General features: G+C 38.2%; 1 pseudogene; it reads right to left on the bottom strand.

The window, feature by feature from the left end:
• Positions 1-37,985: 37,985 nt before the first annotated feature.
• LOC118723438 lies at positions 37,986-39,632 on the bottom strand (annotated as a pseudogene).
• Positions 39,633-72,089: the final 32,457 nt, after the last annotated feature.

The following is a 72,089-nucleotide window of genomic DNA, read 5'->3' as shown; positions in this document are numbered from 1 at the left end:
GGTACAGCCACTATGGAAAACAGTATGGAAGTTACTAAAAAAATTAAGAATAGAGTTATCATATGATCCAGCAATCTCTCTTCTTGGTATATACTCAAAAACACTTAATCTCAAAGATATATGCGCCCACATTTTCATTGTAGCATTTTTCATGATGGCCAAGATATGGAGACAGTCGAAATGTCATTTGATAGAGATTGGATAAAGAAGATGTAATATATATATAATGGGATACTACTCAGTCATAAGAAAAGATGAAATACTACTATTTCTACAACATGAATGGGCCTTGAAAATACTATGCTAAGTGAAAAAAGTAAGTTAGAAAAAAGTTAAGAAACCTTATGATTTTACTCATATGTGGGATATAAAACTGAAATTCATGAACATAGACAGGAGTAGGCTGGTTACCAGAGGGATGAGGATCAGGTGAGGGGGGGAAAGGGTGTCAAATATATGGTGAAGAAAGATGATTTGACTTTGGGTGGTGGGCCCACAATGCAATATTCAGATCGTGTTTCATAGAAATGTACACTTGAAACCCATATGATCCTATTAACCAATGCAATCTCAATAAATTTAATTAAAAGAGCAAAATAAAATAAGGAGATACAGGATAATGTTCTTCATGAACTTGTGATAAGAAAGGATAATTTTTAAACAAGACATAAAACTACAAACCATAAAAGAAATGATGGAACACTTTTACCACATTAAAAACAAAAAAATATTTTAATTAAAAGCAAAGAGAATGAGAAAAACAAAATCATACCACTGATAATTTAAATAAGTTTAGAGACAGGAAAGGCAGTGTTAGGGAAAGAGAGTCCATGAGGGAGGAAAACATATAGCAGGCAGAGACAGCACCAAGCCAGGTTGCTTATTTTACATCTACAGAGGATGGAGGAATGTAATGTTATAAGGGAAAGAAGAAGGGGGGTAATGGGTGAGCTTTGTAACTTGGAAACTGATACCTTATAAGGGAAGAGGGGGAGAATGACCAATTAGGAAAGCACTGGGAACATAAATTAAGGAAGGGTTCAATAAGAAAGTGTCATGAAGAGACAAAGAGCTGCCAGTCTTTATAAACCCAAAGAAACTTAGGGGACTGGACTAGATTTTTCCCATTAGAGAGAGATAGAGAGCAGGGTTTCTCCATTTGGGGATCTCTCTTGAGGGGATGTTTGTATACCCTTGAAATAAAATTCTACACAGTTGTTTAAAAATATTTCAGTCCTCGAGTTTCATTCTTAAAACTTAATAGGACAAAAACCCACAATGATGAGAGTCCAAAATCCCCAAACAACATGTCTCACAATTATACTTGGATCAATTAGAAAGTAATATTTCATTCTTTCCTTGCTTTCTCTTTTTTGCTGATGAAAGTATGTTATTTGTTTGCTTGCCATTCCTTTTCAGGTTAACTGACCTTCCTCTTGGATTGCCTTTAAGACTTTTATTTTTATTTATTTAATTTATTTTTTTTCTCTGCTGTTTTACCATGGCATGTCTAATTGTGGACTTTCTTTTTATTAATCCTACTGTGATTCTTTCAGTTTCCTGAATCCTAGGAAGGAATCTGAAGAAAATCTAGAATCTATTTACCATAATCTCAATGAAAATAGCATTTTATTCTCAGCTCCTCTAAATATGATTTGAGTTTAGATTTAATAACATATCCTCCTCTTTTATTTTAGTTTTTATGTATTTGTCTTTCTGAGTAATTTCCTATGGAACTATGTTTCATGTCACTAATTCTTTATATAGCTATGTCTAATTGCTTTTAATGTGAAGTATTAAAATTTCAAATTTTGATATTAATATTTTACTTTTTTTGCTTTTAAAATAATAATATTAAAATTTTAATATAAGTAGCATATTTTTTTCATTTTAAAAGTTCAATTTGTGCTATTTATAATTTAAGGAAATTTTTTTTTGAATTATCATTCATGGTAACTTTAATGCCCTTTCTTTCTTTACATATATGTACATACATTTCTTTCATATACTCATCTAATGATTTCATTACTGCAATTTTGGGAATCTGATTCTTCAGTTTTACATTTCTTCTGGGTTTACATGATTATGTAATTCTTAATGGGTTTTATTACGTTCTTTGTAATTCCATCAAGAAGAAGTATTTTGGGTCTTTATTTAAAATGTTTTCCTCCAAATAATATTTATATTTCTTTTTTCTGAAGTTCTGTGGGCTAGCCAAGCTGGGGCTGCATTAGATTAAAATTTTGTTTTAAATTTTTTAAGGCAATAACTGGTATAATTTCAAGACACAAGATTTTGTGGTTATAAAATTACAGTTAGGGGACACCTATTTATTTATTTCTTTGTTTCTTTGTTTATTGTTTCCCCTTCTACTCAATCCCAATTCAGGCAGGAACAAATCAAGCAATATGTTTTTTATGAGAGGAATTGGTTTATTTTCCCAATTCCCCTACTGAGCAAATTATTTTTTAGGAATATTTGCTTTAAATGGATAATTCTGAGTTAACATTCTTTCATTTTAGGACCTATTTTATTCAATCCTCTGATATTTGAGACTTTATTTAACTTCTGATGTGCTGTCTCAGAAGATTGACAGATGACTTTCATACAAATGTAACCTTTATTGCTAACTTGTCCTTATTTAATCATATATCCTTTTTTTTTTCTGGCTTCTGTTACCCGTACAATACTGTTAATGTAGTTATGATTTTATTCATATGTATATAGATTGTTATTACTACTTAATAGATTGGAAATCTTGTAAAGAAGTTTCACTCTCCAATCATGCATATTGGAAGGTGTTAATACATTCACTTTGTTTAACACTTATTATCTATAAAGTGTTGTGTTAATTCCTGTGATCTTGTGATCAAAGGAATTAACTGAATTAACTAGCTGAAGGTATTTTTAGTTGAATTTTCAGTCTCCCCAAAGAGTAAAAGGAAATAGCTTTTTTATTTAAATTTTAAATTTTTTGCAAGTGTCTTCACATTGCTGACACTGGAAATATTTAAAAAATTATATATGTCATATCTAATTAGAGTGATATACTCAACTGAAATAATCATTTAATATTTTTTACTAACTAGTAAATATTTAAATGAATTTTAAATGTGTTTCTGATGTAAATTTAATGTACTAATGTGATTCTTTGCTGTTAATGTAAATAATTAAATGTAAGTTAAATGCTCTGAAGGATTGGGGAGGCTCACTAAACTCAAACATTTGCTCTCAGAAAGAAAAGGCAAAGGTCTGCTTACTCTATCAAGTATCTACCTAATAAAAGAGTAACATGCTAATTGGCCATACCATTGCAATGCCCACCAGCCAATCATGAGTGAGTATGAAAATTAACCCAACAAAGATGTCAGGTTAATTTGCATACACAGGTGCTAAGTGGGTGGGGATGGGGCAGGATGCTGTGCCATGGCAATGACACAGGCGTTCCACACCATCCCAGCTGCTCCAAGCCTCTGGGCAGCGTGGGAAGGTGGAAAGGCAGCTCTGGCCAGTGTGAAGGCAGTGCCGACAGCCAGGGGAAGGAAGGCCCATTCTTGCAGGAATCTTCGTACATTGGGCCACTAGTAATAAATAATAATGTAATAATTTAAATAAAACTTGATTTCAATCAAGAAGGAAAGCTGCTAATGTAACTTCGACTTTGTATGATTATAGCACAATATGTAGAAAAGTCAACTCAATCAGTTAAATAAAACTGTCAGTGAATAAATCACGTTAAAGGTACATCAATTTTTTTGTCAAATAATGTTATACTAATTTTACCATGAATATGTTTTATGTATTTGTTTTTTTAAGTAAACATTTTACAGGTACAGAAAATTGGCAAGAATAGTTCAGAGAATCTATATACTCCAAACCTAGATTCTCCTATTGTTAACATTACTGTGGTACATTTTTCACAACCAATGTGTCATACTGATACATTATTATTTTTTAAAAATATATTTTATTGATTTTTTTACAAAGAGGAAGGGAGAGAGATAGTTAGAAACATCAATGAGAAAGAATCACCGATCAGCTGCCTCTTGCACACCCCCTACTGGGGATGTGCCTGCAATGAAGGTACATGCCCTTGACTGGAATCGTACCTGGGACCTTTCAGTCCGCAGACCAACGCTCTATCCACTGAGCCAAACCAGTCTTTGCAATGATACATTATTATTAACTAAAGGCTATACTTTATTCTGATCTTCTTATTTTTTTACCTCATGTCTTTTCTTTCTTCCAGGAACCCATCCTGGATATACTATATTAAACTTAGTCATCACGTCTACTGATGTTGTTCTAGCAATACAGTTTCTCAGATTTTAGGTTTATTATAACCTTGTCATTTTTGAGGAGTACAGGGCAGGTGTTTTTCCACAATGATCTTTAATATAGGTGTGTATGATTTTTTTTTATGATTAGACTGAGTCTATTGGTTGTAGAAGAAAGAAAGACATCACAAGCAAAGTGCCTTTCTCTATGTACTATCAAGGGTATATGGTATTAAAATGTTTTATCATTGGTGCTGTTATCCTTGATCACTTTCTTGGCTCATGTAGTGGTTGTCAGCTTTTCCAACCATTAAGTTATTATTTTTTTCTCCCTTTCATATTGAACTCTTTAGAAGGAAGTCACTATGCACATCCATCCTGAAGATTTAGAATGTTATGTTTTACCTCCACTGGGAGGGAGCTCTACTGACACTGAAAACATGGTGCAACTTGATGTCCCTCCCAGTTTAAAGAATTAAAATGACAGATAATATATCTTTAACATTTTCATTTTAAATGGACTGCTGGGATACTACTGAAGGACTTAATCTGTCAACATGAAATTTAACAAATGAGAGATCTGGGTGATAAAGGTAGTTTGAATTTTAGGGGTTTCATTTTAATCCTGGACATCATGAAGTTTTACTTTGATGCCAACATAAGGTGGGGAGGAAAATAGAAAACTTGGTCATCTAATCAGTGATCACTGTGATGTGCAATCCAGCCCCCCACCCTACTTCCTCAGTTAAGAGTATGTTTCCCAAGCTGCTGAGAGTATTGTCAGTAGATAATCTTATACTGAGGCTCACAAATTGCTTCAGGAGAATAGATACTTCAGAACTGGCCCATATCCAATGATATACAAAAGCTATTTGACCTGGAGTATAAAGTCCTTCTTCCCCCCTCAAGAATTCCCCAAAAGCCATTCCAAATTTACCACCAGGACTGACATAGGGCTTTCATCACATATCAACTTGTCCCCTGCACAATTTTTTTTTCTTTCTATTCCTTCAAAGGGTTTTATCTCAAGCTATTCCTTATTAATTAAACATCCTGTAAATTAATCTCTGGGTTATATTATACACTAAGTGGCCAGATTATTATGATCTCTGAACACATAATAATCTTTCCACTCAGTGTACTTCTCTTGAGTACATCATTTATTTGATATCAAAGATACTATAAATCATATACTTGATCAGTTTTCCCCTTTGCATTGGCTGATAAAGAGCTCAGGGCAATAGGTGGTTGATCTCCAGCAAAAGTCTAGAATACTTTTGGTACCCATTTGAGATATAAATACTCTGAGTGGTCAGATTATTATGAGTTTAGAAATCATACTAATTTGGACACTTAGTGTATATTTCAGTAAAATAATGTCAAATCCATGTATAATCTTTTGAAGTTTCCATTCTTTTTACTAAATATCCTATATAATAAAAGCCTAATATACTAAGTGTCCGGTCAACTGGTCAGTGTTCAACAAATCATATTGATGTTAATGATATGCTAAGGCTGCTCAACCACTCGCTATGATGTGCACTGACCACTAGGAGGTAGACAGTCAACCAGTTATTATGACATGAATTGACTAGTAGGTTAGTTGGCTGCTGGGGTCCAGCCAATTGAGACTAAGTGAGATGGTCCAGACATGTCCTGGAGTCCTCCCACCATCCTTCTCCAGATAACCAACCTCCCACATCTCTCTCTAGCCCTGATTGTGCTCTGGTGGGGTCCCTCGACCTGGCCTGTGTCCTCTTACAATCTAGGGCCCCTCGGGGACTTCTGCAGAGAGCCAGTTTTGTCTTGATCCCCCAAGCCAGGCCAAGGGACCCCACTGGTGTATGAATTCGTGCACCAGGCCTCTAACCTATCTATAATAATAAAGGTAATATGCTAATTAGACCATACATCTTTCCAGATGTCCTTCTAGACAAAGCTGGGGCTGGACAGAAGCCAGCCTGGGTTCTGGGTGCATATGGGCAGATGGCGGGAAGTCAGCCTGGGTCCTTGGTGCCTAAGGGAATCCAATGCCAGCAGCCAGGGGAAGGAAGGCCTACTCTTGCACTAATTTCATGAATTGGGCCTCTAGTATAATAAAAGTGTAAGCAACCATTAAGGGGGAACGACCGAAGATATGGGTCCCTATGATGTGCACTGACCACCAAAGGGCAGATACTAAATGCAGGAACTGCCCCCTGGTGGTCAGTGCGCTCCCACAGGGGGAACGCCACTCAGCCAGAAGCTAGGCTCATGGCTGGAGAGTGCAGATGCAATGGCAGGAACCTTTCCTGACACTGTGGCAGCAGGGACAGTGGGTTGGGATGAGCGCAAATGACACTCAACTTCAATTTAGGCTCCTTCCTGGCCACCTGCTGATTGGCATACTGCTACATCCCTTGAGGAATGTCTGAGTGCTAGTTTAAGCAATCAGACATCCCCTGAGGGGTCCCAGATTGCTAGAGGGTGCAGGCTGGGTTGAGGGACCAGGGAATTTTGTTCATTGGGCCTCTAGTTATGTTTAAAAAATCCAACTATACTTTTGTTCTTATTGTTTATAAATTCTAACTTTTGATAAGAGTAGCAGCAAATTCATAGGACAAAGGGACCACACAGAGAAGGGAGGAATTTGAGTCCATTAAACAATGTAGCACAATATACAAAGCTTAAACTTTAAAAATCATGTTGAATAGATTTCCTTAGTGTGTTTTGAACCAACTTGAAATTGCCCTAGCAATGTTTAAGAGATTCTGTTTCTTTATTGATCTGCTAGAGGCCCAGTGCACAAATCCCTACTTTCAGGGATTGGGCTGAAACTGGCTCTCCAACATCCCCCAAGGGGTCCTGGATTATGAGAAGGTGCAGATCAAGCTGAGGGACACCACCAGTGCATAAATCTATGCACCAGGCCTCTAGTATGCATACAATATCTTCAGTTAATCTCCTCTTGCCTTCCCCCCTTCCCTCTGAGATTCATTAGTTTTTTCCATGTTTCTATGCTTTCCGCACCTGCGTGGAGTATCTGCCTCCTGGTGGAAAGTGCATGTCATAGCTTCTGATTGACTGGTCGTCAGTCTGATTGTCACTTAGGCTTTTCTATATATATATAGAGAGAGACTTGAGGCCTGTTGCACAAAATTCGTGCATGGAAGGATGGTGTCCCTAAGCCCAGCCTGCACCCTCTCCAATCTGGGACGCATTGAGCTGGATCAGGCCTCAATGGGCAGTTGGACATCCCTCTCACAATCCAGGACTGCTGGCTTTCAACTGCTCGCCTACCTGCCTTCTTGATTGCCCCTAACAGCTTCTGCCTGCCAGCCTGATCACCCCCTAACCACTCACCACTCCCATGCCAGCCTGATTGATGCCTAACTGCTCCCTTGCCAGCCTTTTTGCCCCTAACTGCGATTCCCTGCAGGCTTAATTGCCCCCAACTTCCCTCCCTTATAGGCCCAGTCCCTTCCAACTGCCTTCCCCTGCTGGCCATCTTGTGTCCACAAGGGGGCAGGAACTTTGACCTATTGTATGTTGGAGTGATGGTCAATCTGCATATTACTCTTTTATTAGATAGGATAGAGGCCTGGTGCATGGGCGGAGGCCAGCTGGTTTGCCTGAAGGGTAACCCGGATCAGGGTGGGGGTTCCCTTGGGGCAGGGGGAAGGTACAGAATATGCCTAACAGGTTTGGCTGGCCTGGGACCCGATTTGCTGCTGGATCTGCTGCTGCTGCATGGCTGCGGGTAGCCTCAGCATCGCTGAGGTTGCTGGAACTGGGCGTGTCCTGCCCGGCCTGCAGCCATGCCAGAGCTGCCTTTCTGTTGCTGCTGCTGCTGCTGCTGCTGCTGCTGCTGCTGCTGTTCCGTGGCATCTCTCTGTACCATGGTTCATACTCACCATGCTGGGGTTGCTCCAGGGTTCATGATGTTCAAGGCCGGGCCCTGGGGGTTCAGGCCTCCCGTTGCTTCCTGCTGTGGAGGGACAGCAGGTCGTGGCCTGCTGTCTTGCATGGTGTTCAGGTTCAGCAGGCTGGGCTAGAGCTGAAGGCTGGGTTAGCTGGCCACTTACTTGGCCGTGTATGATTTGATGAGAGCTGCCATCAGCTGAGGGTTTGACTTGAGGATGTTGAGCCTGTGCTGCTGCTGGGGGAGCTGGGAGACTTCAGGGTCTGCAGCAGGTCCTGCAGGGCATCTGGAGAGATGCTCTGAGGGGGCTGCACCTTGGGTCTGCATAGACATCAGGGGTCTGGGCATGCCTCACATTGACTATGGCTGGGGGATGGGTGCTGGCTGCCACTGCCGGGGGTGGGGTGTTGGGAGGCCAGAATAACAGGCCCCCTGACCTGCTTGGGTCACATTCAGGCCCATGAGGGCTATCTGGCTCTCGAGGGTCACTGTGCCTCAGGGTCATACTGTTGTTAGTGCTCACCCAGTACAGGTGCTGTTGGTGCTGCTGCCTCCCGTGCAATCAGTACGGACCTAACAAACCCCTGAGCACCAGCAGCACATGGTCTCAGCGAACCACAGGCCTCGCCTCTCTGGCCAGCAGGTGGCCACATTTCTCAGTAGCCAGGTGGGATCTCTGGCCCCTGTCCAGTCTCCAACCCCCAGTTTTAGCCTCCATATTCCAGCCATCACCATGGATATACCTCAGCCTTCACCACACCATGTCTCCCTCCGGATTGGTTCTCCCCACCCAGGACTCCCAGTCACCATGGCCAACCTTATAGATCAGGGACGCTTGGGGAACCCCAAATACACAATGCTACCACAGCTAAATGCCCCCATAGGACTCCATTGCCCAGTGAGCTGTCCCGGGTTGGTGACACCACAGGAGACACCCTAGAAATGTTGCAGTGCAGTCACCACTGCCACTGCCCCTTTAACAAAGTTGGTGTGGAGAAACAGCAGTGACATAGGAGAGGCCTTGGTGCTGGCCCTTCAGCAGAGGCACCCATAGAGGCAGCTGTGTTGGTTCGATCCCAGTGCCACACCTCCAGAGAGGTGCGGCCTGCTGTGCCTCAAACTCTCAAAGTACCTCCCCCAGATGGCCTGGCCCCAGATGGCCCACCACCCACCAGTGGGCAGAGGATAGGGCCAGCATTAAGAAGTGAGGGCCAAGTGTGGCAGCCATGGCAGTCAGCAGTTGCAACAGCAAGGAGCTGAGGGGGGCGATGCCTTCCCATGATCATCTGGTGGCCTCCCACAGAAGGAGGCCAGACTTTGGCTTAGGCTTGCTCCCTGCGGGGAGTATCCCCTGAAGGCTCCTGGACTATGAGAGGGGGCAGGCTGGGCTGAGGAACCCGCTTCCCCAGTGCATGAATTCTGTGCACCTGGCCACAAGTTTTATATCTTTACTGATCCTGTATTTTCTTTTTATGAAATGTCTTATCTGTTGGATTATTTGTGAGGTTATTTTTTTGTTGTTCTTGTTGTTGTTTTTTTGTTGTTGTTGTTTTGTTTTTTCTTACTGGTTTACAACTTCTTTGCATTCTGGAAAGTATTTTGTGAGCAATATGTATTGCAAATATTTACTTCAAGTATGTGGCTTTGTTTTTTACCTTCTTTAAGCTATCCATTGATGAAGAGAACTTCTTAATCTTCATATAAACTAATACATCAAGAATTGCTTTTTATTTTGGTTATTTTGTTCTATTGTTTAGAAAATCTGTTCTTAACCACAGATTAGAAAAACATTTGGTTATATCTTTAAAGTTTCAAAAGTTAGCTTTTCACATTTAAATTCTTAGTCTATCTGGAGTTCTTTCTTTCATCTTTCATTCTTTATTTCTTATTGTAAAGTGGGAGGTAAGAATCCAGTTTATTTTATTTTTTTTCTCATATAAAAGAACACTTTTTCTGGATCTTTTTCTCTCTGATCTGTCTTTATATCTAAGCCAGATAATCTGTTAATGAATGAAACATGCAAACACCTGGAGGATTTTATAAATTTACTTGAATCAAACTGAAAACATATACCAGGGAGTAAGAGTTCAAATGCTCCCAAGAATAACAATTTTGCAGTTTCTTTTATACGTTTGAAATCAAGGAGGGGGCATAATGGTGAATGCATGGAAGTGGGAGAAAGCAAGGCAGAGATTGTATTACAGAGTATTAAGATTATGTGCTCTCTTGAGGGTAGTTAGAGCTTATTTAAAAGGTGTGTTAACCTGGAGCACATAAGAAATGGACAGGCTTGCTTAAGACAAACATAAATCTTTAACTAAAAGGCTATATGCCTGGGCATGACTACTCACCCTGGCTTGCCCAGTTAGGGATTTATGACCAGATCACCCTGTGTGGTTACTTTCCAAAAAACCCCATTTTGTCCATATACCAAAAGTTTGTATATGAATGATTACATTAATTAGCCTGTTTTGTTTTATCAATTAGACTATGACACACCAAAACTATGTATCTTATTTACTACTAGAGGCCCGGTGCATAAAATTCATGCATGGGGGTGGGGGTGTGGTGTATGTGTTCTTCAGCCCAGCCTGCACTCTCTCCAATCTGGGACCCCTTGAGGAATGTCTGACTTCTCGTTTAGGCCCAATCCCAGTGAGCCTAAAGCATTTAACATTCTTCTCACAATCCAGGACTGCTTGCCTGCCTGTCTTCTTGATTGCCCCTAACCGCTTCTGCCTGCCAGCCTGATCACCCTCTAACCACTCCCCTGCCAGTCTGATCAATGCCTAACTGCTCCCCTGCTGGTCCGATTACCCCTAACTGCCCTCCCCTGCTAGCCAGTCACCTGCAACTGCCCTCCCCTGCTGGCCCAGTCACCCCTATCTGCTCTCCCTTGGCATCCTGGATGCCCCTAATTGCCCTCCCCTGCCAGCCTGGTCACCCCCAACTGCCCTCTCCTATAGGCCTGGTCTCCCTGCAACTGCCCTCCCATGCAGACCTGGTCTCACCCAACTGCCCTCCCTTGCCTGTCCTGTCACCCACAACTGCCTTACCTTGCTGGCCTGGTCACCCACAACTGCCCTCCTCTGCTGGCCATCTTGTGGTGGCCATCTTGTGTCCACATGTGGGCAGGATCTTTGACCACATGAGGACAGCCATATTGTGTGTTGGAGTGATGGTCAATTTGCATATCACTCTTTTATTAGATAGAACTAGAGGCCCAGTGCAGATTTGTTCTGTGCCCTATTACAATCCAGGACCCTTCACAGGGATCAGGCCAAACCAGCAGTCCAACGTCCCCTGAGTGATGTGATAGTACATGAAGCAGCAGGAAGCTGGGGAGGAGCCTAAGCCCAGGTCAGGTGCTGTGCTCCTCCCACTTATCCCGACCCCACTGCACCTGCTGCTGCTGCTAAGTAGCCCTGCCTTGGAGGCAGAAGTGGCTGGCACCACAGTATTATGCTCGCTAGCCTTGTGCCCAGCATCTGGTGCCTGTTGGCCAGAATTCTGTGACATATGCTGTGATTTCTGTGAAACAACTGACCTATTTCATGATAAAATGGGTGAAAAAAATATTGATAATATTATTTATTGATAAACTAGTACAATGATTAGCTATATTTTTATTTTTGAACTTAACCTAAGATTCTTAGAGTATATGAATATATGTATATATTAAATATATTTATAACTTTGAATTTGCAGCTGTAATTCTTATTTTTATGTTATGAGAATTATTATTATCAAGAATAAAAATTTAGCATTGTAGCATGAGGTATGTATATTAAGAAAGCCAATAACAATTGCTTATTCAAGAATATTTAAAAATATGAGTTATGCCGAAACCGGTTTGGCTCAATGGTAGAGCGTCGGTCTGCGGACTGAAAGGTCCCATGTTCAATTCTGGTCAAGGGCATGTGCCTTGGTTGCGGGCACATCCCCAGTAGGGGGTGTGCAAGAGGCAGCTGGTCTATGTTTCTCTCTCATTGACATTTCTAGCTCTCTATCTCTCTCCCTTTCTCTCTGTAAAAAGTTAATAAAATATATTTAAAAAAAATATGAGTTATGCAGAATCTAACTAAGATAATCTTAGAATATCTTAATATTTGTTAATCCTCATCTGAGAACATGCTTAGGTAGATGGAGAGAGAGAGAGAGAGAGAGAGAGAGATTGGTAATAGGGAAACACTGATCAGTTGCCTGCTGTACATTCTGTATGCACCCCAACCTGTGATCACAACACAATATGTGCCCCAACTAGAAATTGAACCAGCAATGCTTTGTTACACAGAATTATACTCAACCAACAGAGCCTCTCTGGCTGGGCTTAGAATATCTTAAATAGTTTAATGCTTAAAATAGGCTTAGTTCAAGTATGCAATACTATGTTAATAATAGTGATCATGGTATACTTTAGATTGTCACAACTTATCTTACCTAACACTAGACAAACATGTAAATTGACCATACCTCCGCTATGCTCACAGCCAGAGTGAATATGCAAATTAACCCAACAAAGATGGTGAGTTAATTTGCATATAAAGGCATGGCAGGCCTGGAGGGGTGGGACACCTGCTATGAAGGAGAGGGAGGGAGGTAGAGGGAGCTACAGGAGTGGTGCTCTGGACAGAAATGAGGACTTGCCGGCTCCCAGGCATCTGGGAGTGAAGCCAGGGGAAAGAAGGCCTATTTCTGCAGGAATATTGTGCAATGGGCCTCTAGTATTTCTTATAACAGAAAATTTCTAAGAGTAGATGTTAAGCATTATTACACATACAAAATTTACCTATATCAACTATATAAATTGAAGGATTTGTTAATGATCTCGATCTTGGTTTTATTCTATAAGATTATATATATACTAGAGGCACAGTGCAAAAAATCATGTGCCTCAGCTGGCCACCCCCTATGACTACTCATAGCTCATGCCCCACACTCCATTGCTCATAGCTCTCTGCCTCTAGTAGATCACACCCTGCCCACCCACCAGAGGAGTTGCTCCTTTGTTCCTTGTTTGGTCAGGATGCTGTAATGGCATCACCACCACAGGCCTTTTATAATACACACTGAGTGGCCAGATTTTTATGACCTCTGAATGGATAGTAATCTGGCTACTCAGTGTATATCCTATATAATAAAAGGCTAATATGCAAATTGTCCCCTTGACCAGAAGTTCGACCAGTAGGCAGGCCAGCCAACTGCCCATATCCCCTTCCCCTGGCCAGACTGGCCAGACCCCACTCATGCACCAATTTGCACCAGGCCTCTAATTTTGTATATGTTCAGAGATCATAATAATCAGGCCACTCAGTGTGTGTGTGTGTGTGTGAATATATATATATATATATATATATATATATATATATATATATATATAGTACATTTTAAGTATATAAGATTATGTTTGTCAGTTATTGCTCAATATAGTTAAAAATAAGCCTAGTTCATGTAGAATTGTAAAGGTAGTCAATAATATTCTTTTGCAAATGAGATTAATTGGAAAATGTATTTTCTTCATTTCCTAAAACAGAATAAGGGAGAAATACATGTATTTAATTATTCTGGCACATATACATTAACATTATTTGGAAGAACCTGAGTGATGTTAATAATATTACATCAGAAGGGTCATAATTTTCTTTCTCCATCTATATTGAGGTATAATTGGTAAATAAAAATATAAGACATTTAAGATGTTCAACATGATGATTGGCTATACAGATACAGTATGAAAGGATTCTTCCATTAAGTTCATTCAAGTATCTATCAGAACACCTATTTATTTACCCTTTCTCTGTGGGAAGTTTAAATTCTATTCTCTTACCAAATTTCAGTGACACAGGTAAAGAGCCATACTGTTCTAGAATATTATTTTAGGTTTTGACCTAGACTTACATTCATGGAACTTACCAAAGATTCTATTTGCCTGTTATGTCTGATAATTGATCAACTATGGAATATATGACTAATTCTTTAAAGATATAGACAATAAGAACTATTAGATAATGTTCTCTAGGTTAGCAATTCCTGAGTTGGGCTCTCAGTTATAGTTCTTAGAAGGGCATGAGAGGTGTTTATTAAATTATAAATTATTAATATTTGCAATGATGTTATTTCCTTAGGCATAGGAAAGTAAGTACATATATATTTTATAAGTTAACATTCTAAGTGTTTTTGCTGAAAAAAATCTGCACACAGATTTGAGAACCAGTTTCTAACATGTTTTGAATTATTCTGATTCAGTACATCTGCTATCGAGCATGGCCATTAGCTAGAAAGATTCTTTTGAATTTCACACCAGAAAATCTGTAACACAATGATAGAGAAGCATTCTTTCCTATTATTAGGCCCACATTTGTCATTGGCAAATGCTTGGTTGGTTTTCATTTCACTTTTTCTCATCAAAACATTCCCTGGCTTATCTGCTTAATAAAATAGTAAAAGTTACTTTCATATTTGACTGAGTAGGGAGTCTATTTTTATGTCACATGCTGTTTATCTTTATATCTCCTTTAAATATAATCACTATTCTACAAATAAATCCAAAAGGCTGAGTTATGTCATGCCTTCAAATATAAGAATTCAATGATAAGAATTCTATTATCAGCTAACAACATAATGCCCATGTAGCTTCATAATTTGTCCCATAATAATCCCTTTGTTTTGTAGAAGAAAAACATGGCTCAGAGATGAGGGGGCTTCCCCTGAGTCAAGTATATGGACACAAGCTGAGTAAGGACTAGACAGTGTTCATTCCTATATCAGATTTGCATGCCATGGGACTCTGAGAGGACACTGACTGTGAGATGTGGGAATTACTCAATATGGGTGATGATGGCCAAATTCACGGACATGTCCTGGAGGAATGCATGCCAGGAAGGGCTGAGGCTTTTCTCAGTAATGCTCAAAGGGTCTATGTGAGCCCATATGGCTGTCTCTCTAGTGGATGTTGTCTTTCAGGGCAAGATGAGAGAGTACTTTTTTGGGGGACCAGAAGGATCACAATGGGAACTGAAGAGTGTTGAGGAGGGGAAAATAGGTCCTCTCTTGATCCTAAATGTGGGACTAGAGGGAGAATTTCCAGAACCTCCACATGGGAACAGGTGCTGTGAGTCTCCCTTTGCTGATGATTACTAGAAAGAATGTATATTTAGTACCATAAATATAAATATTACTAAACAAATTTATAAGGACAATGTTTTAATAAAATATAAAGATTAAAATAGGAACATGTAATTCCAACAGAAGTATAAAATATTGAGTTGCCATGAGGGCATATTTCCCAGTGAAACAGTCATAAGACCAGCTTCAGAGTTAAAGTGTGTAAAAGCAAACTTTGCTCAAAAGCAGAGCACTGTCATCAGGAACAGTTTTTGTATTTTTTGTATTTTTAACTAAATAAATATAGGGTTTTTTTTGTATTTCTATTTTTAACTAAATAAATATAGTCACTTAGTGGCCAGGAAATAATGAAGGAATACCTATATGCCATGGCAGATATTGAATTTTCTGATTTAAAAATGTAGGATTTATTTAAACATAATGGTATCTCAAGAATAAATGGTCCCTGTGCAAAAATATTGTTCCTCTTTATCAAGGTGGATATTAGAACTGATACTGCTGACACATTCAGACCCTCTGTAAAATATTTAGGATTCACTCTACTTGCTATGAATACACATTTTTCCTCTGCAGTTAAGACTAGACATAGTGATTATTTTTACAAAAATATTTTCCTGTTGTGTATTCTTAAGATAATAATTTTATATAGGAAAAGATCATGATGACTTATATACAATAAAATAATAAAGTAAATCTAATAATAATTGATCACATTAAAAACAAAATTTTATGCATTTCCTTCAGTTAAAATTAATTTGGGGATCTTTGTTTTATATCTACTATCAGCTATATGAGATTGACCATGAGATCTTGGGTTATATCCACATACATTTAAGAAAATGAAAAATTGAAATTTTGTGTGTGTGTGTGTGTGTGTGTGTGTGTGTGTGTGATGGTATGACATTCAAGGAAGGCAATTTAAGTATTGAGGTCTGTATAATATTTCACTATATTGTGTGAATCCCTTAAATACATACTGAATCCTATTTCTCTCTTTTCTTATATAAATTTGACCCACATTTCAAGGTCAAAGATGTACTTGGTAATGGTTTTTGCGAAATTATTGCATAGAAGTCTCAGATGAGAAATGTTTAATATTTGAACTGTCTAATTGTCTAAAAATAGGCCCCTTCATCTTTACTTTTAGACATTAATGAGCTGTCTACATTCCTGTGGCTAGCCTTCTACCCCAGGAACAGCAAAACCTTCTCATTTAAGAAAGATCAATAGCCATACACATTTTTCATTCATGCATTCAGTTTACAACTCACTTTTAATATCATTTAAAAGAACATAAGCCAATCCTACATGACATCTTTATTACTATTGTAATATTTTAAGTTTAATTTTTGGCAGTAAATATAGACTGTAGGAAACTTTGAAGCAAAAAAAAAAATTCAAGAAAACAGTTTTTTTATTTATATGATAATTTGATTGGGGGAGTGAATAACAACATCCTTGCAAAAGACCACTGTAACAATGTAACAAATCTAAAATAGTTTGATTTTTAAATGATGTCTAGCGATTATCCTTTGTTTTGTTGTTATTGTTTTTTGTTGTTGTTGTTGTTCTGGACTAAAGAAACCCTTTATTTTATTTATTTATTTATTTTTATTTGTGTGTGTTTGTGTTTTTTTTTTAATGTATAGTACATTTTTAAGAATTCTACAAAGTTTAAAATTATATTTTGAAACATTTTTCATAGAGTTATCATTGGTACATAAAATTAATTTTAATTGAACAAGTCTATTAATTTATATGTTTTCAAAATCCCCCAGTAATTATAGAGTCCAAAGAATAAAAATGATTATTTTACTTTTGTAGTTGTTTAGCCATTAATATTAAAGCTTAGAATCCATTAGATAAAACAGGTTAAAAGTCAAACCTCTGACATCACACACTTTGGGTTCCAGTTGCAGTACAGCATCTTCAAGCCGGGCAGTATGGGCAGGAGAACTTACTCTCGCCACATCTCAATGTCCTTATCTCTAAAATGGGGTGGGGTTGCAGGGGCTTGAAAATAGCCATTATAGAGTAAGAATAATTATCATAGTACAACCGCAGAGCAGAGTGCTTAGAACATAGTAATCACATGGTAAATGTTTCCTTTTATTAGCCTTTTTTTAGGTCTAGGAATGGAGTTGGTGAAAGTTGATGGAAGATGAGGCTATTTAGTGTAAAACACACAGGATTAGTACTCTATAAATGTGAGCAGAAATCTAAATTTAAATGTGGGCTACCCAGAACTCACACTACAGGACACTGTGCTATTACCTGGCAAAGTACAATAATGGTCCCCAAATTATGTAGGTAAACCAAAGACCTGTGACTACTTAGGTTGCTTTTTCTGACTTACAACTCCTGCACCTCAGAAATTTATTGAAGTTAAACAGTGATATCAATTTGAATTTTCAAACGTCAGTTATATTGAAACATGGTAAAATATATGCTCATGCAAAAATCATAAAGATAAATATTGTAATATTTAAAATATATATTTTATTGATTTTTTACAGAGAGGAAGGGAGAAGGATAGAGAGCTAGAAACATGGATTAGAGAGAAACATCAACCAGCTGCCTCCTGCACCCCCCCCCCCAATCGGGGATGTGCCCTTGACCAGAATGTACATACCCTTGACCAGAATCGAACCTGGGACCTTTCAGTCCACAGACCGACACTCTATCCACTGAGCCAAACTGGTTTGGGCAAGATAAAGATTGTAATTATTGAGAATGTAATAATCAAATTTCTAGAACGGTCTAATCCGTTAATAATTGTAGGACAATGATCCTTTTTGATCCCCTTTTTATCTCTCCTTTTTGTGTTATAAATGAAAGTACATAAGTGAAAACTTGTTTGTACAAAACAATAAATTACAATCATATGATAGAGAAATATTCTCAGAAATTCATTTTTTGCAATTTCACCATTGTGTGAATATCACAGAGTTCACTTATACAAACCTACACTTACTACACACTTAGGCTGTATAATACTAGAGGCCCAGTGTATGAAAGTTCATACACTTAGAGGGTCCCTCAGCCCAGTCTGTGCCCTCTTGCAGTCTGGGAGCCCTTGATGGATGTCCAACTGACAGCTTAGGCCCCCTTCCTCTGGGGAGAGGGCCTAAGCTGCATTCTGGCTTTCCTCTGAGGGAGGTGATCCCAGGGCTGATCAGGGGACAGCACCTGTGGTGAGCAGCTGGCCCTGTCCCCTATTCACCCCTCTGCCACCGCTGGTCACTGTGCCCCGTCTCCCCGCCCAAATTGCTGTCCCTTCCCTCTGCCCACTGGCAAGCACCTTGACTGGCCTGGTGTTGCCTGTTTGCTGGCCCCGCCTCCTGCCTGGTTGTTCCCCAGTTGGGTTGATTTGCATATTATGCTTTTGTTATATAAGATGGTCTAGCCTTGTGGTCAGGAAACTGGCTTATGAGCCACATGCGGCTCTTTGGCCCCTTGAGTGTGGCTCTTCCACAAAATATCATGGCCTGGGCGAGTCTATTTTGAAGAAGTGGTGTTAGAAGAAGTTTAAGTTTTAAAAAAAATGGCTCTCAAAAGAAATTTCAATCATTGTATTGTTGATATTTGGCTCTGTTGACTAATGAGTTTGCTGACCACTGAATTAGCCTATTTCTCCCAGACAACAAATCTGTGCAGCATATTACTGTATTGAACTCTGTAGGCTAATGGTTGCTATCTCTGTATCTAAACATAAAAAAGGCACAATAAATATGTGGTATAAAATACAAAAAATGGGGTGGGAGCAGTGGAGAGCCATAGTATGATTCTTACTATGAATGGAGCTTATAGAGCTTGCAAAACTGGAAGTTGCTCTGGGTGAATCAGTGAGTGGTGAGTGGCTGTTAAGTCATAGGCTATTGCTGTGTACCACTGTAGACTTTATAAACACTATAGCACAAGCCCTGCTCCTGCTACCTCCTGACAGGTTCATAAATAGAACATGAAAGTAATTAATGCTGCTCCGTGAGCAGACATGTGGGCTGGATTGATTGGAAATATCAAGAGAAACCGATGGCTAAGGCATAGATCAGCATAATAGTTAATGTCAGGAAGGAGTGACAGCTAGACTGATGATCAGTAGGAATAAAAAATTTAGGTAGAGAGATAAAGAAACATTTCCCCCATGGCAATGTGGTTTTGGCATTTGTATGGTGAAGCAGTGGTCAGATAAGGAATTTTGTGGTATTCATTAGGAAAAAAAGATAGGGGGGTGTTAACATAGGGAGGGTGTAAAAGTAAGGACTCAACATTTTTACTTCGAAAATTTGTTTTTGGTTCCATTGACCCTATCTGGTACAAAGAGCTTTCTCTGGCATTAAGGTGATGGAAGAAATAAAACTTAGTTATGCTTTACATCATTACAACCTGAATTTTTTTTTAAAGTACAGGGACAGGCTGGCTCTACACTACCACAGAAAGCTTTCACTAAAGCGGCAGTTGCACTAGGTACTTGTTTAGGAAGCTCCTGTGGATCTGTGACCTGTACAAGGTCTTAGATCCTCCACAAAGAATATATATCAGTGTGTTCTGAAGAGCATCACTGTAGACCTTGGAGGCTGTGGGACCCTCTGAGCATGTAGAACTGGAGAGACAGGCTCCTCTATGCTGAAACAGGTCAGTGGCTGACCCATTGGGAAACTGTGAGATAGAGGGATTCTGTTGCCAAGCCCCAGAAATATTGTTCCTGTAAGAGAAAAACAAAATCTACTTGAATGGCATTTCCTTCCACTTCTTTCAGAAAATGCAGCTGCATTCTAATATTAAGGAACCACTTTTGTGTATGGGATCCAACACTGAGGAGCACATGGTTAAGCATCACATGACTGAAATAGAAATATTATTATTGCTGTTGACTTACTTTATGGAAAAGGCTTAAAGCAAATCTATAATAATAAAAGCTTAATATGCTAATTAGACTGGAAGTCCTTCTGGGCGTCCTTCCAGATGACTTTCTGGGTGAAGCTGGGGCTGAATGGGAAGCTGGTGCCGACAGCCGGGGGAAGGAAGGCCTACTCTTGCAACATTTTGTGCATGAGGCCTCTAGTACAGATATAATAGGAAGTTTGGTATTACATGTGTGGATTTGAAATAACTGACTTCCCATTGATCTAATAATCTAAAGAATTTTACATTTCTCAGTTTTGTATCCAAGAAAGCTCTGAACGTACAAAATAGTTGCATTTTTAAGTTCATTTGACCATTATGTGTTTTAGTAATCCAATCAGCAAAGCTTTTAATTTCTCGCTGTGTTTGGAAGCTGCTTTGGCCAAGGAGTGGAGATCCTGCAGGGTGACTTCCACTTCTTGGCATCTGTAAAGGGTGTTTTAATGACTGAGCTCTCTCGCAGCATGCTCATCTGTGTCATTAGTACTATGTAAAAACCTTATGATTTCCTTAATAAGTGCCTTCTGTGCTGCATATTTGTTATTTTGAAATGGTAGCAAGCAATGACTGTTTCAAATCATGTCATCTTAAAAATTGCTGGTTTCTTTATATTATTAATTTAGGGTATTTTAAAAATAAATTGTTAAACATATGTGGTTTTCAATGCAGCACTGAAACATTTTTATTATGCAGAAATTTGATGTGGAAGGACTACTACACAATCATATTGATTAATATGTATAGAATGGATCTAAAATATAACTATTACGTTATGAGGTCAAATTTAATTCTGTTATTACTTGTGCTGGATGTATTTTTCCCATTATGGTCACAGTGCATGATGAGAGAAGTACTCAGAAATATATTAGAAGTTCTTCTGCCACAAATGGTATGTCCTCCTTTCAAATAATCCAAGTATTCTTTCACTGAATATTGTGTGAAAAGTGATCAGTACAATAGCCCCTTTATTGAGTTTCCCCTCTAAAAAACTTTGCAGGTGAGTTTTATTTCAGGTGTTAATGATTAATAATATATATTTTTTTTTTAGTTCACTTACATGTCTCATTAAAATGTCACCTTAAAGTAAAATTGAAATCTATACCTATGAAATTCATTACATTGAAGTTGACACTCATTAATTTTTTTATTTTAGGTAATAAAAAATTAATAGCACTATTTTCAAGTTTGACTTTAAGTATATCCACCATATTTTAATGCTGTCTCCACATATTTACTATTTGAATTTCAAATATGGGAATTGTGATTGTAAGTATTGGTATAAAGGAAAATCTTTGTTAATTTTCTAATACTCTAATAACTATAGATAAAAAGAAAGTGGACCTTTGGAATATTAGTTAAAATAATTTTATTTATATTTGCTTATAGTCAGGCTTTGTAGATTGTGTGTATATATATATATATATATATATATATATATATATATAACATATTATATATTATATATATCATTCTATATAATAAAAAGGTGATATGAAAATTTACCATCACACTTCTGCACAAGATGGCCACCCACATGTTATCACAAGATGGCTGCCACAAGATGACCAGCAAGGGAGGACGGTTGTGGATGATTATGGTCAGTGGGGCTGGGGGACAGTTGGGGACAACCAGGCCAGCAGGGGAGGGCAGTTGGGGGCAATCAGGCAGCTAGTCAGGAGAGTGGTTGGGAGCCAGCAATCCTAGATTATGAGAGGGATGTCTAATTACTGGTCATCCAACCCCTCTTGGATAGGGCCTAAACCTGAAGCTGGACATCCCTCAAGGGATCCCAGAATGGAGAGGATGCAGGTTGGTCTGAAGGACATACCCCAGTCCACAAATTTTGTGCACCAGGACTCTAGTATATATATAATGCAGATAATATATATGATATATAACATTATATATATGATATGTAATATATAATATACATACTATGTACTATATATAGTACATAGTATGTATATTATATATAGAATATATAATATTACTATATATACATAGTATATAATATATATATAGTGTATATATATATATTATATATATAACATTTTAACATATAAAGAACACCTACAATTACATTGGAACAAGACCAAAACCTAAGATAAATAAAAGAGGAAACATCTGGGAATAATGGTCCATAAAAAAAGAAATTTAAATCACTTAAAATAATAAAACTATGCTCATTAATATAGTAAAAAAATGCAAAACAAACTATACAAAGTACCATTTAAATACCTATATAATTATTTATCTAATGTGATATAATATCTGATCTTCTAATCTGTCTAATCTGATATATATATATATATATATATATATATATATATATATATATATATATTATCCTACCTAATAAAAAAGCAACATGAAATTAACCCTCACTCCACTATACCCACCAGGATGCACACCAGCCAATCAAAGCAAGTATGCAAATCAACTCCAACCGAGATGACTGTGGCCACAGGAAGCATGACAGAGGTTTAGGTTTCCCTGACAGTAGAGGAAGCCAAGCTTCTGCAGCCCTGACTGACCTAGGCCTGCACTCCAGGCTACAAAGTTTCAATTGTAGAAGACAAACAAATCCAAGCAGAAATGGCTGCATCCACTGAGCTAGCAGGGGTCTTGGCTCCACTTAAGGCTACAAAGTTTCAATTGTAGAAGATAAATAAATTCCAGATACCAGGGCCTCCACTTGGGTCCCCGGGGGGCATGGCTGGCCTGCAGTCCACCTCGCCCAGGCCTCCCTATGCCCCAAGAGAACCCCAACCCTGATCCGGGACACCCTTCAGGGGAAACCAGCTGGCCCCAACCCATGCACCAGCCCTCTAATTTACAATAGCTAATAAAAGAGTAATATGCAGATTGTCCATCACTCCAACACACAATAGCTGCACCCATGTGGTCAAAGATCCTGCCCCATGTGGACACAAGATGGCCACTACAAGATGGCCAGCAGGGGAGGGCAATTGTGAGGGACCAGGCCTGCAAGGGAGGGCAGTTGTGGGTAATCAGGCAAGCAGGGGAGGGCAGTTTGGAGGCACCAGACCTGCAAGGGAGGGCAGTTGAGAGGGACCAGGTCTGCAAAAAAGGGCAGTTGAAGGCAATCAATCCTGCAGGGGTGGGCAGTTAGGGGTGACGAGGCTGGCAGAGGAGGGAAGTTGGGGGCAAACAGGCCGGCAGGGGAGCAGTTAGACATCAATCAGGTTGGCATAGGAGTGGTTAGGAGGTGATCAAGCTGGCAGGCTGTAGTGGTTAGGAGCAATCAGGAAGGCAGGCAGGTGAGCAGTTGGGAGCCAACAGTCCTGAATTGTGAGAGGGATGTCCGCCTGCCCATTTAGACCTGATCCTATTGGTTAGGAGCTATCAGGAAGGCAGGCAGGGAAGCAGTTGGGAGCCAGCAGTCCTGGATTGTGAGAGGGATGTCCGACTGCTAGTTTAGGCCCAGTGGGATCAGGTCTAAACAGGCAGTTTAACATCCCTCGAAGGGTCCCAGATTGGAGATGGTGCAGGCTGGGATGAGAGACACCCCCTCCCACCCCGTTCATGAATATTGTGCACCAGGTCTCTAGACCTATATCATATCCAAATTGTCCCCATAGTGTGTGGGAATTCTACCAATCACTATGATGTGCGCTGACCACCAGCGTGCGGTGCAGAACATAGCAGGCATCAGTGATGCGATGCTGGCAGTGGTTTGCAGGGGAGGCGCTGCTGGCCTTGATGGGCTCTGATGAGAACAGGACTGTGGCGGGATGGTGAAGCAGGTGAGTGGGGCAGTGTTAGGCCAGGGCAGATATGAACTGGGCCCAATAGCCCTGCAGATAGTGATCAGCAGTGGTAGCAGGGGGTGGGGCTATTGCCTCACTCCCAAGCACAGAGCGAACTGGACGCAGTCCCAGTGACTCAGGTGGAGGGAGGACTTATGAGGGCCTGGAGGCTCAGTTGTTGCCCAGGGCTGAGAGGTCAGCTGGGACCTACCCTTCCCTGACAGATACTCATGCTTTGATTGCTGGCCAGGCCTAGGGACCACACCAGTGCAGGAATTCCATGCACCAGACTCTAGTCTCTCTATACTTATAGTATCTAATCTAACTAATCTGTTTATAATCAGAGTTCTTAAGAAAGAACAAAACATTAATCTATCTGTCTATCTCTCTATTGATTAGAAAATAACATTAGAAACACATGAAAAAACAACTCACATTTTTGCCCATTCTGTGGAAGAAGAGACATTTGTATATTGCTGGTTTCAATATGGACACCCACCATGGGAAATAAAATTACTATGAAAAGCAGTTTTCAATATTGAACATAATTATATATATATACTAGTGTCCTGATGCACAAAATTCATGCACAGAGGGAGGTATCCCTCAGCCAGGTCTGCAACCTTTTCAATCTGGGGCCCCTCAGGGGTGCCAACTGCCAGTAGGACAATCCTTTCGCACTCTGGGACTGCTGGTTCCCAACCGCTCACACCACTCTGCCTGCCAGCCTGATCATCCCCAACTGCCCCCATTTTGTCCTGATCACTCCTAACTTGCCCCCCTGCCAGCCTGATCCACCCTAACTGCCTCTGCCTCAGCTCCCTCTGTAGGAGGTGACCTGGAAGATCAGGGGAAGACACTGCCCCCATTACCCCATGGCTGCTGTCACTGCCAGCCTGTACCTCAGCCCTCGCAGTTGCTGCAACTTTTTCTGAAGGATGTCTGCTTTAATTAGCATATTACCCTTTTATTAGTATAGATACATATTCTTTGATCCCCAAATCATATTTCTTTAAATTTATACTATGGAGACATTTTATGCATGAGTGAAATGATATATGTTAAGAAGATACTTGTTTTAGCATTATCTAAATAGCACAATTGCTACTTACAAAAAATAAAGCATTCTACATGTCTATCATTAAGGGACTATTTAAATAAATTAGAGTATGGTAATTAGAAATATAACTGTTTGTGCTGTCTTGGAAATATCTCTAGGATTTATCAGAGAGTGAAAAAGAATTTCCATAGCCAAAACTGGTTTGGCTCAGTGGATAGAGCATTGGCCTGCAAACTGAAAGGTCCCAGGTTCGATCCCAGCCAAGGACATGTACCTTGGTTGTGGGCACATCCCCAGTAGGGGGTGTGCAAGAGGCAGCTGATCGATGTTTCTCTCTCATCGATGTTTCTAACTCTCTATCCCTCTCTCCTCCTCTCTGTAAAAAAATCAATAAAATATAAAAAAAAGAAAAAAAGAATGTCCATAAAGTAACTGAGTATAAACAGGGACAAATAGTAATGATGTGGGGTGACAAATGAGTAACTGTGAGAAGGAAACTTTTTTATGTACATCCTTTTGATTTTGGAATCAGCCATATGACTGTACTTTCTGTGCAAAATTATGTTATGAAATTAAGATAAAAAAATAGAGATGTGACAATTACATTGGCTGGTGTTTTCCTACTCCCACACAATTGTTCTCTGTGGACATAAAATCAACATTGCTACCTACATAAAATGATTGCTTTATAAATCATAGCAGAAAGTGTCTTAAGGAACCAAGAATACTCATAAGTAACAATAGATTTACAATTGTTTGAAAAGTATAGTTGTTAGGATTGATATGCTAAAATTAAAAATCACTTTGTTCATTGTTCCTAAAATTTCCTTCTCCTATGTCTCTTGTTTTTCTATTTGAGAAACGCTATTCATTTTCCAGATCCAGGTTTAAACATTTCTTTGAAAAATTTAAGCAGACACTATAGACAATTACTTTCCTAAGACCTCTGATTATATATCTATTGTAGCATATATATTTTATTGTATTTTTTCTACTTCCCCCCCTAATATACCATAAATTGCTTGAGAGTAGGAATTATACCTTGTTCACTTTGTATTATCAGTTTTAAGCAATGTTTGGCACATAGTGGGAAACCAATAATTGTTTTTTTAAATAATTGAACAATAAATACAATGAAAAAGGTAAGGTTGCATGAATATAAACTAATTTAAAGAAAATATAAGAATATAAAATAAGTGACTTATTATATTATAACTATTTTTATATTTATGAATACTGTGTAGTATAAAATAAGTATTATTAAGGGAGAATAGCAGCAACATTAATCTTGAATAATGTGTTCAGACCTTTACATTATTCTAGTTTTACAGTGAGGTAAACAAAAGGTAAGTAATTTTCCCCAAACAAGACAATTAAAAATTTGAATAGTTAGGAGTTTAATGCAGTCTGTATTTCCCAAAGTTGTACTCTTAAGCACTATAATTCACACATTTCTTAAACTACGATGATGAAAATGACTAGAGAAGAATATAGATTTCATAAACTTCCTGCAGATCAGCCACCATTGCACCAATGAGAAAAATAGATAGGTAACTGATTAATACCCCATCTTCCAATTACTTTTATCTGTGGCTTATTAGCTCTGCTCAGTATTCAAGTGGGGTGTAGGGGATGACAGATGAAACAAAAAACCCATAATTTTCCCCCAATACATTGCCTGGCAAAAAGAAATTTTGTTAAGGTTTCTATGACAGTTTGTGGTCATTCCTAATGTTCATCCTTTTTTAATATAAATTTGTATTGATTTCAGAGAGGAAAGAAGATAGAGAGAGAGATAGAAGCATCAATGATGAGAGAGAGTCATCTATTGGCTGCATGCCCCACACTGGGGATAGAGTCCAAAACCCAGGCATGTGCCCTGACTGGGAATCAAAATGTGAACTCTGGATTCATAGATGGGAACTCAACCACTGAGCCTTGCTGGCTGGACTAATGGACATCTTTTTAAGAAAGTGTGACTATCTGGTGAATAATATGCTTTGAATTTGCTTCTACAGTAGTAAAGGCTAGGTTGATGAGTTCTTAAAAATTTGCCTTGCAATTTTTTTATGTTCTGAGTGTTAAAGATTTAAGTTTATGTCTCAATCTCTGTATTACTTTTTCCTTCTTTACTTCTAGCAAGTTTTTTTTAGTTATGTAAGCCAAAGATAATATTGTTCATTTTTTGTGCCTGGGATATTTTGCAATACATCCAGTTAAATTCCTCCCTCACCATCTACTTGGTGTATATATATTCAATTTTTTTTTTTCAACATCAGTGATTCCTGATCTGGAATCAAATCATAACCTCCAGGTTTATAGGTTGATGCTCAACCACTAAACCATGCTGGCCAGGCTAAGTTATTATTTTTATATGTGACTAACATTTATGACTTTTTTTGTTGCTTAATATCTAAAAAAAAGGCATGACATTCCTTTGATCTTGAGAAACTAAGATATAGATTGTTCAGATAAAGACTTTTTAGACATCTTAAAATAGACCATTCAAGAATTTATGAGATAGCCAACACATTTTGTGTTCTCAGAAAGGCTCATATCTTATTAAAAGTTATTCTTTTGATCAAATGAACCCATCAGAAGCAAAGGGCAAGGAAGAAAAAAAATTAAACTATTTCAACAGTCTCAAATTATATTTTTCTTAAATATGTAGATGCAGAATATGAAGTAGCCAAATCTTAGTTTGTCATGTCCAGTGACAAGTGAGCCAAAGAAGAAACAGATAAATTTACAAGGGAGACATAATAGAATAAATTCTATTTTCATAGTACAATTCCTTAAAGGAGCTCAAGGTAAGTGATGAAAAATATGTGACACTATTTATGAACTTTTATTTCAGAGATCATATTTAAAAATAAGGAATACAAAATATCCCTAATACATTATGTTGTATGCTGAGGAATCATTTGTTAATCTGTGAAATGTTCCTGACCCAATGCAATAATAAGGCAGGGTATGTACACTTCTCTGTTGATTCAATATTTACTGATTTATCGGGGCTTGTTTAAACCCCTTCCTCCATGAAAACCCTCCTGCATCAACTCAAATGCATCAAATCAAACTACTCTAGTCTTTCTAAGAACACATGTTAATTGTTTATTCAGTTAAAACCTTACATTTTAGCATGGACTGGCAATCACTTTGAAACTTTGACATCAAATCAGTCCTTTAGGAAGGAAAACTCCAGTTAAGCAGCTTTTGTTATTATTGTTATTTTGTTTGAGGACTCTCTCCACTCCCCACCCTGCACAAGATATAGCATGTCATTTTTGCTAGAATGTCAGAGACTTTAAGTGAAATCACGATGGTTAGATTTATCAAACTGACTAGGCCATGTGATGGCCAGATGTATAAACATTCTGGGTGTGTCTGTGAAAGTGTTTCTTGATGAAGTTAACGTTTGAATTCATAGACTGAGTAAATCAGACTGTGTGCTTTCTGTGCTGCCTTGGTTACTTTCTCTTGCAGCAGTCTAAGCAGTCTGGTCCTGGTCTGAGTGCTTCTACAGTGGTTAATAGGTAGCTACGTGACCTCTTGCTAGTTGCTCTTACCTTAAACAACTTGTAAATTATGTATTAAATATGATTTTCCAAGATTATTAATTCTCCTGTTTGTTTTCTTGTTCACAATTAACAATGTTACCTTACAAACCATTTTTGTTATGTGTGTCAATTCTTATTCTATAATAACATGTGTGACTTAGATCAACACTATTAAAACTGGATTTTCATACCTGCAGAGGCCCCAGTGTCTTTCCCAATGTATAGAGAGAATTAAGAGATGAGAATGCCTTTTAAAAAGTCTCACTATAATGTTGATGGATCTGTCTGAGAACCTAAGAACCTGTGAGGAAAGGCTTAATGTTTTTCCATTCTGCTTTTTCACAATTTCTCTTCTCCCTTAGAAAGAAACACACGAATTTTACTCCCTAAAGGCATTATAGTGCATTGTCTCCTGAGGTGCACTGAATCTAAAAGACACTTACCATGTCTTAAATCAAGCCACCAACACTGTATCATCTATATCTTTAAGATGTGTATTTGCATTTGAGTCTTTTTGCATAATTATTTAAGTTAAAGTATATAATTTTGTTGTTTTGATTAAATGTGTATTACTTATATAGTCAGGTGCTGCTTAATGACAGAGATAAGTTCTGAGAAAAGTGGCCTTAGATGATGTCATTGTCATGTGCATCATAGAGTACTTACACAAACCTGGATGAATAGCATACTAATGTAATTGTATGTGCTATATTTTTATACACCTGGAAGCACAGAAGGTTTGTTTACATTAGAATAATTACAAACATCAGAATAATGCCTTGCACTGAGACATCACTTGACAATAGAAAAGTTTTTTGTTATTTAAATATTTTAATTTAAATCACTTAATAATTATAATATAATTTCAGGATATACAAATATTGTCTTAAACTTTTAAACCTCAATATATTTTGGAGAGGACTTTATTTTAGGTCTGTGTTATCTTTTATTTTTTTTTAAAGAAATGTTTTTTTTATGGATACAGCATATAGCATGTATTATACATATATAATAATATTTGCTTATAAGTTTCTAAACTGTTCTCTTAAAATGATGTGCTTCTTTTTTTAAAAACCCACAATATAGATTTCTTCATTCTGAATTTTGACAGAACAAAAGAGGGGTTTTTTGATGATATATAGCTGTTATAAGCTATATATTTGTTTTATTGTCTAAAATTTTACAGATATCTCCTTTTTCCCCATGTGACCGCCCCCAAGCCATACCCACCCTGGGCTAGCCCCCACCATCCCAGTGTCTGCCTCCATTGGTTATGCTAATATGCATGCATACAAGTCCTTGGTTGCTCTCTAATCCTCCACCCTTACCATTTATCTCTGAATCTATTATTTTTTAATTTTTTAAATTTCTTTATTGATTATGGTATCACATAATTGTCCTCATCCCCCATTCCCATCCAAAACCTCTCCCCACATATGTGTCTTCCCCCCCCCCCCCCCCGTTGTCCATGACCAGTGGTTAGGCTTATGTGCATGCATACAAGTCCTTTGGTTGATCTCTTCCCCTTGCCCCCACGCTCTCCTACCTTCCCTCTGAGGTTTGACAGTCTGATCGCTGCTTCTCTGTCTCTGGGTCTGTTTCTGTTCATCAGTTTATGTTATTCATTTTTTCCCCCTAGATGAATTAGATCATGTGATACAAATAATTCCCTTATAAAAACCAAATCTGAGACAAGCCATATTGGTTATGCTGAGAGGCATATGAATCAATCTGTGAGTTCCTTTCTGGACCAACAGTTCTTTTGAGCCCCAATTTCAATATCAAACAGTTCCTAAATTATGTTGATCATAATATCCAATATATGGATGAGATCATGTGATATTTATCTTTCTCTGACTGGCTTATTTTGCCTAGCATAATGCTCTCCATGTCCATCCATGCTATTGCAAATGGTAGGAGTTCTTTCCTTTTTACAGCAGTGTAGGGTTCTATTGTGCAGATGTACCATAGTTTTTCAATCCACTCATCTGCTGATGGGCACTTAGGCTGTTTTCAAATCCTAGCTATTGTAAATTGTGCTGCTATGAACATAGGGTGCATATATCCTTTCTCATGGGTGTTTCTAGTTTCTTGGGATATATTCATATAAGTGGGATTACTGGATCAAATGGGAGTTCCATTTTTAGTTTTTTGAGGAAAGTGCATACTGTTCTCCACAGTGGCTGCACCAGTCTGCATTCCCACCAGCAGTGCACAAGGGTTTCTTTTTCTCTGCATCATCACCAGCACTTGTCATTTGTTGATTTGTTGATGATAGCCATTCTGACAGGTGAGAGATGGTATCTCATTGTTGTTTTAATTTGCATCTATTGGATGATTAGTGACTTTGAGCATGTTTTCATATGTCTCTTAGCCTTCCTTATGTCCTTTTTTGAAAAGTATTTATTTATGTCTGATGCCCATTTTTATTGGGTTGTTTATGTTTAAGTCCTTTATTCATTTTGAGTGTATTTTTGTGTATGGTGTAAGTTGATGGTCTAGTTTCATTTTTTTGCATGTATCTGTCCAATTTTCCCAACACCATTTATTGAAGAGACTGTCTTGACACCATTGTGTGTTCTTGCCTCTTTCGTCAAATATTAACCAGCAGAGTGGTTTGAGTCAATTTCTGGGTTCTCTATTCTATTCCATTTGTCTATATGTCCATTCTTGTTCCAGTACAGGCAGTTTTGAGAAGTGGCTTTGTAATACAGCTTGATGTCTGGTATTGAGATACTTCTTATTTTGTTCTTCTTTCTGAGGATTGCTGCAGCTATTCAGGATCTTTTCTTTATTCCAGATAAATTTTTGGAGAGTTCATTCTAGGACTATGAAATATGCCATTGGTATTTTAATGGGGAGTGCATTGAATCTGTAGATTGCTTTGGGAAATATGTACATATTAACGATGTTGATTCTACCAATCCATGAACACAGTATGTCTCCCATTTGTTTATATCTTCCTCTATCTCTTTTTTCACTGTCTTATAGTTTTCCAAGTACATTTACTTTATCTTCTTAGTTAACTTTATCTGGAGGTATCTTAAATATTTGGTGTGATTGTAAATTGATTTTTTTAAATCTCTCTTTCTGTAAGTTCACTATTGATGTATAAAAATATCATAGATTTATTGGCATTAATTTTGTATCCTGCTATATTGCTGACTTGATTTATTAATTCTAATAATATGCTGATAGAGTTTTTTATGGATTTTTTTAATGTATAATATCATGTCATCTGTGAATAATGATAGTTTTATGTCATCTTTTCCAATTTGGATACCTTTTATTTCTTATTTTTGTCTAACTGCTATGGCTTACACTTCCAGTACTATGTCGAACAGGAGTGGGGAAAGTGGGCATCTCTGTCTCATTCCTGTTCTTAGGTGAAATGGTTTTAGTTTCTGTTCATTGAGCATGATGTCGGCTGTAGGTCCATTTGTTTAATAGGTTACTTGCTTTCTGTCACATGGAAAAAAAAAAATCTGCTCCAGTATTACTTTTCATATTTTCTGCCATTAATCTAAGGAATCTGGCTCCTTTTAGTGAATAGTTCTAGTTAGAAGACACAAATTGAATATTAGATGTACATTCCTCTCAAATCCAGCCAATAGAGAGTAGGTCATAAATCCAATAATATATTCAGTAACAAATATAAACAAGCTATCTTTATCAATATTCTAAAATTTTATTATAAACACTAGAGACTCAGTGCACAAATTTGTGCACCACTGGGGTCTCTCTGCCTGGCCTATGAGATTGGGCTGAAACTAGCTCTCCGATATCCCCATAGGGGTCCCAAATTGTGACAGGCGCAGCCCGACGGACCTTACTGGTGCATGATTGAGGCTGGGGAAGGACACAGTTTGTTGGCCAGCTAGGGAGGGACTGCAGGGGGACACCAGGGTATGTTAGGCCCTTCTTATTTAGTCCTGATTGGCTGGAACCCAGCAGCAAGCTAACCTATTGGTCAAAGTGTCTGCCCCCTGGTGGTCAGTGCATGTCATAGCAAGTTGTTGAGTGTCCATAGCATATCATTAGTATATTACTCTTTGATTAGTTGAAAGAACGACTGGACAACCATATACTTAGCATATTAAGCTTTTATTAGATAAGGTATTAAATTGTCCAAAATGTTATGCAATAAGAAAGAGAAAATCAACAGGAAGATTCTAAATATAACTCTAGATTATGTTAAACTAACTGAATGTTGATAAGTTACTCTGACATTTGGATATTTAAAAAATTATTAAATTCTGCATTTCTTGCATAAACCCATTCATTCTGCATTTCTTGCATAAACCACATCTTAGGTTAATCTGATAGTCATAAATGTTAAGAAAAATTCCACTTTACAGAATAATTTCAGCAATGAATGCACATGGAATTGCATAATTATAAAACTACTATTTTCCAGTTTCTAATTTTTTTTAAGATAATGACCATAAATTGATGAAACTGTAAAAGAAAAGCATGACAGCAGACTTTATAATGCAAGGGGCTAATACACATCATTTGAATTCATTGAAATCTTTGTACTGTATTCCTAGAAGGGCAATCATTTTGTGCCCTTTTAATAATATGCAACATAAAGCACCTGGCACATCCTTTGAGAAATTCTTGCCAAATACTTTTACCTGATTTTAGCTTAGAAAATGCTTAAATTTATGGAAAATATAGAAATTAGAAGAACAAGTTAAATTGCTTCAAAAAATAGCTAACTGATAAATTCAGAATGTGACTCATTCTAGAAGATAACTGGTTCAGTTTTTGTAAAGAATTAGAGATACAAATGAATGAAAATAAAAGAAGAACATCTATTGTATAATTTAAAAATATTTAAGAAATATAACACCAAATGGGATATATTGTAGGTGAATCTTGTTTTGAGTAAAATAACTTTAAAGAGATGTTATAGAGGGTAATGGGAAAAAATTGACTTTGAATAGGTATCAGATGATACCAAGGACTTACCATTAATTTTTCAGGTATAATGATGGTTATAGCAGAAAGTACATATTATTTAGAAATTTGGGACTAAAATGACATGATTTGTTTTATAATACCTCAAAAAGAAGAAATAATAAAATAAGATGAGATGAAGAAAAATCCAAATAATTGTTGAATCTGGATAATGGATTGATAATATTTATTGTAATGTTCTCTTGAGTGTACCAAATATTTAAATATTTTTCTAATGAAATTTAAAATTTTAGGGGCTCAATTTGTACGATATTGCAGCATTTTGTAATTAGTTAAATATATGATAAAATTTGCATCTCCACATAATAATGTGTAAGGAGTATGTCATTTTTCAAAATTATTTTAGAGACTACACAATATTTGAAAACAGCTTAAATGTCCATCAGCAGATGAGTGGATTAAAAACTGGTACATCTACACAATGGAACGCTACTATGCTGCTATAAAAAAAAGGAACTCCTTCCATTTCCAACAGCATGGATGGACCTGGAGAGCATTATGTGAAGCAAAATGAGTCAGCAGGAGAAAGATAAATACCATGTGATCTCACTCATTTGTGGAATATAATGAACAATATAAACTAATGAACAAAAATATAAAGAAACAGAGAATCATTGATGAGACCGTCAAACCTCAGAGGGAAGGTAGGGGAGGGTGAAGGTAGCGGGGAGAGATCAACCAAAAGATTGTATGCATGCATATAGGCATAATCAATGGGCAAAGGGGTGTGGGGTAAGGACATATATGTAATACATTAATCAATAAAAAAAAGAATGCAAAGTAAAACGTTATTGAGTCACTCCTTATAATAAAAGAGCAGCTGCACTTATACCTCAATAATTCTGAAATATTTAATTAAGAAAAGTAATTCAGGGATATCTATAAAAGCATAAATTCATTACTTTCTAGGGGATATTCTCACTTCATTTAATGAATAATGAAGATATTTCAAGCAGAGGTTACATAAGGGCCTATAATTGAGGTATATTTTTAATTAAGAGTAATGATTATGTGAAAAGTATAACAGAGTGATGATAAAAATTTAATCTTCTTAAATGTATACAATCTTTCCTTTATAATCTTAACAAATTTAGTTTTGAAAAGGAGGATGGGAAATGGGAGCTATCTGTAATTCTATCAACAGTATCCTATATAATAAATAGATTATATGCAAATTGACTATCACTACAACACACAAGATGGTTGCCCCTATGTGGACACAAGATGGCCGTCACAAGATGGCTGGCAGGGGAGGGCAGTTGTGGGTGATCAGGCTAGTAGGAGAGGGCAGTTTGGAGCTACCAGGCCTGCAAAGAAGGGTAGTTGGGGGTGACCGAACTGGCAGAGGAAGATAAGGGTGACTGAGCTGACAGAGGAGGGAAGTTGGAGATGACCAGGCCTGCATGGGAGGGCAGTTATGGACGACCAGGCCAGCAGGGCAGGGCAGTTAGGGGCAATTGGACTGCAGGGTAGCAGTTAGGAATAAATCAGGCTGGCAGGGGAGTGTCTAGGAGGTAATTAGTCTGGCAGGCAGAAGTGGTTATGGGCAATCAGTCAGGCAGGCAGGTGAGCAGTTGGAAACCAGCATTCCTGTATTATGAGAAGGTTGTCCAACTACCCGTTTAGGCCTGATAGAGGTGTCCCAGATTGGAGAGGGTGCAGGCTGGGCTGAGGGACAACCCCAATGCACGAATTTCGTGCACCTGGCCTCTAGTGTGTGTGTATATTTCTTTAGTAAGTACACATACACACTAGAGGCCAGGTGCATGGAATTATGTGTGTGTGTGTGTGTGTGTGTGTGTGTGTGTGTGTGTGTATTTATATTATATATATAATTATATGTATATAATCACAAAAAAAGAGCAGGGCCAAAGTATACCACCTAACTTATTGAACAATACAGATGACCTGTTCTTGAATTTAATTATGCCATTTATAATCTATTTAGATAACATAATCCCCTCAGAAAAGGTTAATATGACTGCAGAAATTGTAGGGTTATGCATTTGTTCATTTACTTACTTGCATATCAGTGAGTTTATTTACTGATTTGATAGGCAGAGTTTTGCTCCTGGGGCTACAGTAAAAATGCTTTATCTGGCTGAAAATAGTTTGGCTCAGTAGATAGAGCGTCGGCCTGTGGACTGAAAGGTCCAGGGTTCGATTCTGGTCAAGGGCATGTACCTTGATTGTGGGCACATTCCCAGTAGGGGGTGTGCAGGAGGCAGCTAGTCGATGTTCCTCTCTCATTGATGTTTCTAACTTTCTATCCTCTCTCTTCCTCTCTGTAAAAAAATCAATAAAATATATATTTTTAAAAATGCATATCTGCCATCTTTTTCAGAATAGATTTCCTCTGTTGATTTTTCCCATATCTCTTTGCATCAAAACTCTAGAATTAATTCAATCCTGTTTCAATGTCCTTTGTGAACTTGAACTTAAATTTGTAAAATTCTTGCTTCCTAAAGTGTAACATGCAAATCACATTTAATTACTTTCAAGTGGTCATTGGAGCCATGGATTGTATATTTATTTATAAAATATCCCCTTTTCTACCAGAGAAAAGTATATTTCCAAATATGGCATCTCTGTATATAAAACCCTAATATGCAAATAGACCGAACAGTGAACAATTGAACAAGCAGTCGCTGTGAAGTGTGCTGACAACTAGGGTCACACGGAACATGCCACGTGTGATCAGCCACAGCAGGATAGTGGAGCATCCTATCTGAGCAGGGGCACCAGATAAAGGCAGGCATCGGTTACTAAAGATGCTTTGCTCCCGCACACCATGGTCCTGCCCAGTGCTCACACTTGCTGCTAATGTGGGCCCCTCTTGCAGCCACTGCTGGTGTCCAGTGATATCAGCAAGTGTGAGCGGTGACTACCTGATCACCCTTCAGGCCTTCTCCCTGTCCCTCTGCTTCTGAGGGGCAATCAGGGCCAGCATCCACTGCAAGTGACAGCCCTGTTTGCACCTGCAGCCAGCACCAGAGCTGCCACTTGCACCCCACTGCCAGGGCCAATGCTGGTCCCAATTACTTGGTGCTGTTAGTGGGTGTGAGCTGTGGTTCCCAGCCACGATTGCCTCTGAGAGCTTCTCCACCTGTCCCTGCTCCTAGGGGGGCAACTGGGGAAGCAGCCGCCACTCACACACACTCCTGGTGCCAGCCCCAATCTTTCCACACTGTCTGTGGGTGAATCAAGGCTGGCACCATCAGCGTATGGGAGCAGAGGCAGCAGGAGTGGGCTGTTAGCAGATAGGGGACCACGGGCCATGGTGGAAGGGCCTGGGCTGGGGTGCAGAGGATGGGTTGAGACCCGCCCCTGTATCTCATGGCCCACAGTTCCTTTCAAGGTACAAAAATTTGTGCACTAGGCCCCTAGTACATCTATAAAATATTATATTTATAACATCTTTCCCTAAGGTAGCTTTTTAAAAAGATTTTTTTTTTTCATTTTATTTTTAAACTAGAGGCTTGGAGCATGAAATCGTGTGTCCCTGGGGAAAGGGATTGGAGGTGGTCAGTGCACCTCATAGTGACTAGTTGAGTGGTCTTTCTGGTTGTTCTGCCATTATGGTCACTGGGCTTTTATTATATAGGACTAGTGGCTTGGTGCACAAAATTTGTGCATGGAGGTGGTTCCTTCAGCCCACCATGCACCCTCTAATTGGAGACTCCATGGGGAATGTTTGATTGTCCTATCCCTGTGGGATTGGGCCTAAACAGGCATTAGGATATTTCTCTCTCAATCTGGGACCGTGGCTCCTAACTGCTCACCTACCTGCCTGCCTGATTGCCCCTAACTGCCTCTGCCTGGCTGCCTGATCGCCCCTAGCAGCCCTCCCCTGCCGGCCTGATCTCACCCCCAACTGCCTCTGTCTGCCTGCCTGATCTCACTCCTAACTGCCTCCCCTGCTCTCCTGATCTTTCCCCCAACTGTCCTCCTCTGTAGGTCTGGTTGCCTCCAACTACCCTTCCCTGCCAGCCTGATCTTATCCCAAACTGTCCTCCCCTGCCTGCTTGATCTCACTCACAAGTGCCCTCCCCTGCTGGCCTGATCTCACCTCCAATGACCCTTCCCTGCCAGCCTGATCTTTCCCCCAAATTCCCTGCCCTGCAGGTATGATCTGCTTCCCAACTGCCCTCCTCTGATGGCCAATTTGGTTCTGATTGGTCAGTTTCTATGCCATTCAGTGTCCAAAGCTCCACCTTCTAGACAGTCATTAGCTCCTCACAGTTGACCCAGATTTGGTTCTTTTGGGGGCGCTGGGGGCGGCGAGGAGAGGGTGGGATGTTTAGTAAGTGGTTATTACAGGGGTTAGACCACATACTTAGTGTCAGCCCCAAGAATGTGACCTCTCAATGTTGATCACAAAACTGGTCCTGGTGAGCCCCAAAGTCAGAATTGAAACTGAAAAACTTCAGTCACATGCTGCTTTCAGGCGTCCAGGCTGGGCAGCAGGGAGGAAATGCCCATGATGTTCCAGGTCTCCCCATTGGGCACCATTGAGGTCTAGTAGGACAGCAGTTGCATGCCTGCCTCTGCCAGGAGGAGCCAAATCATGTAGGCAGCATGGCAAGGTTGGAGGACTGAGCTCTGAATGGGAGCAGGGACAGACCCCTTCAGAGCGGCACTTCTGGTCTGAAGGCAGCTCTGTTGAGTGCCTGCAGCACAGGTGTGGTGCCCTGGACAAAATCCACAGCCTGGTAGGGGGCACATGCCAGGGCCACACTCAGCAGGCTTTCCCCGTATCCTTGCTCTCCTGGCACAGTGGGCTTATGGGAGGTGGTTACATTGAGGCTCGCTGCCTTCACTAGCAGCTTGGCGTTCACCAAGTTCACATTCACATGATTAGAAGCATCTTTGAGGAGACTGACAATGACTGCGGGATTCAGGCAGTTCCAGGCATTCTTCATGGATAATTTCTGTATTACCACCTGGATGGTTCCTTCAGGGGACCCCGCTCAGGCTCATATCAGAGTCCCCAGAGCTTCTGCCAGAAGGATCCAAGGTTTTGTGTGCAGACAGAAGGCACTGCTAAGGACCTGTGCATTCACGACCCTGCGAGGGCTCTCCCATTCACCATGTCCACCATTTGGACAGTGATTTCCTCCCTGCAGCAGCTCTGGGCCTCCTTGATGCTGGCCCCCAGGTGGGGGCAGCTGATGACATTCTCATGGTCCACCAAGGCACTGTCCCCAGGCAGCTCCTCTGTAAACGTATCCAGCGCTGCAGCTGTGTACTGCCCGACTGCAGGCGCCCACATCCAGGATCCCTCCGCGAGCGCAGCTCACCATGTGCATGCCCTTCTTGCACAGGTTCTGCCATTCAGCAGGCCTGTCATGGATGCAGGAGAGGGGTGTGCACAGTGATGAAGTCACAAAAAGGCCAAATCTCCTCCAGGGGCAGCTGTTGAACGAGGAAGGAGGTCAAGACCTCTGGTGAGATGATGGGGTCGTACCCTATAGTCTTCATCCCAAAGGACTGCATCCAGATGGCTACCTCTCTCCAGTTCCTCCCCAGGCCAAGAATTCCCAGGGTCTTTTCATTCAACTCAGGTCCTATGAACTTCTTTTGGTCCCATTTGCCATCCTTCATTGAAACTCTCGCCTGAGAATCTGCCTGGCCAGACAAATGATCACCCCACAGGTGAGCTCCGTGGCACTAAGACTGTTCCCATTGGGAGTGTTCATGACCAGGATCCCCTTCCTCTTGGCAGCCTCCAGATCCATATTGTCTGCACTGGTACTGGCCTTACCCACCACCTGGAGCTTCTCTGCTGCATTGATGACATCCTCGGTGACCTTGGTGACCGAGCAGAAGATAAAGCCCTCACAGTCCTGGAGCTCAGCTATCAGCTCCTCTTTACTCAGGTTCTGCTTCTCCACCACCTGCAGCCCTCCAACTTGCAGGATCTTCCAGCAGCAAGGGTCCAGGCTGTTACTGATGAGCACTTTCTGCAGTTTTGCGAAGGCCATTGCTGAAGCCAGCCTCAGGATCAACCACTCTCCCTGGACAGAAATACCTCTAAGCACCCAGATTTAGTTCTGATTGGTCAGTTTCTATGCCATTCAACGCTCTTATCAATGGGACCTGATCAGAAAGGTGGGTTGGAGTCCTGGAGAGAAATGGAGGGGTGGCTGCTGGCCAGACTGGGAGAGAAAGAAAGAGGCAAGTATTGGTCAAAAGCTGCCACAGAGGCAAGAGGTCAGTCCCTGCTTCTCTCTTTAGGTCTCTCTTTGGCCCTGATTCACAGCCCCCTCAGCAGTCAGTGCTGGGACACCACACCTGCAGCAGAAGCAGTCAGGCAACCCGGCACTGACTTCCTGTCTGGTCAAGCCTCGATCATAATGGTGTTACACCCTGGTTCTTTATTATAGAGATAGAGATTACAGTTTACATTAAATATTATTTTATATTAGTTTTAGGTATACAATATAGTATTAGACAATCATATCCCTTAAAAAGTGGTCCACTCAATATTTCAAGTGCCTACCTAACACTGTAAATAGTTATTACAATTTTATTGACTATATTTCCTATGCTATACTTACATCTCTGTAACTATTTTGTAACTACAAATCTGTATTTCTTAATCCCTTTACCTTTTTCAGCCATTCCCCTTCTCTCCACCCCTCTTGCAAACATCATTCTTTTGTTTCTGAGTCTGTTTCAGTTTTGCTTATTTGTTTATTTTGCTTTTTTTATTTTTTAGAATGTATCTATCAATGAAATCATATAGTATTTGCCTTTCTTTGACTGATTTATTTTACTTAGTGGTTGGCAAACTCATTAGTCAATAGAGCCAAATATTAACAGTACAACTACTAAAATTTCATTTGAGAGCCGAAAACTTACTTCTGCGAATGGGCCACAAAGATTCAATTACACTGTATGTGCATGCCTGCACTTGGTATTTTGTGGAAGAGCCACACTCAAGGGGCCAAAGAGCCATCTAGGTCCATCTCTCCTGTCTCAAATGGTAAGGCTTAATTCATTTTTTTATGGCTGAGTAGTTTTCTATTGTGCATATGTACTGCAGCTTTTTTACACACTTGTCTATTGAGATGGACACTTGGGTTGATTCCATATTTTGGTTATTGTAAATGATGCTGTAATAAACATGAGGGTGCATGAATTCTTTTGAATTAGTGTTTTGGGTTTCTTCAGATATACTATATCCAGAATTGGAATTGCTAGGTTATCAGGCAGCTACATTTTTACTTTTTTGATGTGACTCCATGTTGCTTTCCACAGTGGTTGCATCAATCTGCTTACTCACCAACACTTGCTATTTGTTGGTTATTGATGATAGCCATTCTGTCAGGTGGGAAGTGATACCTCATTGTGCCTTAATTTGCTTTTCTCTAATGATTAGTGTTGTTGAGCATCTTTTCATGTCTATTTGCCATCTGTATGTCCTCTTTGGAGAAGTTTCTATTCAGGTCTCTTTCCTTTTCATTAATTGGATTGTTTTTTAAGAATAGTTAATTTTATAGGATTTTTTATGCATACTTATATGCACATATATGTAGGCATATACACTCATTTCCTATACACATATAGATACAAATATATTTAATTAACTATCCAATTAGTCTAGAAAAGGTTTTGCCTTTACCTTATTTTACTGAATATTTAGATTAATAACAATACATTGAATCTTTCAGCTATTAATTATGTATATATTATGTGTATATAAATATATATATTAATTATATAATATTACTATTAACACCTTCTTACAGCATCTACAAGAATAAACTCAAAATGGATTAAAGATTGAAATGTAAGACTAGAAACCATAAAATTCCTAAAAGAAAACATAGGCAGTAAAATCTTTGATATTTCTCTTAGCAACATTTTTCCTGATATATCTCCTCTGGCAAGAGAAACAAAAGAAAAATAACAAATAGGACTAGGTTCAACAAAAAATAATTTTGCACAGCAAAAGAAAACCATCAACAAAATGAAAAGAGAGCCTACTGAATGGGAGAAGCTATTTCACCAATAATACATCCGATAAGGGGTTAATATCCAAAATTTGCAAAGAATTCATACAACTCAACACCAAAGAAACCCCAAACAATCTAATTAAGCTCCTATTTATAATTAAGTTTCATGTATAAAATTATGACTACTCTCTTTTTTTATTGGCCAGAAGATAGCAAGATTTAGTGCTAAGTTACAGCATCAAAATATAAGTTCCAAATTGTATTGCAATGAAATACCACATTTTGGGCAGTAAATGTTAATAATTGGGGCATTAAGGACCCAGATTCTAAGACAAAAATATTGAGAATGAAATGGATGTTGTATTTGAAGTTCTAACACACAGACTACCACAAATCTCTCCCTTTAATAGGGTGCAGCTGCTTGTATATTAAGTCATTTTAGTTGTATGAAAGAGAAAAATTCAGTGAAAGATATGTGTGCCATTATTTCACACAGAAAATGTTTTTCATTGTCCACTTTTGAAAGGATTTACCACTTGAGAACTATTTTATGGCAAACCTGGACTGTGGAGTGCTGGTCTGCTCTTTTTCCATTATATTGAAGTAAAAACCCTGGGATGAAGCGGTTGGGGGCGAGGGGGGGGAGTCCATTAGCACGTTGACCTTACACTAGTTACTGACAGAATCAGTGTTTGGGACTTGCATTTCACAATGTACAATCTGGAGAGGGCAAACATCCTCAGAAAAGCAAGAGTGGGAGGTAAAAGGGTTTGCCTCTGCTTCAATAAAGCCTTCTCTATTTGTGTTCATGTCAGGTCTACACACCCATCACCGGGAAGAGTGAAAATTTACAAACTGAGATGTTGGAGTGCTCCAAGGCCAGATAAGGAATTTTAAGACTGAGAGGGAGGGCCCTAGTGGGCTTCATAGAAACATCAGATAATTTCCCACAAGAGCCTTTCATCCTCAGAAATTGTGCAGCTGACTCTACATTTAAAGTCATTAAAAGTGGCTAACAAAATACCTTCTGCAGGGGACATAATATAAAAGTGAGGATTATTTGTAGGTGAAGTATGATATTTCTTCACAGTGTGAAGAAACACTCACACACACACACACACACACACACACACACACACACCTTTAAAGGGTTTTAAGAGTACTCTCACTCCAAAATGTCATTTCCTTCACCCTCCTTATTATCTTTTAAATTTTTATTTCTAAATAATTTACCATGGTAATATTTAAAGATTATCCTATTTTTTAATCTCTTACATCCAATTTTTTCTTTCTTCACAAACTATATATATATATATATATGTATTGTATATGATATATATATATATATATATATATATATATATATATGTGGTTTTTGGTTTCTCCTTCTCAATATTATACATACTTATTCATCTTCACGCTCTTCCATTCAAAGGAAGATATGAAGATATGACCCAATGTGAATCCTTAATTGGATACTGATTATACCTTCAGTTATCTTCAAAGTGATGTTGTTCCATGAATTGTCCTCTTTCCCACTTAATTCTTCAAATTCTCCCAGCATATAATATAAAATAAGTAAATTACTCTTATCTTAAAACCAAATAATACTCTATTCTGGTTCTCATAACCCTTTATCATGTGCCCTGGGCTTCTCTATCTTCAGAAATAAGATTAGTGATTACATTGTGTTTCCTCTATTTCTTTACCAAGGTGCACTGACATTTATAGTATCATAAATTATAAAAATTTATAATATCTCAAAGTTTCTGTATTTTGAACACCCATTTGTTCAAAGTAACCACAGCCCACAGTCACAATTGATAGAACATTGTGCTTCCCTGACTTTAGCTTCCCTAATCCATATCTCTCTTGGCCAAAGAATGATAGAGAAATCAGACAGACATTCATGAATCTGAGCCCATGAAATGTAAACTCAGGACTTATCAAATGCCAGGTTAGCTGTGTATACTACAGATAGAGGAAGCCTATCTGTATAGATATAATAGAAATGGAGAGATGAGTAGGGAGCTTCTGAGAGAATAAGCAGAATAGATTTGTTGGGGTCCCACTGGCTTTTCTGTTCTTAACTTTTAGTTCTTACTGTTGACTGGTTAATTTTTTTACTCTGAATTTCACAAGCTGTGCCTACATAACTATATTATTCTTTCTCCTTAATCTTTCAAGTTGGTTTCATATACCTGAAACTAAATAAACTTAACTCAGGTAATAAAGAGATTTCCTAAGGATATTGTAATTCTGTTTTACCATTATCTGATTGCTTGGCCTACATATTTATATGCTATATTTAATTTTAAATTATTATTTTTTTAGAATTTGATACATTCAGTTTTTAAGTTAACAATTCAAGTTGGTTAAATGAAATGGAAAAAAACAGTTGCAAACTTAAATTCAGAAGAGGTTTTGGTTTTCACTTTTTATGGTAAAAATATTCTTCATAATACGGAGGATTGATATGAAAACTAATAGAAATATAATCAAATTTATTAATTTATGGATCACTTAGCAAATTATATACTGGAACACATAGCCATTATTTGATTTTTTTTATCAGTTTCAACTGAAATATTAGTATTTGTTTGAATTAAATGTTTACTACAACTTTAGCTCCATACCTTGACTAATACATCTACTCAATCCTATAATCAATAATACACAGTGATTCACACAATACCTTTAACAGGTACTGTGTGAATCACAGTACCTTTTAAATATAGCCTTTAATTATTAGAATTAAAGGCTGTATGTAATGCCACAATAAAATACTACTTTGTTAACTACTGGATTTTCTTTCTGGTGGAAATTGGCAGCTAGCATAACATATACATCCTGTTCAACAAATTAGAAGCAAACAGGCCAAATAAATAGCTCAACCAGTTATAGACAAACTAGTGGCTCAGTGCACAAAATTTGTGCGGGAGGGGGAGGGTTCCCTCAGCCCAGCCTGCACCCTCACCAATCGGGAACCCCTTGGGGGATGTCCGACTGCTGGTTTAGGCTGATCTATGGGTCTGCTGGCTCCTAACCACTCACCTGCATCCCTGCCTGATCACCCCTAACTGCCCTCCCCTGCTGGCCTGATCTTGCCCCCAACTGCCCTCCCCTGCCAGCCTGATCTTGCCCAGTCTGACTCTCTTTGTTTTTTCTCAGCAGTCCTCCAGGCCTCCTTACCTCCCTGTGTCCCTCTTCCTCTTTTCCAGCTGGGAAGGGGTAGGGATAGTGGGGGCTGCTCTCCCCTCTGTCAGTCTTCATTTCCATCCAGGCCTCTTCAGGCCTAGTCTGTTTTGTTCCTTCATTCTCAGAGAGGCCTTGAGAGTGAGCTGGGAAGAAGGGAAAGAAAAGAAGAAAAGGCTGTGAGTGGGTGGGTGCTGGGTGTATCTGTGCATGTGTGAGGTTGTGAGTGTGAGAGCTGTCCCCGTCTTCACTGACACAAGTCTCCACCCACAAGAACCTGCTGCATGTGCAGCCTGGGCAAATGGCTGAGTCTTCAGTCATTGCAGATGTGATGGACCCAGGGTTTTTATATATACGGATGTGAAGTTTAGGTAGAATGGAGTAAGTTTTGAGATGGAATATTCAGATGCATACTTTAAAAAATACTATGTAACTGGGTAATGATAGTATTCTCATTGACATAATCTATATATATATATACTGAGTGGCCAGATTATTATGATCTCTGAATGCATAATAATCGGGCCACTCAGTGTATATAAAGACCCAGTGTCCCTAATGACCAAAGGCTTGACCTAACACTAGAAGTCAGTGCTGGGTTGCTGTGGCGACACAACACTGATTGCAGCTGGTGCTGAGGCAGCGACTCAGTAGTGACTCCTAGAGGGGCTGTCGAATAGGCCCAGAGAGAGGCCTGTAGAGAGAGAGAGACAGGGTCTGATCTGCAGCCTGAGTGGCAGCTGTTGATCAACCATTGTCTTTCTCTTTCACTTAGGCTTCACCAGCAGCTGCACCTCTGTTGCTCTCCAGGCCTCTGTGAGAATCCTAATCAACCCCACCCCTTTGATTAGGCCTAGAGATAGGCCCAGAGATGCTGACTGGCATAGAAACTGACAAATCAGAACCGAATCTTGGTGAACTGTGAAGCAGAACCTAAGGTGGGGGCTGAGGAGGGGTTTTAAGGGCAACAGCTGTTTGGTGTAAAGTGTGAGAAAGTGGTTCAATTTTCTAATGACTGCTTTGGCAGTATACTGCAAAAGGCTGGCTATTAGTACAGATACATGAAATATGTGTTTTTCTTTGCCAAGAGCATCTCCTCCTGACGAAAAGGCTCTCCCCCCTTCCCCCGCTTTTAAGCAAGCCCATCCTATATAATCTATATAATAAAAGAGTAATATGCTAATTAGCCTGGGAGATCTTCCGGATATTCTTCCAGACAAAGCCATGGTGGTGGGAGTGAGGCAGAGGCTGTTAGGGGTGATCAGGCTGGTAGAGGGGCAAAGTTGAAGGCAAGCAGGTCGCAGGGGAGGGCATTTGGGGGCCATAGGCCTGCCAGGGAGAGCAGTTGGGGGTGATCAAGCTGGCGGGGTGGTGGTGGGGGGAAGTTGGGGATAATCTGGCCAGCAAGTGGGGTCAGTTGGGGGCAAGAAGGCTGGCAGGAGGGCAGCTGGGTGCAAGCAGGCCAGTAGGCAGAGTGGTTAGGGGTTATCAGGCAGGCAGGTGAGTGGTCAGGAGCCAGCATCCCTAGATTGCAAGAGGGATGTCTGACTGCCAGTTTAGACCGTAAACTGGCAGTCAGACATCACCTGAGGGGTCCCAGATTGAAGAGGGTGCAGGATGGGCTGAGGGACACCCCTTCCACTCCTGTGCATGAATTTCATGCACTGGGCCACTAGTATAAAATAATTTCTGTTGAAAATCCTTTTGACTCAGAAGTGTTAGATATTTTTGATGGATAGATGAATACAGAAAAAGAAATGTTCCCTAGTCAGTATGATAGGAAAGACAGTCAAATACCTTTTCATTAGTTAGAATACTTTCAAAATGGCAAAGCATAATGAAACTTTTATTTTGTTGCTGTTGTTTTGCCTTTACCTTTTTATCTTAACATTTCTTCTTCTTTTTCAAAATGCATCTTATGTCTTTTTTAATATTTCTTTCCTCTAGCCCTCCAGTTCTTTATTTTAACAATTTTAAATTTTTTTTATTAGTGTAGCTATTTTTATCTAGTTATTAAGAAGATCTCTGTCTAATTAATTTAATTAATCCCAAGATGTAGAATACTAGTAACAAGAGTTTCTCCCTTCATTTGTTCCCTCAGTTATCAATTACTAAGTTTCTACCATGTGCCTCACACTGGAAGTTACTGAGACACAGAGTCTGGCCCTTTAAGGAGATACCAGAGGCAAATAAGAAAAAGAAAAAGAAAAAACTACTATGAACTGTTGGTTATATTAGCAGATGTATTCATATGTTAAACATACAATTTGGAGCATGACTAATTCTATCTGGGAGTAGAGGCAGAATAGGTTTAGTCTTAAAATCCTAAGGAGAAATGTGTAGAAGGAGAAGAAATACATTCTAGGAAAAAGAAATATTTGAAATTTATGAAATTTTAGAGGTAGCAAATACTTTATGATTATTGACAAATAATTCACTTTGGGTGGACCATATTGTGAGCAAGAGTAGGTAAAAATTATATTGGAGAGAGAGAAAATGGTTTAGTCATAGTAAAGTTTATGTAATATGATGACATGTTTCATCTTATACTGTAGACAGAGGAAGCTATGAAATATATTTAAGCCAAGAGCAGAAAAATAGAGTGTATATTACAGAAGATCAAGACTTAGATTGGGGATTCATGGAAGTTATATTTTGGAAAATGGCATGTTACGAGATAATTATCAAAAGAAGGTAAACTATTTACTATCATGCAGATGTAAAAATAAACATGTTGAAGATTTTATTTAAGTCATGAAGAGAACATACAGATGCTATGTATTGAGAGGCTGAATATACAAGGGATAACAGCCAGATCACACATGACAATGGTATTCTGGATCATAGCCTTTTCAGCAACCAATCCAGGAAGCCACAGCACAACTTCTAGAACAATCAGCAAAAAGGACCAGGATTTGGTCAGTGGCTTCCAACTTCTCTAATTTTTATTCCTGCTTACAACTCTGGGTGAGTTAGAGAAAGCTAAAATTCTCCCCAAACTACCCCCATTTCTAGTTACCCTGACTCCAGCTTCCACCTGTCATCAACCTCTTCTTGGGCATACTTAAAGTCTTACCTTTTTTTCATTTCCCCCACTTCCTTGCTTGTTGTTGAGTCTTTGCCTAACACAAATGATGGCAGCTGACTCTCTTGTGATAATAAGTTCTGAACAAATATCCTCTGTTTGTTCTCAGATGGTAGGCCTTTGTTTATTTGCAGTTTTCCTGGAAGGTCAATCAATCTAGATTTTGCCTCATCCATTGAAGTGGAATACAGTCTTCAAACAAGTGTAAAGCTTACAAAGATCCTTTGTGCAATGGTACTCATGGCTTGTTGAATCTATATGCACTTAATCTGATGATTATCTCTTACAGAAAGCAGTGACTATAATTTATCCTACAGGATGCTCTCTCTGAGCTCTTTAATCAAACGGGGAAAATAGAAATAAGATGAAAAGGGATCTCATCTTGTTTTATTGATAATCCGCAGCAAAGGTTGTTCAAATGTATGCTAGTGCTGTGAAAAACACAAATAAACTCACCAGTGTGTGAAGCTGGCCTAACAAACAAGCTTATAGGACAAATGTCTTAGTGTTCTACCATATTTTTTTTTCATGATAAACAACATTTTAAACAGTACACCTCAAGACAGAAATACAAAATATAACAAAATTGGATGAAAAGAAAGTCTGATTCCATTGATGATAGGATCTAGTCAGAAACAAGTGGAAACCAATAACAAAACTCAGGGATTAAATTGAGACAAAACAATGAGAAATTTAATGTAGGATTGGACTCAAACTCAATGGTTCTGATTTCTCACATTGACACTGTCTCAGTACTTCACTGTAGTGGCTCTTTGCTTTGCCTTTGTTCAGTGTTCCTCTAGATCAGAGCAATCAGTATCTTTGTTCCTTCCTTGAAGTGGAAAACAGTATACCTGGACAATCATATCCTAAGGGTTTGCTGAAGTCTCTATTTTCTCAAATATTCAATCAAGACTTAAAAAGATGAATTTCTCTTATGACTCAGTCCTGATACATTATGTGTATAGTGTTATAATTTGTTCACAGAACAAGGAAAATAATGTCATTTACTTCCTTTTAATTTTAGCAGAAAAGGATGTTGAATTTTAAAAGTTACTTTATAATTTTGTTTAAACCCAATCCATAATTTAGAGCATGACATACCTAAGGAGATCTAAACATTCTCTACTGATAAATTCAAGGCTATGTAAACGTCTTACATTTTTTGTAGAGTTATATTGAGAGTATTCCTATATTTAACTTATTGATATTGTCTGCAATGGGTGATGATTATTCTGAGTTGGTAACACCTTTTTTGTGAGTTAACTATGTCCTCCAGAGATCACCTTTCTGGAAGTCTAACATAGATAGCCTTCTGAAACATGAAGAAGATGTGTTCCTTGAGCTGTACAAACAGGATTTTAACTCAACTTCATTGGAATCATCAAAAACCTACTGTTAATGAAATAAAGCAAGAAAAAGAAATAAAAGGTATGAGATTAGGAAGATGTAAAACTACCCTTGTGCCCTAAATGGTTTGGCTCAATGGATAGAGTGTAGGCTTGAGGACTGAAAGCTCCCAGGTTCAATTCTCGTCAAGGGCATGTAAGTTGGTTGTGGGCACATCCCCAGTAGGAGGTGTGCATGTGGCAACTGATCTATGTTTCTCTTTCATCAATGTTTCTGACTCTATTTCTCTCCCTTCCTATCTGTAAAAATCAATAAAATATATTTTAAAAAGCATCCTTGTTCATAAAAGACAGGTCTATCTATGTAGAAAATTTGAGAAAATGGACCAAAAACTTTCTGAAAAATTATAGCCTGGTTATAGGATATAAGGTTAACATACTTAAAACAATCACTTTCCCATATACCAGCAATGAACAAGTGGAATTTGAAATGAAAAACTCAATATTTACATTAATATTCTACAAAATTAAAATTTTAGATGTAAATCTAACAAAATTTATATGCAATTTATTTATTATTATTTTTAGTATATTTTTATTGATTTCAGAGAGGGAGGGAGAGGAAAAGAGAGAAACTTCAATGATGAAAAAGAATAATTTATTAGCTGCCTTTTGCATGCCCTCTACTGGGGGTTGAGCCTGAAACTAGGCATGTGCCTTTGACCGAAATTGAAACTGGGACCCTTCAGTCCACAGGCCAACACTCTGTCCACTGAACCAAACTGACTAGGGCTATAATCAATTTATATGAGGAAAACTACAAAAGTATGATGAGTGAAATAAAAGAACAAAGTAATATGAGATTTTCATATTCATGCTAGGAAGACTCAATATTGTCAATATATTAGTTATTTTCACTTGTCCTATAGATTCAGTACATTACTAATAAAAATCCCGTAAGTTATTTTATGAATATTGACAAACATAAGCCAGAGTTTATACAGAGAGGCAAAAACAAATGAACAAACAAAAGACAAACAAAAAACAAAACATAATAGCCAACATGATTTTGAAGGAAAAAAACGAAGTTGGAGGACTGATGATATTCAACTTCAAGACTTAGTATAAAACTATGGTAATCCAGACAAGGGGGTATTGTTAGAGAGCTGAGAATAGTCAAGTGAACTTTGGAAAAAGAGCAAGAGCAATACAGTGGAATAAAGAGCATCTACAAAAAATAGTTAAACAACTAAACAAACAACATGCAAAAAATAATCTAGACACAGACCTCATACCCTTCAGAAATATTAACTCAAAGTGGATCATAGGCCGAAATGTAAAACTATCTTCTAAAAGATAACCTAGATGACCTTGAGTATGGTGATTCCTTTTTTAGGTACAACAATAAAGATGCAATTTATGAAATAAATAATTGATAAGTTGAAATTTATTAAAATTAAAACTTCTCTGTGAAAAACACTGTCAAAATAATAAAAAGACTAGGCATAGACTGGGAGAAGATGCTTATAAAAGACACACCTGACAAAGGCAAAACATTACCCAATATGTACAAAGAGCCCTTAAAACTCAACAAAGAGGAAAAAAACAATCTGATTAAAAAAATGGAGGGGGGGAGTGGGAAAAAACTTAAAGCTATATCTCATCAAAGATATATAAATGTCAAGTAAGCATATTAAAAGATGTTACACATAATATGTCATTGGACAAATACAAATTAAAAAAAAACCCACAAAATTAAATACGACTACACAATTATTAAAAGGTGAAAGATTTATGCGATCTGAAGAGAAACCAGAGCATACACAATTATTAGAATAGCCCAATCTGGAAGACTGACAGCACCAAATGCTGGTGACAATGTGGAGCAACAGGGATCTCATACATTGTTGGTGAGAATACAAAATGATACAGCCACTTCAAAAGAGAGTTTGATGGTATCTTCATCAAACTAAGGATGCTCTTAATCACAGATAGTAACCTAAGAGATGTCCAGAGGAATGGAAGTCATTCATTTAGTGGCAGCATAGGGTGTATTTAAAAGGTTAATAGAATAGTTTATTTCTAAAACAGAGGAAGGGAGATGGGGGGAGGAACTTCATTGATCTGCAGAGGAATTGATGCCTTTTATATTTAGACAACCAGATGTCATTGAAACATTTTAACAAGGAATTGGCATAATGTGATGTTATTTTAAAAGGGTTGATCTGTTTGGTACAAGCAAGATGGATTGTGAAGGGTTGCCATGAAATAGAGCAAGTCCAAGTTGAGACAAGATGTGAGGTTAAAAAATATTATATTTGTCTTATTTTCATATTTTATCTTACCTACCAAATAATGTACATTTTCATGTATTATCATTTTGAACCTGGTTATTAGAAAACCAGATCAACAGGTTAATGTAAATCAGAAATGAAATAGGCATATCATGTTTTAAAGAAAAAAATAATTCTTTGGGTGAACTTTATATAATACAGGGTAAACAATGAAAGGTTAATTTGGATGACAATGTGTTTTAATTTTAGATGTCAGAGACTGGTATGGAAAAAATAGAAAAATCAGGTGAAATTTTGATTTGAAGGAAAAATAATCAGTTTATTATCTGCTGAAATTCAGTATCCTAGTACATCTACTCCAATGTGTGCATCTAGAAATATATGGCATTGGAATGGTTATTAATAAAGATTTGGAAGTCTTTCCTATATATCCTTACCATTAAATTTATGAAACCATATTAAATTACTTAGTGACATAAATTTACACATACATTTTCTTCTAAACAACACATCCAATTCTTAACATTAAAACAATTCCTCACTAATTTCAACCACTCAGATAAAAATTTGTGATAATTTGAAAGCAGCTATGCCATTTGTTGAAAACAGAATTTGTCAAGTAAATCCAAGGGTAATCAAATTTGTATATAGAAGAAACAGTAAACTGCTCAAGAGAACAAATTGTTTTCAAATATTTAAATGTGTTCAGGGAAAGCAGTCATAAAATGAATCACATATCTTGCGCAATAGATTACAAACTTTCAGAGTTCAAAAACAACATTTTCGCTTAGCAGGCATGGCTTAGTGTTTGAGCATTGACCTATGAACCAGGAGGTCAAGGTTCAATTCAGATCCCAGGTTGTAGACTCTATCCCCACTGTGGGGAATGCAGGAGGCAGCTGATCAATGATTCTTTCTCATCATTGATGTCTCTATCTCTCCCCCTCACCCTTCCTCTGAAATCAATAAAATATATATTTAAAAACAATGACATTTTACATGTAGTTTGGGCATACTAATTAAAATACCTTGAGTAATTGAAAAATATTTATTGACGGAAGAAATAATTGATTATTTCAATGACTCCTTCCAACATAAACAGTAATGGTAAAAACGAACATTAGGCAAAAGTTGGAGTACTGTCCATGGTACTTGCCAGACATGATTTTTTGGGCGGAAATCACTACTGAGCATAATTATAATAATAGGTACTTTATCTTATATAATAAAAGGATAATATGTAACTTGTCCCCTAGACTGGGAGTTCCACCAGAGGGTTGGCTGGCCGGTCAACCTTTTGAGTCCCTCTACCCTCTGCAGACCTACCCCAATTGTCCCTGATCAGGCCAGCTGGCTGGACCCAACCCATGTATGAATTTGTGCACTGGGCCTCTAGTAGGTTTATAATGAGGAGTAAATAAAATAATGCATATGAAGAAAGTAATGAAAATACATAATTTATATTCAGTAAATTTAAGATAAAAACGACTGATAATGCATGTTAAGAAAAGCTTGCTGTTCCTTCCAGTCTAATTTCATATTACTCCTAAAGAGACTTTATATAGACATGAATAGACTGAGTTAAAATATACTGATTGGTTCACAGTACCTTCAGTGGACCTGCAACTGTTATGACAAAAGAAAATAAAGTTAGTGCCCACCTGGAGCTAAATCTAGGCATGCTTTCTCTTTTCACTGAGACTAAGGAAAAAAGGCCAAGTCTCCAGGTATCTTTGCTTTGAGGTCCTTCACAAGGACACCTGGGGTAGGAGACTAGAATAGTTCTATTTTAGGTATTGGAGGAAAATACATATAGATATCTTGCTAACTCTGTTGTTCTTAAGCTATGTTCTTGATAGCTGATATGCTTTCCCTGGACTGGCCTTTTGTACCATCAGAACTTCAATAGTTCAGTTGAATATTACTGTAGATTGAGGGAAAGGTTTGAAAAAAGTTACTCTGCCCAAATCAGTCCCAGGTCTTAGAACTGACTGATTTGATGAAACGCAGTCCTTCTAATTGTCCAGTCAAGACATAAAAGAGACTGCAATAGTATTTGCACCAGAGTTCATAGTAATATAGAAGTAAAATGGGAGAATGGAAAGGTTATTGTGACTTCACTGAACCAGGAATTTGAAACTTAAAAAAAAAAAATTTCTTCCCATTTCTATATGTTTGCATATTCATTGACTCCCTTTACAATATTGTAGTTTTTTACTTTGGTTTCTATGCTTATACTATTTATGTTGAAAATATAAACATATTTTCAGATATACTATTTACAGTATGTATCTATGACTTATCTTAATTTTGTATGTTCCATGAATATTTATTGAGAATCTTCTCTTTGTAAGTCAATATGCTAACATTCTGAAACATGCCAAAAGAAATTAAATATGCACTGCTTTTATGAAAATTTAAATGTAATGTAGATGAAAAGTAGTATAAATAATGCAATAATGTGGGGGTAAATATTTTAAAATTTGAGAATTGTGAGAACATCAATGTAAAAATAGGTCTCCATGAAATAGAAGATGAAGAATTAAGTTATACATATACAGTTTGATATAAAGTGTATATGTATATACATATGCTGAATATATGAAAGAGGAGAGTGTTAAGAGTGGAGGAAGTGCTCTGGCATGGTGCTTCAATGGGTTGGAATATCATTCCATACACAGAAATGGAGTGGGTTTGATTCCCAGTCAGAAAACATACCTAAGTTTCAGGTTTGATCCTCATTTGTGGCACATAGGGGAGGCAACTGATCTCTCTCTCTCTCTCTCTCTCTCTCTCTCTCTCTCTCTCTCTCTCCTTTCTTCTCTGACTAAAAAATCCATAAAAAACATGTTCAGGTGAGGATTAAAAAGCCAAAAGAGTGGAGCAAGCGAAGGCATATATGACAACAAAAATAAATAAACAAATCCATGAAAGTAAGAACATAGAGGAAGACTTTTTATTGGCTAGGATTTTAATATACTTTTGCAACAAGCTCTCAGATTGTTCTTTGGCTTTCATTCTTTAATATATATTTAATATAATATATATAAACCCAAAATCTATACACACACTGTGAATAATTATAAAGACAGTGTTTATTAAAATACACTTCATTTTCCAAATTGTGCTATTAGCTGTTACAGTGTGTATAAAATTTCTGAGGATACCCTGCATTTTTTGAACCTCAACTGTTTATCAGATACTGTGGGATTGGGCAGTGAACAAAACAGCCTAAAATCCCTGCTCAAATGGAGTTTACAGTCTAACAAATGACAAAAACTCATCAAATTAAAAAAAAAAAAAAAATATATATATATATATATATATATATATATATATATATACTAAATGAAGACAAGAGCTTTGAAGAAAAAATGAAACAATGTAAAAAAACAGTGAGTGCTGGAGTTGTGAAGGAGAATTTCTAGTTAATAGATCATTGCTGAGCAAATTACAAAGCTTGACGTATGTCTGGGGAAAGAACATTTCTAGCAGAGGGAAGAGGCCTGTAAACTCCCTGAAATCGGTGCAAGTTTGGAATACTCCAATGTGTCTATCAAAACAACTTACACCTGTTGGTAAATTGCAAGATAAAATCTCCCCTAACCAAGGACACTTGAGAGCAAATAGTACATCCCTCCCTCACTAACCAGAGAATACATAGCTTAAATCAACTGGTCTGGAAATAAAGAATTGAGACCCAACTAACGCCATTTGTGCCAGCTAAACCCAAGGACAGATGAAATCAGGGGACTAAATAACAAAAACCTAATAAAAGCCAGACACACCTAAGATAAAAAGAAAAAGCTGACCAAAGAATCATCCCAAACTCCCCTGTATGCTCATTATGATGCATTAGCATATTAAAAACACATCTGGAAAGCTGATGAATATTCTGCTAAAAAAAACTCCCCAAGATTCTCACCCACAGGAGAAAAATTAATAAAAGTCCTCTGGACAAAGACTCGGGGATGCTTGCTCAGGGGCATGCCTATGCCTCTTCCAGGGCATGAACTTTTTTATTTCTCCCCAGGAGACTTGCAACCAGGGGAGCAGCAGGAGCAGCCCCTTGTCCTAGGCTTACCCTTGAACCTGTCCTAAATGACTTCCCAGTGACTAACATATTCCCTGCCTTGGATGCATTTCTAATACATTTCCAGAGAGCCAAAGCTGAGCATGTCTCACTGTCCCCAGCTTTAATAAATGTACTCTCAAAATCACTTAGACTAGTTTTGTGAAATCTTTTCTACATGAAATCAGGGATCCACACTGCAGGCAGACTAAGGCAGACCCGCTCTGGGTTGGTTCATGTCCAGTAAGAACCATAATCTAAATTATGTTCTTGCTGTGTGTAAAATAGAACACAGGGAAACAAAAATACAAGAACAGGAAATGAGTTAAAAGTTGATGGCAATAACTCAAGCAAAATATAAAAGTAGCCTAACTCAGCATTTTACTATGCAAATGGTTAAAAATAATGCTTTCAAGGTATATTTTGAAGGTTAAACAAATTGAATTTTCTGGTGTATTGAGTATGTGGTTTGAGTGACACCAAGTTCTTTTGCTCCAGGCTACTGGAATAAGTAGAGTTACTTTCACTAAAATGGGAAATAAAACACATTTGGGGGAATATCTGGAGTTTTATTTTAGAAATTTTAAGTTTGAAATGCATACTTTATATTCAAGTAAAGGCAGTTTAATAAGATTTTTTTTTGTACTTTAAGAGACAGTTTAATATTTAATTCTGGATGAAAATTCATGTCTAGAGATATAAATGTGGAGCTGTCAGAGTGAAGAGGGTACTTAAAGCCTGGAGACTTGATGAGAATGAAGAGAGTAGGAGTATAGAATAAACAAAGTATTCATGGACTGGATGAGAGACTGCAGGTTTCTCCAATGATTACAGAATTTGAACTCAAATTATGAAACTTAGAGAGTGCAATGCGTTGATACAAGAGAAACTTAGAGAGTGCAAAGGAAATATTATACAAGAGAAAACTGATATAGAATTGGAATGAAGTTTTGTGTTTTTTAATAAAGACATAATCTATCAAATGATACTCATAGTCCAATTAAGATTGAGAATTAAACATAGGATTTAGAAATGGGAAAGTCATTGAAAATTTGACCATTAGGTGAGCATGACCAACTAACATGAGTTCAACCAAGAAAGAATGGAAAGAGTGTGGTAAAGGAGTAGAATTTTCCTAAAAGATGTTATGTGCTCATTCCGGGTTGTCTGCTGCAACAAAAGAGTGACTTTCTTTTTCTCCCAGCAGATGATTCTGTTATCCTCCAGAACCCAACTAACGTTCCAAAAAAAATTCAAGTCCAATGGTATTGAAGTTGTCTACTTATTTCCCCATTGAAAGGACAAATTTCTAAAGATTGCTCTGTACAAAGTAGAATAGCAATGCCCATGCATTGAAACACAGAACCACCTTTTATGACAAGATTAGAGCACCAGTGCATGAAACTTGTGCATGAGTAGGATCCCTAGACTTGGCCGGTGATCAGAGCCTTCCATGGCTGCCAGCTGCTGTGCAGGGCCTCTTTTCCCCAGATGCCAGCCGCTGGCCCAGGCTTCCCTTCCCCAACTGCTGGCTAGGGCCTTCTTTTGTTCCCCAGCACCCCCTGGTGGTCAGCGTATGCCATATGAGCAATCACTCTTTCAGTCAAACAATTGTGGGGATAATCTGAATATTAGGCCTTTATATATATAGACTAGAGGCCCAGTCCATGAAATTTGTGCATGGGAGTGTGTGACCTTTAGCCCAGTCTACACCCTCTCCAATCTGGGACCCCTCAAGGATGTCTGACTGCCAGTTTAAGCCTAATTCTGGTAGGGTCAGGCCTAAACAGGCAGTCGGACATCCCTTTCATAATCCAAGACTGCTGGCTCCCAACTGCTCGCCTGCCTGCTTTCCTGATTGCCCCTAACCACTTCTGCCTGCCAGCCTTATCACCCCCTAACCACTCCCCTGTCAGCCTTATTGATGCCTAACTGCTCCCCTGCCAGCCTGTTTGCCCCTAACTGCCCTCTCCTTTAAGTCTGGGTCCCCCCCTCAACTTCCCTTTCCTACAGCCCTAGTCACCCCAAACTCCCCTCCTCTGCTGGCCTGATAATCCCTAACTTCCCTCCCCTGCAGGCTTAATGGCCCCCAACTGCCCTCCCTTGCACATCCGGTCCCTCCCAAAAGCCCTCCCCTGCTTGCCATCTTGTGGTGGCCATCTTGTGTCCACATGGTATCAGTCATCTTTGACCACATGGGCCAACCATCTTGTGTGTTGGAGTGATGGTCAATTTTGCATATTATAATATTATTTTATTAGATAGGAGGATTAGATTGGATAGAGACCTGGTGCACAGGTGGGGGCTGGCTAGTTTGCCTTGAAAGGTATCCCGGATCAGGATGGAGGTTCCCTTGGGGCATGAGGTGGGCTGGGGGAGAGGCCTGTGGTGGTTTGCAGGATGGCCATGCCCCTGGTAACCCAAGTGGAGGCCCTGGTATCTGGGATTTATTTATCTTCTATAATTGAAACTTTGTAGCCCTGAGTGGAGACAAGCCTCCTGCTCACTCCATGACCACAGCCATTTTTGTTGGGATTTATTTATCTTTTAGAATTGAAACTTTGTAGCCTGAAGTGGCGGCCAAGGCAGGCCAGGGCTGCCGAAACTTGGCTTCCTCCATCACGGGGTACAACTGAAGCCTCCTGCTTTCTCCAGCTCTGTGGCTGCCACCATTTTTGTTGAGATTTATTTATCTTCTATAATTGAAACTTTATAGCCTTAAGCAGAGGCCAAGGCAGGCCAGAGCAGGTGGAAAGCTTGGCTCCCTCCATTGTTGAGGAAACCCAAGCCTCTTACTCTTTACATGGTGGCAGCCATCTTGGTTGGATTAATTCGCATACTTGCTCCTGATTGGCTGGCAGGCGTGGCTTGTCAATATATAATGAAGGCATGGTCAATTTGCATATTACTCTTTTAGTAGGTAGGAAAATTGAGCCAAGTCCCAGCATGACCCTTTGGAATGATGGAAACATGATGGAGAGTTGTATTCCTTTCTTTTGCTGAACTTAGTCTTATAAGGTTTTCCTTTCCCCAATGAAACCTACTTTTTATTTTTATTTTTTATTGATTTCAAGAGGAAGGAAGAAGGAGAGTGAGATAGAAGCATCAATGATGAGAGTGAATCACTGACTGGCTGCTTCCTTCATGCCCTCCACTAAGGATGGAGCCTGCAACCTGGGCATGTGCCCTTGCCTGGAACTGAACCTGGGACCCTTCAGTCTGCAGGACAATGCTCTAACCACTGAGCAAAACTGGCTAGGGCAAAAGCTACTTCTTAATACATGTTGTGTGCTGTGGAATTTTACTCTGTAGTGTGAAAAAATATGGTAGTTTCTTTTAAAAGTGCTGCAATATTCACCTCCTACATCCATACTCTTTGAAATGTGACTTTGCCAGTCTTCCCATAAATGTGGGATATTTCCACTGCTTCTTTATTCTGGCATTGCAGTAGAGTGTATCAGAGGTGACGTTTTGACAATTATAAGAATAGATCTCAAGAGACCTGGACTCTTAGTCTTGTTATTCAAGTACTTTGTGCAGATGAGGCCATTCTGGATAAGCCAGTAGATCTGCCAGCTTACTGAAAATGCAGAAATGAGCCAAATCTAGATCAACAGAAATGTCCACCTGACTTATGATAAATCTGAATATTGTTTTATGTTACTAAGTTTTGGTATGGTTTGTGATATAGCCATAGATAATCCTTACAAAAAAGCATATAAATTTTTTTTGAGCTTTTCATAAAGGGGTATAAAGAAATGAAGTAGTAGTTGAATAAAGATATGAGGCCAAAGAAAGATATTTTAAAATTTATAATAAATAAAACTTATTTTATATACTAATAGAAATTAAAGAATAGAAAGGGAAATAATTGAGAAAAAGAACTATTAGAATGTAAATTCCATGAAGATAGGAATTTTTGAGGTATTTTTCTTTGTTGTATCTCCAGAGTCTATATTATGATATTATCTGGCATATAGTAATTGGTACATAATATTTTGTTGAATAACTGATGAATATGAGATATAGAAGCATAGATATATCTCTGTATGAATAATCTAACAATATCTAAAATTTTATATGTTAAATGCCACACTCTATGGTTGTCCACAAAAACCTTCTTCGTCTTAAAACTATATCCATTAGCTTTATTTCTATTCACTTATTTATTCAACAAACATGTATTTGTTAAGTGAGGTTTATGGGCTAGATGTTGCATTAAATGCTGGGAATACAGATATGATCCAAAGAGAAAAGGCCCATTCTTTGTGGAGCTTGCTCTAAAACAAACAACAACAACAACAACAAAAACACACAGAAAAACAGACAAAATATTTAAGAAGTTATGTTTGTGGAAAACAGCATTAAAGTTACAAAAATACTTAACAGTGGAGCCATAGAAGGTATTATTTTTCAGTACATCAACTATAAATTTAGAAATCTAATTTATTCCTCTTTTCTCTCCTTTCTTATGCTCAATCAGTGGTAAATCAATCTTTTTGTATTCTAAACTGTTTCATTCATACCCATTTTTACAACTTTGTATCAGGGACCAAGTTTTGCTACTACCCTGTTTCCCCTAAAATAAGACAGTGTCTTATATTAATTTTTGCTCCCAAAGATGCACTAGGTCTTATTTTCAGGGGATGTCTTATTTTTCCATGAAGAAGAATACAGTACACATTTATTCTTAAATTAAAATAAAGGAAATTTATTACCTGTAAACGGTACGGTAGTATGGTAGTTGTCAACACAAACCAGACAAACTGAATCCTACAGTATCAAAAATTTACTCATTTATTCAATGACAATCATGTCATCATCTTCTGGAACATCATCATAACAATCCAATTCCTGAATTTCCTGGTGAATTTCTTGTGATTCCATTTCTTTCAGAATCAGTGGATCAAATCTCTCATGTTTAGCAATAGCACTTTCTTTAAATGAGTACTTCTTGTCAAGGTCGCCTGCTCGCAGTGCATTTGCAATGCAACTGTCAGTGATTTTCTCCCATGAATTCTTCACCCAAGTCACAACTTCTTGCAGTTTAGGTTTCACAAAGTTTCCATACTTTCTCTCCATTCTATTTTCAATGTAGTCATTAATTTCTATGCACAAATTGTCTTTGAATGGCTTCTTTATTGCAATATCAAGAGTGTGGAGATAGGCCGTCATTCCTGCGGGAATCACTATCTGATCTATTTTTCTTTCTTGATGAAATGTCTTCATGTATTTAGTACTGTGAGTGCTGGCTGCATCCCAGACTAGCAGACCTCTTTGGATTCCTCGCATAACAAGCGGCAGCATTAAATTGACCCACTTCCTTATAACTGCTTGTGTGGCCCAGGCTTTTTCAGTTTCAAGAATAAAAATGCCCTAGGGAGGCCTTATTTTCGGGGGGATGCCTTATATTTCACTCAGAAGGAAACCTGTAAGTAGGTCTTATTTTTGGAGGATGTTTTATTTTCGGGGAAACATGGTATTACTTGAACAATTACAAAGTCTTTTTTTTTATATTTTTATTGATTTTGTACAGAGAGTAAGGAAGAGAGATAGAGTTAGAAACATCGATGAGAGAGAGTCATCCATCAGCTGCCTCTTGCACACCCCCTACTGGGGATATGCCCGCAACCAAGGTACATGCCTTTGACAGGAATCAAACCCGGGACCCTTCAGTCCCCAAGCCGACGCTCTATCCATTGAGCCAAACCAGTTTTGGCTACAAAGTCTTTTAATAATTTTATTTGTATTAAACATTAATCTTATTTGTATTAAAATGCACAAAAAATAGTTTCTCTCTATGGTCCTTTAATATCTAGACCTAAAATAACTTTCCAAAATCTTCTTCAATTGCATTTCTTTAAACCTAGCTTAAGGTGATTCAGAAACTCTTATTCCAATACAATTATTTCTATTCAAGAGTAAAGTTATTTAAAATACTCTCTATTCTGTAAATAAAATATAATTTGCATTATCTATGCTTTTGATAAGAGTGCTTCCTCATCCTCAAAATGGCATAACCAGTCTTTAGCTACTAAAATGATTTACATTCTTTAATAGGCAAACGTGTTCTACCATTTCCATACTGTTCAGATCGACCTTATTATTTATAATTATTGTTTTCTCTTGAGTTAATTTTTAATCCTAGATTATAAAGTATGTCTTGATTTGCATTGCATTGTATTTAAGATTTGCTAGTGCACTTCAATCCTTATATTTTGTGTTAATCATTAGCAAAAACTATGTTTTAATTATATCCTGATCCACTGTATTTACTAGATGTGAAATACTTAGTTCCAATTTATTAATTATAATATCCACTATATTAAACTATAGTCTCTTAGCACTCAGTTGTTCTAACCTAGAAGTTTATAAGTATTTATGAATAATAATAGATCATCATTTAAAATGTTAACTAATTCTCATTTTATTATATTGATAAGGGCTAGAAAACCAAGTGTTATAATCAACAGAAGACAACCTCCTGAATACTGAGAAGGGAAAGGTAGATGATGCATGAGTTGTGAGTGAAGGGAAGCATGAGTGTAGCAAATGGAGATACCAGCACTATTTCAAACAAAGGATCAGCAGTTCTAACATTATTTCCAAAATATCTTTCCACTCTTGACATCATAATTTATTTCATTTAAGTAAATATCCAGGTCTACAAATACATTTTTTCATGTTTTTGAAAATTGCAGCAGTGACTTCCTATTAGTTGCCAGTAACAGGAGAGAAGTAAGAAACTTAAGCCATTTTCACCAGCAAAAGATAAATGGAAACAAATAATGCTAAAGAAAGAAAACACTTTAAATTAGGCAATGCCACCCTCTCTGTGTTATAGGCATGATTGAAATTTACAGTCTTTAACATCAGTTCACTTAATATTCAAAGATTATCTTTTTGTCTGATTAAGAATACTTTTACATTAAAGGTTGTTTCTGTACCTAAAAGGAACAGCTGAATGTGATTGGAAAGAACACTGTACCATGATGACTTTTTATTTTATTTTAAATTCAAGACAGGTCATTCTTTGTGCATATAGACATGTCTGCCACATATCTCTAAAGTCTTTTAAGAACTCATCTCCTCACCTTCTAAAATTAGAGTGTTTCCAGGGTTAGTCCTGGTGTCTATTCTCCTCTCTACTCACACATGACCTTTCATTATGTCATTCTGCCTTTTACCTTTAGATATCTTGTGTTCCTGATGATGTGTATATTTTCAAATTTTATTTTATTGTATAAAGTATGACATATAGTACTACACAAGTCTCTTTTTCCCCCTCATTGACCTCCCGTAATCCACCATGTCCCCCTCTCTGCCCCCCGTACATGCCACCCCCCCGAGTATCTGTGTTCTTTGGTTATGCTTATATGCACACATACAAGTCCTTTGGTTGATCTCTTACCCCACCCTCTCCACCAGCCTTCTCAGTGAAGTTTGACAGTCTGTTCGATGCTTCTTTGTCTGTGTATCTATTTTTTCTTTCTTTATTGATTAAGGCATTACATATATGTCCTTATCCCTCCATTGCTCCCCACCCCCACCCCCACTCATGCCCTCCCTCTCTTAGTGTCTGTGTCCATTGATTATGTTTATATGCATACATACAAGTCCTTTGGTTGATATTTCCCCCTTACTCCCACCCTCCCCTACCTTCCCTTTGAGGTTTAGGTATCTGATCGACACTTCTCTGTTTGTCTCTATTTTGGTCCTCAGTTTATGATGTGCATATTTTTATATCCAGTTCAAACCTGTCTCCCACCTTGCTAACTTTTATATAACTGTCTATTCAACATTTTGACCTATGTATCTTTTAAGCTCTTCAGACCTAAGATGTCAAAACACATATCTACAAATCTGCTTTTTTCATAACCATCCCTATACTATATAATAATCATACCATTGTTCCAATTGATCAGATAAAAATTATTTTTTCCATTTTTCTATTGCATTCCACACCAGCAAATCTGTTGCCTCTACTTTAAAAATATATACATAATCATCAAACAGTTCCATGTCACTAGCGTAGTTTCCAGCATGGTCTAAGCCAACACTTTCTCTTTCCTAAAACTATTTTAATTCCCCCAACTACTTGAAACAGCAACAAATTTATCCCATGACTGTATTCCAGGCTTCACACCACAGTGGCTTTGTGACTCCCTCTCATGACGGCCCACCAGTCTAGGTATTTTTGTGCCCCAAGAGCTTCCCAGTGACTGATTGTGAACTAGTCCTGGCCCTTGTTGCCCAGTGAATTTCTTGGCCATTCAGTGGGCTGCAACCACACCTTTTTCTATGAGTTTTACTCCCTTTTAGAGAAGGAAGCCTCCCTGTCAAGTTTGTCTTTCCCTAGGTGTACTCCCTCCATCTTTACTGCATTGCCCTGATGAGAGATCCTAGGTCTGCAAAGGTTATAGAATTTGGACTCAGAATACAAAAATTAGAAAGTGCAACCAGTTCTTAGGGGGAAAACCATGATCTCACTCATAGTGGAATCTAATGAACAAAATAAACTAATGAACAAAATAGATAGAGACACATAAAAGCGTGGAACAGACTGAAAATCTCAGAGAGAAGGTGGGGGTGGTTAAGAAAATATTGACCAAAGAACTTGTATGTGTATATGCATAACCCATGGATATAGACAATAGTGTAGTGAAGGCCTGGGGTGGTTGGCAGGGATGATCTGGAAGAAGTCAATAGGGTAAAAAGGGGGGACACATGTAAATAATACTTTCAACTATAAAACCTTTAAAAGCAAAAGCAAAAAAAAAGAAAAAAAAAAAAAAAAAGAGAGAGAGAGAGAGAGAGAGAGAGAGAGAGAGAGAGAGAGATATTTGGCATAATCATTATGGCTTGTTGCAGTTTAGGTTCTTACAAGGGTATTTCTTGGACCACATGATCTCACACATCTAGAGGAAATAATGAACAACACAAAGAGACCCAGAGAAAGAGAAGCAGCGATCAGACTCTCAAACCTCAGAGGGAAAGTAAGGGAGGATGGGGGTAAGGGGAAGAGATCAACCAAAGGACTTGTGTGCATATATATGGGCCTAGCCAGTGGCCATGGACAACAGGGGGTTGGGGGAGCATATCTAGGGAGGGGTTTGGGATGGGAATGGAGGAATAAGGACAATTATGTGAGACCATAATCAATAAAAAAATAATAAAATAAAATAAAATACAGTTTGGACATCAAAAAAAAAGAGATATTTGGAATCTGAGTGAATATTTTTATGGATTAAATATAACCTCCTATTATTGTAAAAATTATTTTTATTAAAATCCTAGGCTAAAAGCACTATGTAATTTCTGCCTCCTAATGGGCTCAGACTAACACATTGTTCCCTGCTTCTACTAGTTACTCCCTATAGTCTATTCATCACAGAACAGACATAGTAATTTTGTTAAAATTGTCACTACAGCCCTCGCCAGTTTTGCTCAGTGGATAGAGTGTCAGCCTTCGGACTGAAGGGTCCCAAGTTTGGTTCTGGTCAAGGGCACATGTGGGCTTGATCCCCAGTGTGGGGCATGCAGGAGGCAGCCAATCAATTATTATCTCTCATCATTGATGTTTCTCTCTCTCCCTCTTCCTTCCACTCTTAATTTATTAAAAAAATACTAAAATGTATTCTATATAATAAAAGCCTAATGTGCAAAGCCATTGAATGGCAGAATGTCTGGTGGAATGACCGGACACTATGATGCACACTGACCACCAGGGGGCAGATACTCAACACAGTAGCTGTCCCTCGCCCGCAGGTGAGCAGGCAGTGCCAGGCTGGCCAAAGTGGGTCCCTCTGATTGCCCTGCTGGTCACCCCACAGATGGGCCCTGATTGTTGGCCAGCCCTAGGGACCCTACTCATGCACAAATATTGTGCACCAGACCTCTAGTGTGTGTGTGTGTGTGTGTGTGTGTGTGTGTGTGTGTGTGTATTTAAATTGTCCCTTCAGATTAGTATATTTCTCATATCCAAGCCCTCCAGTAGGTTCCTATATTATTCAGAGTAAAAGCCAAAAGACATTTATTTTTGACACCCCTCCCTCTAAATCTGGTAGCTACCCTTGCTCTGGTATACTGGCTTCCTTACTCTTGCTTGGAAACAACTTTCCAAGATGCTCTTATCTCAAGGTCTTTGACTTGGCTTTTTGCCTATTGTTGAACTCCTTTGGTCCAGATGTCCACATGTCTCAGTAAGTCATTTCCTTTACTTCTTGTCTCCTAGCTGTCATCTCTGTGAAGATTTTTCTGGACATCTATGTAGAATATAAGTTAGTGTACCCTCCTCTAGTCTTCACCACCCCAGCACTACTGTCTCCTTTTCTAACCTTGCTTTATTTTCTCCATGGTACTTAGCCTTATATTAATACATATCTATATCTATCTCTATCTCTATCTCTATCTCTATCTCTATCTCTATCTCTATCTCTATCTCTATATCTATATCTATATCTATATCTATATCTAATTTATATATATATATATTTATTATATATATATTTTTTAATTTATTTATTTTTTGGTTCACAGTTTTTGTTTTTTTCTCTCTCCCAAATACAGTGCAGGGTAGAGACTTTGTTTTATTTGTTACAATTCCCACAGGATCTAAATAATTCCTGGCACAATGTAAATGTTCCATATATATTTATTTGAATGAGTAAATTTCTTTTAGAGAATATTATTTTTTTGGACAACTTCAGAGTAATAAAGACATAAGCTTATTTTTCTCTTAGGAAAGTAAGATCGGACTTATTTTTAGTTGTAAGCCATTTGAGGACAAGGACAGTGTCTTAGTCATAGCCTTCTCCCTGCCCTAAAGCATAGTTGATCTATAATATGTTTTACTTGTCTATTTAAAAAGTCTTTAGCTTTGTTGAGCTATAATTGACAAATAAAATTATAAGATATTAAAGTGTACCCTATAGTAAATTGATATATTTTTACATTATTAAATAACTCCCTTCTTTAAAAAAAAAATAAATTATTTTATTTTATTGATTTTTTTTTTTACAGAGAGGAAGAGAGAGGGATAGAGAGAAACATCAGTGACAGAGAATCATCGATCAGCTGCCTCTTGCACACCCCCTACTGAGGATGTGGTGGCAACCAAGGTACATATTCTTGACCAGAATTAAATCTGGGACCTTTCAGTCCACAGACCAAAGCTCTGAACCAAACCGGTTTTGGCAACTCCCTTCTTTTTGATGAGAATATTTAAGTCCTACTCTTTCAGCAACTTTCAATTATGTACTACTTGTTCTCAACTATAGTCACCATGTTTTACATTAGATTCTGGAACCTTATTCTTTTTACTGCTGAAAGTTTATAGTACTCTTCTATCAACCTCCATTTCCGCCACTCCCTGGCCCTGCAACCACATTTCTACTCTATTTTATTATGAGTTTGACTTATTTTACTTGTAGACTCTACATATAAGTAATACCATGCAGTTTCTTTCTCTTTCTGCCTGGTTTATTTAACTTAGCATAATGTCCTCAAATGTTGTTGCAAAGGGCAATATTTTCTTCTTCCTTTTGGTTGAATACTATTCCATTGTACATATGTACATACAGGGAGAGACAAAAGTTGGTCTACAGTTGTTTATATGGAAAGTAATAACACAATGATGAATAACACAAGAATAATCTCTGTGTTTCACATACTCAAAACCATAAACCTACTTTTGCCCCAGTCTGTATGTATGTTTATTTCTTAGATATTCATTTCTTGATGGACTTATTATAGGTTATTCCCATATCTTGGCTATTGTGAATAATGCTGCAGTGAATATGGAAGTATGGATAGCACTTCAATATTCTGTTTTAATTTCCTTTGGATATACACTCTGAAGTGAGATTGCTAGACCTTATGGTAGTTCTATTTTTAATTTTTTGAGAAAGCTCCAAATTGTTTATAATCTGATGTTAAATTTAGTTAAAACCAGTATGAAATGATAGCCTTAGAAAATTTTCCTTTACATAATTCCTTTTAAAATAGCTTGTTGAAAACACTGCCCCATTTTCCAATACATATGTAAAATCCATTTCCATGGCAGTGGTAGTTCAAAACATTATATTTCTTTAAATTTTTTCAAGTGATACTTATGCTGTTATAATATTCTAGCTAATTCTTAGGTTATGAAATATACCAGTGTTAAGGCAATCTGACATTGTCTGTCTGCTTATGTTCATGCATTCTTATGTGCTCTGAGTCTTACTCTGTTAATTCACTGATTTTTGAAGTCTATAAAACAGGATACTAACTGAATTTCCTCTTCCAAAGTTGAGGTGGGAGGTAGATGATTATACTCAGTGGCAGGAGTGCAGGTATATACGTGATTTTTAAACTATGAATATCTTCTTAGGAAGCTTATACAATGCCCTGAAGAGAATGACAATTTTCTGTTATAAAACATGTGACTCTTGATGTTTTATAAATTTTTATTTTATTCCTACGAAATATTTCTGGGTGATATTCTCCCAAAGGTTATTGTTCTCACTGGTGATTCCTGTTCAGACAAAGACCTTAGAACATGTTCCAGGCAGACATAATAGAACAAAGGGAAAAGCACTAGTACTCAGTGATAGAAGTGAAAAACCATCAAGCTCCCAAATGTTCCTTAAGGCAATAGGAAAAATTTTCTGCTACAGAATCAAACAGTTCTAATATTTCTAGCCACCAAAGAAATAGCTACTTGATTCAATGATAATGTAGATAAAACCCTTACTTGAGGGAATATTCCTTACTGTTGCAGGAGAATCTGGTTATAAGTTATATTGAGTGACTTCACTGAAAGTAACAATACTGAAAATTTGCAAATATGCAACATACAGATTTATGTTATAATGAAGTAGGTAAGAACTATGTTAGAGTAAGAACTATTTGTGTCTAGTTCTATAGTGGCAAAATTGGATCACTTGTCCATTCACCATTAAAATAAAATGATTTTTGACAAGGAATGCACCAGGTAGTACAACTTTAAATGAACACAGTTGGAAATGCAAAAAATGCAATGATGTAACTTTAATTGCTTGTGGTTCTAAAAGTCAGTTTGTCAAATTAATTTTTTCTGCTGTCAAAGTCATTTTGTTTACATATACGGTAGATATATAACCCTTGTGACATATTTAGCATCAGCTAAAAACAGCATTTCAATTATTTAATCTAACTAACCCTAAACCTGGATATATGGAATAAAGTGCAAGAGTAATAAATATACAAAGTCAAATTTTGAACTTAACTAAAATTTCAGAGAAGCTATTGTCTACTTTGTTATTGAAGTACAATGCTCAGTGAGACTGAAGGGCATGAGATTGCAATTCAGCATAGGTTGATTGGCACTAAAATTATAGCAAGTACATAATGAGAATAAGCTTGATGAAATAAGGAGATGATATATAGTATCTAATGAGACAATAGAACACATAATTGGAAATTTACCTTCTTTGCTGTTGTAGATTAGATGAACATGCACAAAATTGTTACTATCATGCACATCACAATTAGAGTTCAGCTACAAAATTTTAGATGGATTAATATTATATTAAAAACAAGAAGAGAAGCATTAGTTCAAAACAACTTTATAAAAGCAATAGAGAAAAACACTGTGACTAGCTATTTTACAGCTGACACAGAAAAATAGGCTGATAGGCAGTGGTGGCAGACAAGCTGCATTGAAGGTGGCAAGCAAGAATGGAAAAAAAAAAGTAGTACTAGGTGTCAGTCTAGCAAGGAGTATTGTTTTGTGAGCTCACAGGAGACATGATTACAATTTGCTGCGTTAAAATTGTTTGGAGGTAGAGGATAGTAAATGAAAATTCTAAGTCTCATTCCATGTGCTGCGCCAGCACAGCCGAGGGTTTGGTGAGCCTGAGGGAGAGTGATGAAAGATGGAGAAAAAAGACAGACAGAGAGAATAAGCTGGGTCTACGTGGATCTTCTGTGGCTGGCTGAGGCCACAGAACATATCCAGACTGGAAAGCTGATGTTTTATTTATAGTCAGGGGGCAAACAAGGTAGTTTACAATGTTTTTGTACTTTTCACTTGTTTTGGCAGCACTTGCTGCCCCTCCCACAACTCACTAACTACCCAGGAAAGATCTAGGGAGCAGTCTTGAGATCAAGCTTAATTATGCTTAAAGGACTGTGCCCTCCAAGCTGGATCTTGCTTGGGACTTTGCCAGCAGGTCAGTCCGAGGCTTAACCCTACAACCACTCCCTGCATTCCCAGAGACTCTGGTGAGACTTCACATGCGTTTTGCAATAAAATACAATTGAATAAGGTAGTGTGTCCCCCCAAAAATGTATATACACACTCTGAATAATTACAAAGGCAGTGTTTATCAAAATACATTTCATTTTCAAAATTGAGCTATCAGCTGTTACAGTGTGTATACATTTTGGGGGGACAACCATATAATGGGAGATGTAATAATTTTCTCAATTTGTCTTTATCCCTGCACCCACATCTTAATGGTATCGTCATGGGCTGCACTCATAGGCACTGGGCTTTGCTATCTGACCTGATTTTGCCAGAGGCATATGGCAGTTTTAAGTTTGGAGCCTGCAGTGTTTCTGCTTGTCCCCCGCATGCCTGCTATCAGCATTAGAAGATTAACTCAGAGGCAAATCCCTTTCTTTCACCATAATGTTGTCACCCCAATAATTGTAATAACATTTTAAAATAGATTAACTCATGAAAGACAAATGTCATAGAAATTTGTGCTACTCAAAAGTGGCAAATATTACTGGATCTCTTTGAACAGGTATTCTGAGACGATGCTTATATTCATCTCCTATGTAACTTCTTCCCCCCACCTCCATCAGCTGTGGGCATAGAATAAACACATATGCGGCAGTGCCACTCTTGTTAATACATAGGACTTTAGTAATAGTTAGACCGGCTCAGTTGCTGCAACCTGAAACTGAATTGCCCATGCAAGCAAAATCTAGATTAGTAGAACTGTTCACACAGACCCATAGGTCTATGAGAATAAATTATGGTTATTTTAAGATGCTAAATTTTGGGACAATTGATTATATATATTTTGGTTAGGCAACAGTTGACTGATAAATATTTATATGCTATCACATGTTCTATTAAAGGTTCTAGTATAAAAATGTTGAGGAACAGCCATAACAAGAAAACCCTAAATATCATTCTATATAATAAAAGCCTAATATGCAAATAGACCAAATGGCAGAACAACCGAACACCCAGTTGCTATGACATACACTGACCACCCACAGCACACGCAGAACAAGGCGAGTGTTGGTAGCAGCAGGATGGTGAAGCAGGTGAGTGGGGGTGCCAGACCTTAGGCTGCAAGGTGGGGCACCAGCCACTGTCATTGGAGCGAGAGTATGGTGTTATTGAAAATTCTTTGCTTTCACGTGCTGCAGTACCACCCCACACTTGCACCTGCTGCTGGCACCTGCCCCACTCATATCATCTGCCAGTGTCAGCTGGTGCTTGCACCCACTGCTGATGCCTGGCACCGGCCCTGATTGCTTGGCACTGTAAGTGGCTGCAAGTGGTGGCCACCTCCCTCTGCTCCTGAGGGATGATCAGGGCAGCAGCTGCCACTTGCACCCACTGATGGAACTGGTCCCAATTGCTGGACGCTGTCAGCAGGTTTGAGAGGAGCTGGCACTGTCAGTGCATGGGAGCAGCGGTGGCGGGAGAGAGGCTGCTGGCAGACAGGGGACCAGGGTCATGACAGGTGGGGCCGGGTGGGGTGCAGAAGGTGGGCCAACACCCGCCCCTATGCCCTGCAGCCTCGTGGCCCACAGTTCCTTTCAAGGTGCACAAATTTGTTCAATGGGCCCCTAGTAGGCTTATAAAAAAAAACAAAACAAAACAAAATAACACCTTATTATTATTATTATTTTTTTATCTTTTAAGGATTTTGGATTATCTAGGTGGCTTTCCTTTAGGCTATAAGTTGGTTTCAGGTAACCTCAACCTGTCTCTCAGTCTGGGAACCAGGCATGCTCTTTTCATGGCAGAAGTGATGCCAAACACAAGAGCAATATAACACTCTCTCCTCCCATCCTCATATAATGGTTGCTCATTTTCCATTTGTCAAGCAACTCATGGGGCCATTCCCATTGTTGGGGAGAGTGACAGGAAGTCCAGTCTGCTTTAAGAGAGAAGGGGAAAGGGAGGGGAATAGATACTTGCTGATAATTATCTGATCTATCACATTACACATTACTTGTATTCATGCTGTGTTGAGTTTTCAGGGTAAGGGCTGATTAAGTTAGGAAGTCAAAATTAATGATGTTCAACTTGCTTTTCTCTCCACCGGGATGGGTGGCCTTAAAGAGCTGGCATTCTTCTTGAAGGCCTTGTTTCCAGAAAGGGGCATCCTGCTCTGAACCAAGTTCTTAGTGGGTTTTATTCTAATTGTTATCAGTAATGTGCTTTCCTTCAAGAATTCCATGAAAATCTTTCCAGGCTTAGGGCAACATTTTTTTTCTATATAATTATGTCTGATGTAAAATGTCATCATTTCGAGAGCATTTGAGATCATTCTTCCCT

This window comes from Pipistrellus kuhlii, unplaced genomic scaffold (assembly GCF_014108245.1).
Source record: "Pipistrellus kuhlii isolate mPipKuh1 unplaced genomic scaffold, mPipKuh1.p scaffold_m20_p_2, whole genome shotgun sequence".
In the NCBI taxonomy this organism is placed as follows: Eukaryota; Metazoa; Chordata; class Mammalia; order Chiroptera; family Vespertilionidae; genus Pipistrellus; species Pipistrellus kuhlii.
Note: the sequence above shows the minus strand (reverse complement) of the source record. Positions and strands in the feature narration are given on the sequence as shown.